We start from the raw sequence: 72089 nt of genomic DNA, 5'->3' as shown, positions 1-72089 counted from the left end.
GAACAAAACCGATGCTCCCCGGGGTGAGAAGCTTGGTCTAATAAATCCCTTGCTGAGAAATTCGTTAAGTTGACCGGATAGTTCCTGCATCTTAGCTAGTGCTAGACGATAGGGCGATTTGGCTACAGGGGTAGCCCCTGGAACTAAGTTGATTCTAAACTCGACTTGACGATGTGGAGGTAATCCTGATAGTTCTTCTGGAAAGATGTCGGGAAATTCGTGTACCTCCGGGATGTTCTTTATGTCTTTCGTCTTTTGGCTCATATCAACCACATCAGCAAGGAATGCACGACATTCTTTTCGTAAGTACTTTTAGGCTTGTATACTCGAGATGATACAGAGGTTCGTGCCAGGTTTGTCACCATAGTTAACTACAGTTTCGTTAGACGGTAGATTTAGACAAACGGCCTTTTCATAACACATGATGTCAGCACGATGAAGACTCAACCAATCCATGCCGATAATGACATCGAAACTTTTAATTGAGACCGACATGTGGTCGATTGGAAATGAATGGCTATCTAGAGTTAGGGTACATCCTATGTATATACTGCCAGTGCTCTCAGTCATTCCGTTAGCCATTTCTATAGTGAATAGTTCTTTAAGTGCACATGGTTTTTGTTTAAGTAAGTGAGCCAATTTCTAGTTCACGAAACTCCTCTCCGCTCCACTATCAAACAGTGCGCGTGCATATGAGTTATCGAGGAGAAGCGTACCAGTGACCATTGTAGGGTCGGCTACCGCTTCCTCGTGGCCTATAGCCAGAACTCTTCCCACTCCGCCAGCTTTCCCTACCTTCGGGCAGTTCCTCTTGTTGTGACCCACCTCGCCATATCTGTAGCAAGCCTGGCCCACACCAACGCCGGGGACTTGGGCGATTGGCCTAGCCGGAGACTTGTAGAAACGGGTAGTGTGCCCCTTCTTGTTGCAGTTAGCACACTGCATTTCCTAGCAGGGTCCGTTGTGGTGGAAGTTGCACTTAGGGAAGCTTCCAGCATACTGCTTCATTGGCGCAGTAGCAGTCGGTGTTATCGCAACATGAACAGCCACGACCTGCTGCTTTTTGGCAGACTTCTGCGTTGCGTTCTTTTTCTTCTTATCCCAGAACTTTCTCTTGTTGTCAGAGGCCTTGGAGGGTTCTGGGATGGACAGGGTTGTTCTTGTTGTCGGGGTGCAGACTCCATGATCGATGAGCCGTTGTACCAGTCACTTGGCACTGTCGAAGGTAGTGGGGTTTGAAACTAATACATTCCCATGAAATGGAGGCACCAGCCCCCATATATACCTCTCAACTTTCTTTCCCTTAGTAGGGACCATTCCTAAACATAGAGCCACCAAATCGCTGAACCTGGCAGTGTAGGCAACTATGTCGGAGCCCTTCATGGTTAGGCTCCAGAGTTCCTGTTCAAGTTTCTGAACCTCGCCACTCTGGCAGTACTCCTCTATCATGAGCTCCTTCAGAGCTTCCCAGCCCATAGAATTAGCCACTATCAGGGTTAGTGATTTGACATGGCTATTCCACTATGTTAGGGCTCGGTCCGCAAAGGTGCAGGCAACATATTTAACTTTGCTTCCTTCCAAACAGGAACAGATCTCGAAGATTGATTCTGTTTTCTCGAACCATTGTGAGAGTTAAATGATTCCGCCAGTCCCGTTAAAGGTCCTGGGCTTGCAGTTGGTGAAGTCCTTATACGAGCACTCTCTATAGTGCACTGGAGCATCACCTTGAGTGGAATGAACTATTGTTCCACTTTTGTTGGCACCTCTAGCACTAAATTGAACTAAGGCTGCCGAAACAGCCGCAGCCACTACAGCTTGGATAGCTGCTGGATTGTATTGTGGAGGAGGTGGTGGTTGCGTTGGAGTTATCGGAGGATTGTGCCTCGTTATTCGACGTGGAGGCATCTTTCAACTAAGAGTTTACAAAGATGAAGATGATAGTAAGAATCAATTGTGAGTATAATGAGAGTGGTCCGTGGACTAAATCGCCATAGCCCAACAAAACAGGTGAGAGTATGATTGAAATGGAGATCTAACAGTAGGAGCATGAAAGTACTTGGATAGAGATTTCAAAATAGATTAGATGTTTGTCAATAATATTGGTATTAATGATGTAACAAGTTCGGGAAAAACGACCTAGAAGTAGTTCTTACATCAAACCATAATAAGAAAATTTTGACAGCATAGAGGTCTAGCAACAATACTTGAAAGACAAGAATATTTACAGGGAAAAGTGCTACATAGAGCATAGATAAGAAGGCTATTCCTTAAACCAAAAGAAAGCACGAGGAGAACATCTTCTACCGGTGACGGGTACCCCTCGAGTGAACCCTCAAACCTGCCAGTTGACGCTGCACGTCAAGAAGGTGTTGCTCATACACGAATTGGCGTGCTCAGAGCTCTATGACATCAGCTCGGGTTGCAGCTAGCTCTTGCTGCAAAGCCTCATTTTCTCTCATAGGTCTCCCATGAGCAACTTCAAGACGACGAATGTGGTCCGCACAAGTGCTTGAATCCGTCTCAAGTTCCACAGTTCGCTGGATGGCTGCCACACTTAGCTAAACATTGCAAGCCACTCGGCGAACCAGGATTGGAAGGGCCCTGTCTGCGGGGCCTCCTTCATTCAGATTGTAGAAGTTGCGGTCTCCATTGTATGGGAGGGGTTGGCCTTGCTCGTGGCTCCACCTATTCAAACTCCCAACTTACATAGGCGTTGGACCTTGGAATTCAAGCCGGTGGTTAGGATTTGGCATTGGGGCCACTTGAGGTAGATTCTCGACTTCAGGCTCTGAGTCAGAATCCTCCGGGAAATTTTCTGCGAAGTCATCGTCCAAAGGAATTTCATGATTTTCTTTTGGCTCTGTATTGATCCATCCATCATTTCCTGGGTTGGGAAAGTACGGGTCGCCAAGGAGATTGAATCTAGCCATGTTATCTACGCGAGAATATGGATAAAAGAGATAGTTAATAGACGTACTACTTAAGATAATTATAGGATGATCCTTACCAGTTACTTCAATACTTGCGTAGTACATACCAGTCACATGTAACCAAAACAGGATAGCCCTCGAATAAGTGATCCTAACTCTAAGTCCACAACCAAACAAGGAGCAGGAAATAAAGCAAAGATAACAGATTCTAAGTCTATGACACCCTAGTCACATATAACCTTAGCATATCCACTCAGCAACTATTGACCTACTGATAAAGACCTTTTAGTTCTCAAATAAGTAATTATAGTAAAACAAAATACTCCTATAGTATTTTAAGTTTTATGTTATGTTCTAAAGTTTTCATTGTAGTAGTGTTGGTAAGTTTTTAGACTTGTTGCAACACCACAACCATTCCTAGGCACATGCTAATCACTTCTCGGAAAGATATAGTTGCCCAGGCTATATCACTCCCAGATCTGATTATATGTCCCCAAGCCTGCATGTGCCATCCAATAACTGCAATACTTTTATTTTTTCTTACTATGACAATGATTTTAGTATGAATGCAGGTATGTATACTTTGGTTAAATATTTTATTATTTAAAAGTATAAACTCTTGGTCAGAGTATTTTAATCCCGATGTGTTTATAGTTGTATATATTTTATGGGTTGATATACTTAATTCACTATAAACAAAGCTCTGATACCAATCTGTCACACCCCTAAGCCGGAACGGTGGAAACGCTCGGGGGCGGAGGACGTCATGTACAGTATCATATCAATGCATAATAGTAAACCAGCAACAACATCATCCATTCCATTAATAGTATAATTCAATACAAGTGTGTTCTGTGTATAGTTTGAAAGACACCAAAATATGAATCAAAATAAAAGACGAGTCTCGAATGTGCTCCGTCTTCTCAAAACCTGGTCATCGGTACCAGTCTACTGGTGACCTAAGAATAAAAGTTATTTTGAAAGAGTAGATCAACATTTAAGCTGGTGAGTTCATAAGTATTTTAGCGTCATTGTTTGAATGAAAGAGTTTGTAAATGTTTGTTGTAAATGTTTGTAAGTGTTTGATGTAAATGTTGTATCTCCTAGAAAATCCTATATTTCCTACTTTATTATGAAATGTAGTCTCCTACCAAGACCCGGTTGTTCTATATGTTTGTTCTTTTGTAAAAGTGAGTGTTTTTCCCAGTTATGACTATCATTACCAAAATATAGTTTACATTACCGTTTATGTGAGAAGATCACAATGTGAATGCAATGGGAAAATAAAGATGTATTGTAGTATTGTATATAAGTAACTACCGATGTACTAACTACCTTAAACCAGTTTGTTTAATTAAGGTAAAATGTGATGAGATTATAACCATACTTGATTGACTAGTAAAACACGACGACCAAAGACGTCGAAAACGTATGACATTCGTCACCCGTAGACCTACAAGTCCCACTGTAGCTAGCAGCAAGGTGTAGGATGGTCAATCCCGTATAGATCTATACACAAACTCACGCTCTACCTCCAGGAGACTCTGGTTACAAAACGTGACACAACAGTATATTGTCCTGCCATGAAGTAGTGGCTCACATTAATGTTATAGTATTCTTGTATTTGTATAGTATGTTCTCTTTGTTCTAGTGTGTAGTATGTTCCTCCCTTTTTCTCATTATAGTATGTTACTTTCTGTTTCTCATTATAGTAAGTTTGAACTGTACCTATTAAGTTTACTAGTAATGTTGTTTGAATGACTGAGTATGTTTGTACACCTTTGCTACCCAAAGGTGTTGAACTGATGTAAGAACTTTTATATCTATACACATATACATAATATATAACTAAGATTCAAACGAAACTCAGACAAATAACCAAATACCCTAAGTCCACAACCAAACAAGGAACAATAAATAAAGTGAGTTATCAATCCTAAGTCCTTTCAACCTTATTTATATAACTATATCTATATAGACATGATTTTGACAATATATAAGTTTAAAAGACTTTGATAAAGAGTTTAGCATATAAAAGAGTTTTAATCATAAAAATGAATTTTAACTATTTGAATGGTTATAGATGACTTGACGTCGGTTTATAAAATGTTTTGCTATAGTTCGTTTGATAAAACAGTTTGAAGTATAAGAAATCCACTTGTTTGATAGTTATTAATCACATGTGAATGATACAATAACTAAAATGTTTCAACTTGTATCCCCCCCCCCCCATAAAAGCATTTAAAATCATTTAAAAGATAAGTTAACGGGGTATGAACTCACCTGATTGTGAGTGATCTTGAAAGTAAGATACATATAGGATGCTAAGTGTGCCAAGTGAAGTCTCGAGCACAAACGGATCCTATTAAGCATATAATGACACATATGTGTGTATAATTAGTGTATATAACAACTAATCATGATAGGGAACAACCTTAGGGACTAGGAAACACTTGGATAAAAGTGTTGAAATCACATATGATTGTCCTAAAGGAATGCACGACCAAACAAAGGGATGTTCACGGCCTTAGGATGGTTCACTGTCACACCCCCAAACCAGAACGGCGGAAACGTTCGAGGGCAGATAACTTCATGTAGTATCGAAACAATTGAATACATAGTAAAGAAAGTAAACACAACCATCATATATATAATTTGAAAGTTTCATTGTTGTAAGATACTTGTTTCAAAAACAAATTACAATATGATGATAAATTAGTTTAAGACTAACGCCTAGCATCACTTCTCCAAAAGCTGAAGTTTTATCTATATTACTGAATCCCTGAGAAGTACAAGTAGATTTGAAAGAGTAGATCAGCATTTAAGCTGGTGAGTTCATAATTATTTAATGTCAATGTTTGTATAAATTTGAATAGATTGTTTGTATATGTTTGAAAAACTCCTAGAAAATCCCATATTTCCTACTAATATAAAAGTAATCTTCTACAAGTCCCGACTGTTTTGAATATTGTTTCTAAAATTTCAATATTTTTCCATAAGTGTATGGTAATTTAAAAGTTCCAAAAACTATAATGCAATAGTGTTTTTCATGCATAGAATAGTAGATTTATGTATATATAAAATCGCTAAGGCATTTAATAATCCCGTAAATCAACGTGTTTTTAATCCTCCATGTGAGTTTTACAACCATGCTATTGACCCAGACTGCCTGTAACAATGTTCTTCAAGCGTTGGACTGTTATGACGTTTGTCACCCCAGACCTGTCGGTCTAACTGTAGCTAACAGTTTAGGTGCGGGATTGTCAATCCCGTATAGATCTATACACAAGTATCACGCTCTCCCTATAAGAGATTATGGTATATAATACAGGACTTTAACTGCATTCTCGAAAGTATGTGAAGCTGAACGTCTCACAAAACTTAGTATCAAATAGATTTACGTATGAAAAGCTCGTTTGTTCTTGTATATGAAACTATTTCTTTGATATAGAACTTATAGTATGTAAAACCTCTTGAATATCTAGTAACTATACCTATTATAGTTTTTCTCAAATGTATGATTCTTTGTATGATAGCCCTAGGGCAGTATCAGCTTGGTATGTAAGTATAACAATTATAATAACCCTATTGAACATTTATTCACCAAAATATAAATGAAGTGTTTGACATTCGTATAACAACATGTTTATATTCTTAAAGGACAAGATGTTATTGAATAGGTGTTGCATGCGAACGTTTTCATATGATAGTTAAGAATCACATATGATTTGTTATATAAAGATATGTGTAGTAAAAGCTTATTGTTTTCCACACGAGAGTAACCGAGTGTTTACTTGTATTCCCCCCCCCCCCCTTGAAAGCGTATAAAAGCATTTATAAAGTATTTAAAAACGTGGTTATAGGGGTATGAACTCACTTGATAGATAGAAGAAGGTGAAACGAAAACTGAGCAGAACTTCGACTAAGGAAAGTTGAATTTCTTGGGATTATCGGGAATCTCGGGAGTGAAAAACCTTCCTTCAGAACTTGGATATGAAGACCGGGGCTTCGGGATGGCTTCGGGGGGTTTAAACGCAGAGCTTCAGCATGAGAGAGAGAGAAGAAATGAGCAATGAAACCCAACACCTTCGGCTGTTATTTATAGCCCCAAATTGGGCGCCACGTCGTGGTACACCTCACCACGTCGTGGTGAGGGATTCTATCCTCTTCTGTTGATGAGTCGTTTGCTGACGCACCTGGAACCCATCAGTCACAATACCACGTCATGGGCTTCTTCACCACGTCGTGGTAGGCCTGACAGCCTTAGATTTCGGGTCTCAAACTTGTAAAATGCATAACTTTCGCATACAAGCTCCGTTTTCGACGTTCTTTATATGCACGCGAAGGTGAGAATATACTCTACAACTCTCGTTTAGACTCCGTCGGCTAATTTTGACATTAATTTTTATTATTTATTTTCAACAGGCCGGGACACAAAAAGTCCGTTAAAATCCATAACTTCTTCATGTGATGTTCGTTCTCGTCAGAATTTATATTGTTGTGCTATTATTATTGAGATCTTCAATTCTCATTTAGGTTGTATCGGCTAAAAATCTCTCGATCTCTATTTCGAGTATTTTACCTGTCTACTGCTATATCCAAAACTTGGAAAAATCATAACTTCCTCATACAAAGGCAGATTTGGACGTCCTTTTTATGTATGTTCACGGTTTAATGATATCTACGACTTTCATTTAGACACTTAAGGTTAAAAAGTATTTTATTAAAACTTCGCGTTTTACGCTTAATCGTATTGATGGTTTTGTTGTGAATCTTAGGTTGCTCATAACTTCTTTGTTACAACTCGGATTTTAGTGTTCTTTATATTTCTGAAAGCGCTGACATGATAACTATCAATTTAGGCAACCCAATAGAGACTTTTGAACATTTTATTTTTGGACGCTAATTTCATTATATCAAAAGTGATTACAATTCTTGACTTTTTAGGTCATTACATTGATTCGAAATATCGGGTTGTCACATCATCCCCCCGTTAGAGGGAATTTCATCCCGAAATTAAATATAAATCTAATATTTGTGGATTAGGGAAAAAGATGCGGGTACTTTTGTTTCATGTGATCTTCGCGTTCCTAAGTATATTCAGGCCCCCGCTTTGCATTCCATCGGACCTTCACAATGGGTATGCGAATTTTTTTTGTTCTTTTAATTTCCCTATCTATGATCTCAATTGGTTCCTCTACAAAGTGAAGACTCTCATTGATTTCGATTTCGTTAGAGGGACGATGAGGGTCTCATCGGACAAACATTTCTTCAAGTTTGACACATGAAAGGTAGGATGTGTTGGATTAGTGTCTAAGTCCACAATTATTTTGGTATGTACTTGACCCGATGGTGCATGGTCCTCTTGGGTTGCCTTCACCAAAGCAACTTGATAGGATGAATTATGGAGAGAAAGGATTAAATATGATTTATTAATATATTATGGGAATAATATATTAAAGGAGAAATCATATTGTTTAATTAATATTAGTCAAGAATTATTTAGTAATTAGTTTTGTGACTAAAAGAGATTAATTAAACTTAAGGGACTGAAATTATAATTATAAGATAATTGCAATTTGGGTCGTGGATTGCCTTATATTATAAGGTGGACGAATTCTATGGGGGAAACCCATATGAAATCGTCCAAGGCCTTAAGGAAAAGGCTCCATGGGTTGCTTAGGGCTTAAGTAACCAAATTAGGGTTTCCTTGTTAGATAACCCTAATAGCCTAACTATATATAGATCCCTTAAGGACCAAAAACGTGGCTAAGCTTCTTGCTAGGGTTTCACATGAGTTTTGGCAGCCTCCATCCTCTCTCCTCTTCATCCTCTTGCTTATGGTGTTTGTGAACCATTAGAGGAGTGACACTTGTGACTCTAAGCCTTCCAAAGTCAATCAAGGAGGAATTGGGATTGTTATTGCTACATAACAATCAAGGTAACATTATAAACTTATTCTCATGTTAATATGATTATTTGAATGCTGGAATTAGGGTTTATAGTCTTGGATTCAAAGCATGTACAATAGAGAAACCTAGATCCAAGCATTAGGGTTTGTATGAGCACATAGGATGTCTTATGACCAAAACCCATCAGTGGTATCAGAGCCTAGACTGGATTCAATTGTATTGAGGCATTGTATATCTAAAAAATTTGTTTTTTTGGTGTTTTGGAGGCTGGACTCGCCGAGTCCATAGCTGAACTCGCTGAGTCCAAGGTGACTCGACGAGTCCAGGCTTGACTCGACGAGTCAACTCGTCAGATAGAGCTTATCTCGGGATTTCTTGCTGTTTTTGCATTGGGATAGTTACCTTATCATGTTAGATCAATATTAATCCGATTATATGATATATTTGACTATATTTTTTATCTAATTGAAGATATTTATCAATTAATAAGATAATTGTTTCCTTATAAGATAATTGATTAATTATTTTGAGTAAATTGATAAATTGTTTTGCAAGAAATCATTAAACAAATCAAATATAGATAATTATGTAATTAAATGTTAGTTTAGATTATTTGTTATTTGATCCTTGTTGTTATGAAAAGTTTCATATTTTGCCCTTTAGGTTTTATAGTTTACATTTGAACCCAATAGTTTTGTAGTTTTGAAATTTAAATAGTTGAAACCCTAATGTTTTGAAAAAAGGTTTCAAAACTTGCCCTCAAGTTTTGGAATTTAAAAGTCGATTAAAAGTTTAATTAGGAATGTTAAATTTTTAAAATTCTAGTATAGTTTTGAAAAAGTTCAAATCACACCCTTATGGTTTTGTTAATTAATTAAGGTGTATAATTAAAACAAGTTTAATAAATTCATAAAAGTTTAGGTTTACAATTTAATTGAATTAAAAATATAATTGTTAAATTAGACCACCTAGTATTTTGAAAGTATAAAATACACCATATACTATATATAACATTAAAGGTCTAACATTATATAAATGTATGAGTAAAATTCAGTCTTACCGTTAGTAGGCCTCATTCACGAAGCTAGTCTATAAGGGGTGTTTAAGGAAATTGCCTATAAAATGGCGATTGAATGGGCATCCACTCTTACCCACCGCACTCTTGACTAGTGGAGGGTCGTTAGCCGAACGGGTAGGATAGGACGAAACCTTCCATTATAAGTATAATGAAGTACAAGTAACTAAATGTTTTCATAAAATTCCCAATCTTGGTTACTTAGGCAAAAGTGAATTGATGCAATTCCATGAAATTACACTTTGTGCCCTTGCGAAGACGTTAGTGGAGCGTGTGTGGTTTACCGGCACACTAAATGGTTCTAAGCAAAGGTAGCAAAGGGTGACTCAATGTTTGTCATAGTTCGGTGGAGCGTGTGTGGTTTACCGGCACATCGAATAGGTGACTGTAACATGTAAGGGCACCATGTAAGTTTGCATAGTTATTCACACCCGCTTTGTGATCCTCGGCATCCCAGTCACAAACAAGAGGGGCATATCGAGATTTAAACATGCCATTGAAAGTTCAATGAATCTCAAAGGATCTAGGAGTTTTCATAGATTTAAAACTTAAATTTCTTTTTCGTTATTCGTGATGGAAATTAGTGAATCGTCATTCACTTACCTTCAAATGTTCTGTAATTAGGGTTACGGCATCCCTCTCCCGAGTTGTAGAATATTGTGTTGGGCCCTAGCCTTAGTATCTCATTTGGGTGATTTACTAAGTACTCAATCAATCAACTAACTTGAATTCGTTTTCTCCCGTTTTGTAGATGTCAAAGTTCGACAACTACAGTCTTCCCAAATCCCGTGGAACAAGCTTTCCACATGAAGATGATATTCCACGATTCGATCGAGGAGCAAGAAATCATGCTTCACTTCCTCCTCCTCCTCCAATTATTCTCCCTAACCCACAAGTTCAAAGGCTTGAAAAGTTCAAGATCACTCAAGCCCTTTTGGCAAGTGAACATAAAGAAGGAAAGTCCGTGTGTGCACACGTCCTAGGGATGAAGTCACACATTGATAGGTTAAGAATGCTGGGATCCGTTGTCTGTGAGGAAATGGCTGTTGATTGGGTTCTTCAGTCACTTCCCAACTCATATAGTGAGTTCGTAAGAGAGTACTATATGATGAACTACGACGTGACCCTTATAGATCCCACCTATATGCTTATTGCTGCTGAATCTGCAATGATTTGGCGCAATAGAAAAGCAAAGTTGATTGGTGAATCTGCCTTCGAGACCTCTATGGATATAGACAATGGCAACGAAAGACATGCTATGATCAAAAAGTTTGATCACAAGAGAAAGACAATGTCTGAAGTAGTTCCATGTCATGTTCCAAAAGAGTCAATTTGCTTTTATTGCCAACAGAAAGGGAATTGGAGACAAAGCTGCCCCATTTACCTAAGAGATCTAAGAGATGGGAGAGTCGAAACGTATGGCTCTAATTTAGGTAAAATCCATTGACTAACTCTTTTAAGCTTCATTCTAGATTCTGAATACATAATGTGAGAAGATTACAATTGATTTTTTGTAGGATCAAAGAAAAGAAAGGAAGCTTAAGAGAAGAAGTGAGCAGAATCTAACCGTGAAGGAATGGATTTCGATCGCGTTTCTCGAAGATTAGATTCTTGAGCTACTACTTAGAGTTAGAATTAGATTGCTAAGAAAGATGTATTAGCATAAGTTTTTCAATGAGTTGCATTGTAAGGACAAATTTTTCCGCAATAAAATAAATTTTGATTTTAAATTTTATTTATTTATCCTTACAATGGCGTGTATGAAAAAAAATTGATGTTAAAATGTTTCTATTATTAGCAATAATGGATTTGGTTCTTATTATGTTATTTATGGAAAGTCGAGAATTTACCAAATAGGGAGAGTTTCTCATCGCCCAAGTTTCAATTGGACGGAAACTTGGAATCATGCAACTTGGTTGCACGATGAATGAGAAATTTCATATTTGGAAATTAGACTAATTCATTGACAAAGTGTAAAGTAAAGGACTTTGAGATCGAATACACAAAGTTGCGTGTTGATCAAGTCCACCATAAGAGTAACAAAGATATTCGTCATGATTTACTAAAGGTTTAGTAAATATGATTATACTTACAAGATTAGGTGTAATTCTGAATTGATTAAAGGGTTTAGATCAATAGCAGAACGAATAAGAAGAATCAAGTAGGCAGAAAGATAAAAGTTTCTCCATTCTAAGAAGAAGGGAGAGTAGCTTTTATGCTTTATGATAGGTCTTAATGATTAAGAACCATATCTCAATTGATCCTCTAAGTGAGTCTTAGTACAATTATATGTCTAAGAAGAGGAATCAAGGATTGAAGAAATGGTTAAATCAAGAAGTCAATCATACTTCGTCCTAATAACAAGTATTAAAGTTAAGATTGTGACAATAAGTGAAAAGTATTAAAGGTTTATAACATTCATCAAATGTGGAAAGTTGTGATGTCTTGAATAAGACAAAGACCGACTAGGACCAATTTATGAAGTGTTTTTGATAAAAGCTACTCTAACTCTTGACTATTTGTTTGTCAAGAAATGTTTATTGACAAAAGAATCTTATATGTCAAGGAGTCAGTGGGAGCCTTAATGGTCTTGAAAGGTTTCAAGAACAAATCAAATAAACCTTATCGATCATCACTAGCACACGAGTTGAGGTTTACAACCTATCGTGATGACATTATTTTGGTTCTGTGCAAATCCAATCGAGTTAATTATGCATGAGAGTTCTATGAGTTCTCATTTTGAAAGCATAAAAGGAAAAGAACCTTAATCAATGAAAGGTAGATTGATAGGAAATGGTGAGCTGCTTAACTACTTGGAAGACATGGTGGGCAACTATGCTACCATAAGGCAAGAAATAAAGATTAAGAAAGTTCGGTCCATATGAGTTTGAATTTGTCGTAAACTTTGGTTTTAACAAATTCACATGGATAGGAACACATACACCGTTTAAATCTAAGTTTCATAAGATTTCCTCCTTCATGAAAATGACTGTGAGGAAATGCTTTCACTAAGAAAGATTTTAAAAAGATAGTAAAATTGCATTCTCAAATTTGATTATGGTTACGGTATCCCTCTCCATGATTCGAATTGTGAGATTTGGCAATTGGTCTTAATTGTTTAAGACACATATGAACTATCGAAGGCAAAGGTGTATAAGTTCAAGAAGCCTTGATAAAAGATTATCAAAGCACTAAGTATTTGAAACATGAACTTAAGAGATTCAATAAGTATTGTCTTTCTGGAAGTTAAGATGTTAGTAGGAGCATAAGTGTTATGTTTATATAGTAATCATCATGATAGTGGGAGCATAAAAGTTATGATTGTATGATTATTAAGGAAAGTATTGCAAGGTTAGCAATATTAATTATAGAAAACAAGAGTCATACTTTGCAAAGTTGTAATAGTTGAAAGGTTGTTTTGCTATAATTAAGGGAGAGAATATTATGCTTCATTTCAAATCTAAAGGATTAGGTTGAGAAATGTTAATAAACTTAGTCAAGGGTACATAGTGTGTTCTTAAAATTTCGATTATGATTACGGCATTCCTCTTCATAATTCGAATTTTGAGAACATAGCAAATAAAACATTATGCGCCGTGTCCCATACGCTTCGGGTATAGGATCGATTGCAAATGCTTTAATGTTTGACCATTCTAAAATTTTCCAAATGTCTAGCGCATTTAGAGGAAAAAAGGACTAGAATCGGTTTTGACTAAAATAATTAAACAACTATCAAAGGACAATTCAAAGTTCGACGAGAATTGGTCGCTTGTGAGTAGTTGGAAGTATAGTATTGGAAATTATGGAAATGTTTCCATATTGGATGGATCATATCGACATCATTACAAATAGAAAAGATTCTATTAAGAATGAGTTGTCATGAGGAAAATATGGAAGTGTGTTCATATTAGGAAGTAAATATTGAAAATCTATGTCTAGATTAGAAACTTTTATGCAAAAGGATGTTCAAAGGAATGTACTTTGAAAGAGAGACATCATATCTAAGGAATTGTCTTGTAACAATCTCCGATAGAGGACTTTGTAATATCATTGGCAATAGTCTTTGTGACTTTGGTGCAGTGAAATTACGAAAGGTTTGTTGCATAAAGTGTTAGAATCTAGCATATTCTATAAGTAGCAAGAATTTGATATTCTTACACTTATGAAAAAGGATTTGGAGTTGTAAAATGAGAATGATTGGAAATGTGTTCAATTTGTCTATTTCACAAAAGTAAGAACCATAGGTAAACATTGTGTGCATGCTAGGAGCATGGGACAAGTGTAATAATTCAAGTAAGAAGTTGATTACCCGAAACGACAAATAATGAGTAATCAATATGGTGATAAATAAAAGGCATTTTATTTATACTCAAAGGTTTGAGGCCATATGGGATTAGTATTATTCTTGTGTTTCACATAATTTGCATGTTTTGACTTCCAGAATAATTGAGTTTATTAAGAATAATCGAATTATTCGAACGGGCCACAGTCATTCATATGTTGGAAGTAGATATGAATGAAGACTGTCGTGAATTGGTGTGTGGATTGTCTAAAGAGCATTAGATATAAGCAAATGTTTGATGCAACGTTCATGAGTGCTTACGAATATGATTTGAGCATTGGATTAAACCCACGCTCACTTGGATCACTCCATGAATTGTATCACGAGTGATTAGTGAGACGATAACATCTTATATTCTTGAAACCGAGATGTGTGAGTTGTATCTTGCGAATCGGTTGCACATTGATAATATGTAAACGCACTAGTAACTTGGTGTTATAAAACATATTGTTGTGTGTGATTTGGTTAGTGAGTGCAAGCGAGCATTGTATCAAAGTTTATCCATTCCTTTTATTCAAAGTAGAATAAAAGAGATATCTTTGGGGCCCTCGATGGTTTGGTGATGACAAACATAAATGCTCGGTCGGGCTACGGCTAATTTGATTTGTTCAATTAGTCAGTCGTCATAAATCGGAAATCGAGATATAGTACAAAGAGAATGATTTGAAATCATATCTCATATGATATCTAGAATGGAGGAATATATGATCCCTTATCTAAGGACACGCGTATTTGATATGATCAGAGTTGACAGCGGCTTTGGAAAGCTACGATTGCAGATCGGGATCCGAAGTCATACGCAGAATAGTTGTTAGACTTATCCAAGTGGGAGACTATTGGATTAGTGTCTAAGTCCATAACTATTTTGGTATGTACTTGACCCGATGGTGCATGGTCCTTTTGGGTTGCCTTCACCAAAGCAACTTGATAGGATGAATTATGGAGAGAAAGGATTAAATATGATTTATTAATATATTATGGGAATAATATATTAAAGGAGAAATCATATTGTTTAATTAATATTAGTCAAGAATTATTTAGTAATTAGTTTTGTGACTAAAAGAGATTAATTAAACTTAAGGGACTGAAATTATAATTATAAGATAATTGCAATTTGGGTCGTGGATTGCCTTATATTATAAGGTGGACGAATTCTATGGGGGAAGCCCATATGAAATCGTCCAAGGCCTTAAGGAAAAGGCTCCATGGGTTGCTTAGGGCTTAAGTAACCAAATTAGGGTTTCCTTGTTAGATAACCCTAATAGCCTAACTATATATAGATCCCTTAAGGACCAAAAACGTGGCTAAGCTTCTTGCTAGGGTTTCACACGAGTTTTGGCAGCCTCCATCCTCTTGCTTATGGTGTTTGTGAACCATTAGAGGAGTGACACTTGTGACTCTAAGCCTTCCAAAGTCAATCAAGGAGGAATTGGGATTGTTATTGCTACATAACAATCAAGGTAACATTATAAATTTATTCTCATGTTAATATGATTATTTGAATGCTAGAATTAGGGTTTATAGTCTTGGATTCAAAGCATGTACAATAGAGAAACCTAGATCCAAGCATTAGGGTTTGTATGAGCACATAGGATGTCTTATGACCAAAACTCATCAGGATGTACGTTATTGAGTTCTCGCGGCAGTCGAAGTTTGTATGCTACCGGGCCGATCCTTGCAAGGATCTCGAATGGTCCGATATATCTTGGGTTTAGTTTCCCACATTTTCCGAAACGTATTAACCCCTTCCAGGGCGAGACCTTCAATAGCACTCGGTCCCCAACCTGAATTCTAAGGGCTTTCGTCTTTTGTCTGCATAACTCTTTTTTCTATATCTTGAAGCCTTTAGTCGTTCCCGAATTTGTACAATCTTCTCAGTCGTTTCTCTTATAATTTCCGGGCCCGTGAGAGCGTTGTCGGGTACTTTTCCCTTAGCTAGTTGCGTGTCACCCACTTCAGCCCAGCACAGTGGTGATATGCACTTCCGTCCATAGAGGGCTTCGAATGGAGCAACTTTAATGCTGGAGTGATAGCTATTGTTGTATGAAAATTCGACTAGTGGTAAATTGGTATCCCATGCTTTACCAAAATCGATTACACAAGCTCTTAGCATATCTTCCAAGGCCTATATGTTCCTCTCACTTTGACCGTCGGTTTGTGGATGGTAAGCGGTACTCATGTCTAGTTTCGCTCCAAGAGATTTTTTTAGCGACTGTCAGAATCGCGAGGTGAACCTACTATCTCTGTCCGAGATTATGGATATTGGTACACCATGTAGTCGTACAATCTCTCGGATGTTTGTTCGAGCTATCGTCTCTATCTTGTCGGTTTCCTTTATGGGTAAGAAGTGTGCGGATTTTGTTAATCTATCGATGATTACCCAGATGGTGTCTAGCCCACCTGTTGTCTTGGGTGATTTGGTTATGAAGTCCATGGTTATCCGCTCCCACTTCCACTCGGGTATTTTCGGTTGTTGTAGTAATCTTGATGGCTTTTGGTACTCTACCTTGATTTTGGCACAAGTCAGACCCTTGCCCACATAGGTAGCGATCTCTGCTTTCATGTTCGGCCACCAATACAGTTTCTTGAGCTCCAGATACATCTTGTCCGAACCTGGATGCACGGAGTATCGAGTCTTATGAGCCTCGTTCATGACCACGTCTCTGAATCCACCAAACTTCAGTGTCCAGATCCAATCCATGAAGTAACGAACTCCGTCGCCCTTGACTTCAAGATTCTTATCCATTCCTCTTAAGGCTTCACCCGTCACATTCTCTAATTTCAAGGCTTCCCTCTGAGCTTCCTTGATTTGCATGGACAAGTGTGAATGGATCGTCATGGTTAAGGATTTCCCTCGGCGGCCTGAGTATTCCTTTCGACTAAGAGCATCAGCCACCACATTCGCTTTTCCTGGATGATAACGAATTTCACATTCGTAGTCATTCAACAGTTCAACCCATCATCTTTGTCTCATGTTGAGTTCCTTTTGATTGAGGATGTGTTGAAGGCTCTTGTGATCGGTAAAGATTGAGCATTTTGTGCCATAGAGATAGTGTCTCCAAATCATTAAGGCAAAAATGACTGCTCCCAGTTCGAGGTCGTGTGTAGTGTAATTGACCTCGTGTGTCTTGAGTTGTCTCGAGGCGTAGACGATGACCTTTCCTCATTGCATTAGAACATATCCAAGACCTTGATTAGATGCATCACAGTAGACCACGAAGTCTTCTGTTCCTTCTGGCAAGGACAATATAGGCGCGCTGCATAGTGCCTGCTTCAGTGTTTGGAATGCAGCGTCTTGTCTTTCTTCCCAATTGAAAATTACACCCTTCTGTGTCAAGGTGGTAAGTGGTTTAGCAATCTTCAAGAAGTTTTGTATAAATCTTCGGTAATAGCCAGCAAGGCCCAAGAATTGTCGAATTTCCATTGGGATGAACATTTACCTTTGGTAGAACTTTCCTATAATAATAGTTTCCACTCGAGCATTAAGATGGCACCTTACCAAGCTTTGTATGGACAGAAGTGTCGTACGCCGTCTTGTTGGCTTGAGGCTGGGGAAAAGCAGTTTATGGGACTGGAGATGGTTTATCAAATTGCTGAAAAGTTGAAAATAATTAGGGAAAGAATGTTAGCAGCTCAGGATCGTCAAAAGAGCTATGCTGACAAAAAGCGAAGACCGATAACTTTTGAAATTGGAGATTCGATTTTGCTTAAAGTCTCGCCGTGGAAGGGACTTATAAGATTTGGTAAAAGGGGAAAATTGAGTCCAAGGTTTATTGGACCGTTTAAAGTTCTTCAGAGGATTGGGAACCAAGCTTACAAGCTCGAACTACCAGAAGAACTGAATGGAATTCATAACACTTTTCATGTGTGTTATTTGAGAAAGTTCACAAGGGAAGTTCCCGACATGATTCCAATTTCGGAGTTGAGAATCAATGAGAACAAAAGGTTGATTGAAGAACCAGAGGCAATTGTTGACCGAAAGACTAAGAAATTGCGACGCAAGATGGTTGGGTTAGTGTTTGTCCGATGGAAACACACGAATGGGCCGAATCTCACCTGGGAGACAGAGAGTGACATGATGGGTCGCTATCCGCATTTGTTTGTTGATGTGTGATTCCGGGGACGGAATCATTCTAAGGTGGAGAGAATTATAACGCCTGTGTTTCCGGGCTTGCCATTTTTAGCAATGTAATAGCCTAGGTTAACCTTTGTAACCCGTTTTGAAATAATAGAAGTGTATTATTTGAGTATTATGTGTTTTGTGCTTAATTGCTTAATTATGTGGTTTGATTACTTAAGAATAAAAATAAGTGTCAAAATTCAAGTGTAAGATAAACTTGATATCTTTGAATATTAATGTAGTAGTTGAAACGAGGTTTCCGAATATATATAGAACGCCCAAATCTGACTTCGTATGAAGAAGTTATGATTTATCAAAGTTTCGACTTAGCAGTATGCAGCCTGAAATACTCGATTTGAGATCGAGCGATTTTTAGCCGGAACAATCTAAACGAGGATCGAAGGTCTCGTTGTTGGTATCGAAGCGATAAATAGTTAGGCGAGAACGGATGTCAAACGAAGAAGTTATGAATTTATAACGAAAGTTTCTATCCTGGCCTATTAAAAATAAATAATAAAAATAAAATCAAAATTTGCCGACGAAGTCTAAACGAAAGCTGTAGAGCATAGTCTCACCTACGCGTGGATATAAAGAACGTCGAAAACGGAGTTCGTATGCAGAAGATATGATTTTCCGAAGTTTATTAAATATTTTGTATTTAAATTTAATTATTAAATCCGGCATTATCCGAAGGGGAGTCAGCGATCCGATCCGAAGTACGCCCCGCGTACACCGAAGGTGTCGACACTCGCAGCAAGTGGCTTCGGATGATGCATGCAGTGACGAATTCGGACGCGTACGCCCCGCGTACTCCGAGGCTCCAGCCTCCTATAAATAGGATGCGAGGGTAGCCGGCTCTTTTGCTAATTTTCTCTCTTCTCTCTCCCGTTTTGCATCGTTTTGCGTGCCAGAAATACCCCGAAGCCCCGATATTATTCTCGAGCCCCGAAGCAAGTCCCGAGATCCTGAAGATCCCGAGAAGTGCGGTTCCCGAGTCGAAGCTCTGCTCGCGAGAAGTTCGATTTTTGTAGAGATCTTCCAGATCTGCTGAGGATTACTACTTCTGCAAGTCGTAGTGCTGTCCGATCATCTTCTGATCAAGTGAGTGTATACTACCTTTCATAAACACGATAATAATACAAGTATGGTTTGAGTGTATTAAGTAAATTGTGGTTTATATGTGTGAGTGTGTAGTTACTTTCTTCTAACGCATAACTATGAAGTATTTTACAAGATTTACTTGTTATGTGTATATTTTGTTGTTATATGTGTGAATGTATATTCACTTTATTCTATCTCATAAATCTGATTTGTTTTCTATGAAATATGTGTTATGTGGGTATGCCTCATCTGTTACGTGGAATATATATTGAATGAAAATGCTATACAGGTTTTAAACTATGTATGAAAATATATATTTTTATCTACTAATATGTTGGGTAGAACATGGGTAGATAGTTGGTGTGTAATAAACAGATGAGAGGCCTCGATGTTGTTGTTGTTGTTGATCTAGTTATTTAGCGGAGTATGGATAACGACCACGGACTCTTTCTAGACAGTCCTGTGGAACGCTAGCAGGCTCATAACCTGTAGGTGTTGTGAACGATGTGTTCACCAGTGTACTCTATCCCCCTCATGGTTGCCTTTAGGATATCTATTGTTGAGGAAACCCCTTGGTAGTGATGTCCGTCCCGATGAAAATCCTAGATTAGGTCCCTTGAGATAGATGTTGTTTTACGGACATAAAGTGAGGATAACGGGAATGGGTAATCGGGATAGTGATTGGTTGGAGAATTTAAATATAATTTATTTATTGTGGGTTGAAAACCCTATATGCTCACCAGGCTCCCAAGCCTGACCCACTCAGTTTTATTTGAATTACAGGAAGTGGCGCAATGGCGTAAGATGGATGGATCATCTTGTTGTTTTGTTTACATGTCTGTTTATGTATATATTTGTTGAATGACTTGTAATGTTTATCGTTTATGCTTTATGGTCTGTATCGGAACATTACATCCCGAGTTTTGATTATAATGAAAATGCATCTCTTGATGAAATGCTTTGATAAATATTGTTTTATCATGTTTTGTTTTGGGAACAAATTCCGCAACTCTTTCAAATCAAAAAGATTTACTCTGAAAATATTTTAAAAGCATAAATGAAAATCGGTCTTTTCTGGCCGAGAATTTGGGGATGTCACAGTTGGTATCAGAGCATTAGTTTAAGCGAACTAGGAATTTGTAGGATTTCTAGACTTAAACTTAGAATGCTAAGTGGAATTTTGAGATGTGTGTCTGTTGGATTTTAGACACGAGCACTAGTTTATTTTAGAAAAGTTGCTTAAAATGCTTTTATGTGCTAAATGTTATATGTTGCCATATATGATATAATTTGTTCGGATCTACGGTCTGTTGCCGACCGGATCTGGAAACCTTATGTGTGTAGGATTCTAAGCGTATGCCTACATTATTAGAACTAGCATGTAAACGTTTCGGAGTAATATGGATGATTTGAATATCTATCGTGAAAGAGGATCTAATTTCACCTTATTCGGTGTGTAGATCAAAAATGGTGAGAACAAGGAGTGGTGTTGGAAACGCGGATGAAAACAGGAATCAACCGCCAGTGATTGAGCAAATACTTGTTGTAGCAGCAGCACCAGAACCAATAACAATGGCTGGGGTGCAAGCCATGATTCGGGCTATGTTAGCCGAACAAAGGGATGAGATGCGACAGATGTGGATAATAGGGATGAACCTATCATACCTATTGAGGAACCTGAATTGATTCCCAAGCAATCGGAGGAAGGGAACAATAGTCGCATGATGAGTCAAGTTGGGACTCAAGGAGAACGAAGGAACGATCCGGAAAGGAGAAACAACAAGGATGGGCGAATGTACAAGAACTTCTTGGGCGCCAAGCCGCCAAGTCTTTCTGGAAGCCCAAAGCCTGTTGAGATAATGGATTGGATCTCCGAAATGGAGATGGTATTTGAAAGTTGCGACTGTAGCAACAAACAGAAGACCGTCTTTGCGGTTAGACAACTGAAGACTGGAGTCTTGAGTTGGTGGAAGTTGTTGGCAGATACTTTGTCACGAGGAGAAGCCCTGAAAATGTCATGGGAGGAGTTCTTGCAACAGCTAAGGGTGCAGTATTGTTCAGAGATAGATCCGATTGATCTGAACAATGAGTTCCAAAACTTGAAGAAGGGGAGGATGAGCATAGATGATTATGCTACTGCATTCACTGAGAAAATGAAGTTATTTCCGTACCTAGTGCCAACGGAACTCTCCAAGATTGAGAGGTTTGCTAATGGACTGCCTGCCGACTTTGGTCTGACAGTCAAGATGGCAACTACTCTGAAAACGGTTGTTCGTGCAGCTAAGAATGTGGAGGCCCAGCAGAAGGAAAAGGGTCTGGAAAGGATAGATGTTGGTGAAAAGAGGAAGTTCGATGGAAATTCAGGGTCCAACAAGAAAAACAAGTTCTCGAAGTCTGGTTCGAGGGGAAGTGGAGGCGAAGCGAAATGGTGCGACAAATGTAAGAAGAAGCATCATGGAAAATGTGAGGTAGCGGCCATGTGCTACAAATGTGGAAAGCTAGGGCACTATGCCAATGATTGTACCCGATCTAAGAAGGTTTGCTATGGTTGTGGTGAGGAGGGACACATGTCGAGGGACTGCCCGAAGAAGAAGGAGGCAGCTAGACCCAACATTCCGCCAAAGCCAAAGGCGAGAGCATTCCATATGACACTGGAAGCTGCTAAAGATGAAGCTGATGTCGCTTCAGGTACCTTTCTTGTTAACAATTTGCCTGCCCAAATTTTATTTGATTCTAGAGCCAACTACTCCTTTATATCGCATGAATTTGGTAGAAAGCTAGCTTTGTCTGTTGATAGACTAGATAATGCCTTATTAGTCGAAGTTGCTAGTGGCAAGTTTGTACCTGTTATCCATCGTATGAAAAACATCTTAATTGATCTGAATGGGAATAAGTTCCACGGGGAATTATTGCCTATCGAACTTAATGGTTTCGACATCGTATTGGGAATGGATTGGCTTAGCGCCAACGATGCTGAGATTTTGTGCAAGAAGAAGATAGTGAAAGTGAACCCGCCTGGGAAAGATTCGTTTATGGTGTGTGTGGAGATAAACGCAGAGTAAATTCTGGAATCATTTCTCTAATGAAAGCTAGAAAATGTTTGACCAAAGGGTGTACATCATACTTAGCATTCGTGATCGATGCTAAGAAGGAAAAGAAGGTGATGCAGAATATTCCAGTGGTGTGTGATTATCCGGAAGTATTTCCCAAAGATCTTCCTGGATAACCGCCTGATCGACAAGTGGAATTCTGTATTGACTTGTTGCCAGGAACGACGCCGATTGCAAAAGCACTTATCGATTAGCACCAACGGACATGAAGGAGCTAATGATGCAACTTCAGGAGTTATTGGACAAGGGTTTCATTAGACATAGTTCATCACCCTGGGGAGCTCCGGTGTTATTCGTGAAGAAGAAAGATGGAAGTATGAGAATGTGCATTGATTACTGAGAGCTGAACAAGGCAACAATAAAGAATAGATATCCGTTGCCGAGGATTGATTAATTGCAAGGTTCAAGTTATTTTTCAAAGATCGACCTAAGGACAGGATATCATCATTTGAAAGTAAGAGAGCAGGATATAGAGAAGACTGCATTCAGAACACGATATGGACACTACGAGTTTTTGGTCGCCATCCGCATTTGCTTGTTGATGTGTGATTCCGGGGACGGAATCATTCTAAGGTGGAGAGAATTGTAACGCCTGTGTTTCCGGGCTTGCCATTTTTAGCAATGTAATAGTCCAGGTTAACCTTTGTAACCAGTTTTGAAATAATAGAAGTGTATTATTTGAGTATTATGTGTTTTGTGCTTAATTGCTTAATTATGTGGTTTGATTAATTAAGAATAAAAATAAGCGTCAAAATTCAAGTGTAAGATAAACTTGATATCTTTGAATATTAAAGTCTAAACGAAAGTTGTAGAGCATAGTCTCACCTACGCGTGGATATAAAGAACGTCGAAAACGGAGTTCGTATGAAGAAGATATGATTTTCCGAAGTTAATTAAATATTTTGTATTTAAATTTAATTATTAAATACGGCATTATCCGAAGGGGAGTCAGCGATCCGATCCGAAGTACGCCCCGCATACTCGTGTATGCCCCGCGTACACCGAAGGTGTCGACACTCGCAGCAAGTGGCTTCGGATGATGCATGCAGTGACGAATTCGGACGCGTACACCCGGCGTACTCCGAGGCTCTAGCCTCCTATAAATAGGATGCGAGGGTAGCCGGCTCTTTTGCTAATTTTCTCTCTTCTCTCTCCCGTTTTGCATCATTTTGCGTGCCAGAAATACCCCGAAGCCCCGGTATTATTCTCGAGCCCGGAAGCAAGTCCCGAGATCCCGAAGATCCCGAGAAGTGCGGTTCCCGAGTCGAAGCTCTGCCCGCGAGAAGTTCGATTTTTGTAGAGATCTTCCAGATCTGCTGAGGATTACTACTTCTGCAAGTCGTAGTGCTGTCCGATCATCTTCTGATCAAGTGAGTGTATACTACCTTTCATAAACACGATAATAATACAAGTATGGTTTGAGTGTATTAAGTAAATTGTGGTTTATATGTGTGAGTGTGTAGTTACTTTCTTCTAACGCATAACTATGAAGTATTTTATAAGATTTACTTGTTATGTGTATATTTTGTTGTTATATGTGTGAATGTATATTCACTTTATTCTATCTCATAGATCTGATTTGTTTTCTATGAAATACGTGTTATGTGGGTATGCCTCGTCTGTTGCGTGGAATATATATTGAATGAAAATGCTATACATGTTTTAAACTATGTATGAAAATATATATTTTTATCTACTAATATGTTGGGTAGAACATGGGTAGATAGTTGGTGTGTAATAAACAGATAAGAGGCCTCGATGTTGTTGTTGTTGATCTAGTTATTCAGCGGAGTATGGATAACGACCACAGACTCTTTCTAGACAGTCCTGTGGAACGCTAGCAGGCTCATAACCTGTAGGTGTTGTGAACGATGTGTTCACCAGTGTACTCTATCCCCCTCATGGTTGCCTTTAGGATATCTATTGTTGAGGAAACCCCTTAGCAGTGATGTCCGTCCCGATGAAAATCCTAGATTAGGTCCCTTGAGATAGATGTTGTTTTAGGGACATAAAGTGAGGATAACGGGAATGGGTAATAGGGATAGTGATTGGTTGGAGAAATTAAATTTAATTTATTTATTGTGGGTTGAAAACCCTATATGCTCACCAGGCTCCCAAGCCTGACCCACTCAGTTTTATTTGAATTACAGGAAGTGGCGCAAGGGCATAAGATGGATGGATCATCTTGTTGTTTTGTTTACAAGTCTGTTTATGTATATATTTGTTGAATGACTTGTAATGTTTATCGTTTATGCTTTATGGTCTGTATCGGAACATGACATCCCGAGTTTTGATTATAATGAAAATGCATCTCTTGATGAAATGCTTTGATAAATATTGTTTTATCATGTTTTGTTTTGGGAACAAATTCCGCAACTCTTTCAAATCAAAAGGATTTACTCTGAAAATATTTTAAAAGCATAAATGAAAATCGGTCTTTTCTGACCGAGAATTTGGGGATGTCACGGCTGGATAATACTTGCATCTCAGCTGGCGCTAGGCTATATGGCGACTTAGCTACTGGGGTAGCTCCGGGAATTAAATCGATCCTGAACTCGACTTGTCGTTTTCGTGGGACTCCTGGAAGATCTTCAGGGAAGACATCAGGAAAATCGCAGACTTCTGGAATGTCTTTGAGTTCTTTCACTTCTTTTTCCTTATCTACTACGTGGGCTAAGAAGGCATGGTACTCCTTACGCAGGTATTTCTGGGCTTTGAAGCAAGAGATGATCTATAAATTGGTATCGGGCTTGTCACCATAAATGACAAGAGTTTCGCCGTTTGGCAGATTTAGGCGAACGACCCTTTCGTGACAAAGTATATCGGCATGGTGTAGGCTTAACCAATCCATACCGATGATGACATCAAAGCTCTTTATAGTGATCGGCATTAGATCGATTTGAAATGAATGTTCGTTTAGAGTTAGTGTGCAGCTTATGTACATATCGTTTGTGCTTTCTGTTCTACCGTTTTCCATTTCTACTGTAAATATCTTATTGAGTGATTGAGGGTTCTGTTTTACTATGTGCTTGAATTTATGACTCACAAAACTCCTCTTCGCACCACAATCAAAGATTATGCATGCATAAGCGTTATTGAGGAGAAACGTACCCATAACCACCGTGGGGTCAGCTATTGCTTCGTTCTGCCCTATTGCCATCACTCTTCCAATGTCGCCAACATTCCTTGTCTTAGGGTAGTCCCTCTTGTAGTGTCCAGCCTCCCTACACCCATAACACGCCTGGCCCACACCGGCCCCAGGGACTTGAGTGATTATTCGTGCCGGTGCCTTACAGAAACGGGCAGTGTGCCCCTTCTTTTTGCAGTTGTTATAGTGCATCTCCCGACAATTTCTGTTGTGATGGAAATTGCATTTTCTGCACTTCGGTAGGTTCCCAGCGTATTGCTTCGCTGGTGCAGAGGTAACAGGAGTAGCAGTGGGGCTAGTAGCGGCATGGACTGCCACTATTTGTTGCTTCTTGGAAGGTTCCTGTGAAAACTGACTCTTCCTCTTGTTCCAAAACTTCTTGTTGTTGTTGTTGTTGGTACTGATGTTCTTGTTGTTTTTTTCTATGGTTTGCGCCGGGACAGCAATTATGAAGCCCTGAAAGATTCCATGGTCAACGAGAGCTTGTGCCAACTGTTTGGCACTATCGAAAGTGACTGGTTTGGAAGCTAGTACACTTCCTCGAATCTGGGGTGATAGTCCCCAGATGTATCTTTCGATCTTCTTGCTCTCTAGAGCAACCATCCCTGGGCAAAGGATTGCCAAATCACTAAACCTATTGGTATAGGTTGTGATGTCCGAGCCTACCATAGTAAGGCCCCAAAGTTCCTGCTCTAGCTTTTGTACTTCGCCCCTTGGACAGTACTCTTGCATTAACATTTGCTTTAGATTCTCCCAGCCCATAGAATTTGCCACTACCAGAGTTAGTGACTTGACGTGTCCATTCCACCACGTCAGAGCTCTCTCAGAGAATGTACAAGCGGCAAATTTTACCTTGCTCACTTCCAAACATGCACAGATCTCGAAAACAGCTTCTATTTTCTCTATCCATTGTGATAAAGCCATTATCCCTCCGGATCCGTTAAAAGTCATGGGCTTGCTATTAGTGAAGTCCTTGAAGGTGCAGTCCCATAAACGACCCTGACGTTGGCCATTCGTAGAGCTATTTACTCCTCCTCCAGACCCATTATTACTCATCTGTGCCATTGATGCTGTCACTGCATCTGTTACGGCAGCTATCAATGCGGCATTTTCCGTCGATGGAGGGGGTGGTGGTGGAGGTGTTGCGTTGTTGACACGGCATGTAGATCTACGTGGCGGCATTGTGCTGCTAAAGAAATAGAATGAAGAACATAAGCTTTTAATGATTGGAAGTTGTGTGTTAATAAATTTGTTACTTTTTTTTAATCAATTTATAAATTCGACTGACCTATCCAAGGTTTAGAGTTTGACTCATAATAAAAGTTTGCATTGTGATAGATAAACTTATGAATCTGAATGGTAGTCAAAGAATTTACACACAAAGGAATTTCTTCATATATATTAAACACATGCTGAGTTACATTTGAAGTTAGGAAAATTTCGACCCTTCTAAGGATCTCTAATACAAAAGTTAAAGAAAAGTAAGACTTTTAGCCGATTTCCTATTCTATAACAAAATTTTGGGATTCCGCAAGTACTACTTGCGACATAGGTTGCGCTTGGAGCTTGACTCCGTGTCTGATTACTTTGCTTCCATAAGACGCCTATCGAAGGTGGCTTGTTGTTCCCTTATCTCAGAGAGGGCTGCAATCAGTTGTGCTTGGAATGTGTCGGTTCGGAGTTGGGCATTATCTTATGCCCTGTCCAGTCGACGGATGTCGGAAGTGTGAACTTGTACCTCCACATTGACTTCACAAATCCGGTTAGCTTGAACCCTGGATTGATAGGACTAGTTGGCTAGTTTGCCTACCATGACTGGGAGTGCTCGGTCGGCTGAACGTCCATCCCTGACGTCATAGAAGTCCTGACACATACCGTAGGGAGGACGTAACCCTTGTTGTTGGCTCCAATGGTGAAGGTGACATCCCCAAACGAGACTTGGTCCCTGAAAGTTTCTCCTAACAACGGGAGGTTGAGCGGCTGGAGGGTCAATTACTTCTGGTTCTGAGTCTGTCCCAGAGTCATCCCCTTCTTCCAACTCGATAGGTTCTTCATCCTCTTCGGGGTCCTCCTCTACCCATCCTCCATTGCCCTGATTTGGGTAGTAGGGATCCCCTAGTGGGTGGAATCCAGCCATTGTGTCTGTGCGAGAATAGAGGTATGAGAATTGTCTAGAAGTTAATACATGTAAATCTAAACACGTAAGTTAAACTATTGTATTTACTAAATACTCCTATAGTATTTAAATTTGTATGTTTGATACTAATGTCATTTTTGGTAAGTTTTGACTTGTTGCTGTCTACGACCATTCCTCGACATACATTAGTCCGATCTCGGATAAATATAGTTGATCAGGCTATATTCGTCCCAAATCCGACTACATATTCCGAGGCTTAGTCGTAGTGTACAACTTGTCTTAATACTTCTTGTATAGTTCTAACTATGAAAATAAATCATTGTATGCATGTATTTGTACTTTTACAACCCAAATAATTTAAGTTAAATGAAACGCGGTTTAGGTGTAAAAACGTTTTGTCAGAGAGTTTTAGTCCCTTATGCAATTATAGTTTGTATATCTTATGTAGTTCGATATACTTAGTTCACTATAAACAATGCTCTGATACCAATCTGTCACACCCCCAAACCAGAACGGCGAAAACGTTCGAGGGCGGATGACTTCATACAGTATCGAAACAATTGAATACATAGTAAAGAAAGTAAGCACAACCATCATATATATAATTTGAAAGTTTCATTGTTGTAAGATACTTGTTTCAAAAAACAAATTACAATATGATGACAAAATGAGTTTAAGACTGACGCCTTAGCATCACTTCTCCAAAAGCTGAAGTTTTACCTGTATTACTGAATCCCTTAGAAATACAAGTAGATTTGAAAGAGTAGATCAGCACTTAAGTTGGTGAGTTCATAAATATTTAATGTCAATGTTTGTAAAAATTTGAATAGATTGTTTGTATATGTTTGAAAAACTCCTAGAAAATCCCATATTTCCTACTAATATAAATGTAGTCTTCTACAAGTCCCGACTGTTTTGAATATTGTTTCTAAAATTTCAATATTTTTCCATAAGTGTATGGTAATTTAAAAGTTCCAAAAACTATAATGCAATAGTGTTTTTCATGCATAGAATAGTAGATTTATATATGTATAAAATCGCTAAGGCATTTGATAATCCCGTAAATCAACGTGTTTTTAATCCTCCATGTGAGTTTTACAACCATGCTATTGAACCAGACTGCCTGTAACAACGTTCTTCAGGCGTTGGACTGTTATGACGTTTGTCACCCCAGACCTGCCGGTCTAACTGTAGCTAACAGTTTAGGTGCGGGATTGTCAATCCCGTATAGATCTATACACAAGTATCACGATGTCCCTACAAGAGATTATGGTATATAATACAGGACTTTAACTGCATTCTCGAAAGTACGTGAAGTTGAACGTCTCACAAAACTTAGTATCAAATAGATTTACGTATGAAAAGCTCGTTTGTTCTTGTATATGAAACTATTTCTTTGATATAGAACTTATAGTATGTAAAACCTCTTGAATATCTAGTAATTATACATATTATAGTTTTTCTCAAATGTATGATTCTTTGTATGATAGCCCTAGGGCAGTATCAGCTTGGTATGTAAGTATAACAATTATAATAAACCTATTGAACATTTATTCACCAAAATATAAATGAAGTGTTTGACATTCGTATAACAACATGTTTATATTCTTAAAGGACAAGATGTTATTGAATAGGTCTTGCATGCGAACGTTTTCATATGATAGTTAAGAATCACATATGATTTGTTATATAAAGATAAGTGTAGTAAAAGCTTATTGTTTTCGACACGAGAGTAACTGAGTGTTTACTTGTATCCCCCCCCCCTCTTGAAAGCGTATAAAAGCATTTATAAAGTATTTAAAAACGTAGTTATAGGGTATGAACTCACTTGATAGATAGAAGAAGGTGAAACGAAAACTGAGCAGAACTTCGACTAAGGAAAGTTGAATTTCTCGGGATTCTCGGGAATCTTGGGAGTCTCGGGAGTGAAAAACCTTCCTTCGGAACTTGGGTATGAAGACCAGGGCTTCGGGATGGCTTCGGGGGGTTTAAACGCAGAGCTTCGACACGAGAGAGAGAGAGAGAGAGAGAGAGAGAGAAGAAATGAGCAATGAAACCAAACACCTTCGGCTGCTATTTATAGCCCCAAATTGGGCGCCACGTCGTGGTACACCTTGCCAAGTCGTGGTGAGGGATTCTATCCTCTTCCGTTGACGAGACGTTTGCTGACGCACCTGGCACCCATCAGTCACAATACCACATCGTTGGCTTCTTCACCACGTCGTGGTAGGCCTGACAGCCTCGGATTTCGGGACTCGAACTTGTAAAATGCATAACTTTCGCGTACGAGCTCCATTTTCGACGTTATTTATATGCACGCGAAGGTGAGAATATACTCTACAACTCTCGTTTAGACTCCATAGGCTAATTTTGAATTTAATTTTTATTATTTATTTTTACCAGGCCAGGACACGAAAAGTCCATTAAAATCCATAACTTCTTCATGTGATGTTCGTTCTCGTCAGACTTTATACTGTTGTGCTACTATTGTTGAGATCTTCGATTCTCATTTAGGTTGTATTGGCTAAAAATCTCTTGATCTCTATTTCGAGTATTTTAGCTATCTGCTGCTATATCCAAAACTTGGAAAAATCATAACTTCCTCATACGAAGTCAGATTTGGACTTTCCTTTTATGTATGTTCACGGTTTAATGATATCTACAACTTTCATTTAGATACTTAAGGTTAAAAAGTATTTTATTAAAACTTCGCGTTTTACGTTTAATCGTATTGACGGTTTTTTTGTGAATCTTAGGTTGGTCATAACTTCTTTGTTATAACTCGGATTTTAGTGTTCTTTATATTTCTGAAAACCCTGACATGATAACTATCATTTTAGGCAACCCAATAGAGACTTTTGAACATTTTATTTTTGGACGCTAATTTCATTATATCAAAAGAGATTACAATTCTTGACTTTTTAGGTCATTACATTGATTCGAAATATCAGGTTGTCACATTCATGAACACATGATGTATTCACGGCCCAACCTTGCATCTAAGAAGGGTTCATGGTCTCATGGGGTGTTCACGGTCCGTATGATTCTATGAAGGGTTCACGACCCTTATGAAGGGTTCACGGCCGTGATCCCTTCAAGTTCATGAAGATGATGATGAAACATGACAAATCAAGGCTAGGATCTAGTAGCCTTTCAAGTATGACAAGATTAAGGATGAAACACTTACGTTTTTTAGGCTTTAGAGTGTTTACAGTTGAAACTTTTTGAGAGTGAATGGATGCTTTCACGGTTGGGAGGAGGAGAAATGAGAAGAAAATTAGGTCACTCTAATATATATATATATATATATATATATATATATATATATATATATATATAGGAGGTAGTTCACGGCTGTGAACCTAGTTTGCGGCCGTGAACACCTTGTGAGTGGTTTTTTGGTTCGATTTAATCCTCCCGTTCAGAAGCTAACTCATCCTAGCATCCATTCATACATTACACTAGGCTCAGAAACTCTCAAACAGACCCAAAACAGGGCTAAAAGATAGCAGAAATAAGTCTGTCTTTTGATTGAATTGATTGGCTTTCAAGATAGAAATTTCGGGTTGTCACATGATGAGTGTAGTATCACCATCGAACCGAATTTTACAAAGTTGCATGGAGATGTTAGTGGGTATTACTCATGGTTCAAAACCAAAGAAGTTGAAGAGAAAGTCGAATGGATTGATGACTCAGGAACCAGTTGTTGAAGAACAACCACAAGATAAGAGGAAGGTAGCCAGTGTGTTAAAAACTTTTTCTAGTAAAAAGTTAACAACGAAACCATTGAAAATGAGACTCAAAAAGATGATTATTGATCTAGAGGATGCGGGTGGAACTAATGATGATGATGAAGAAACAGATATAGAGATTGTTGATCAATTTCAGTCTTCACAGTATTCTATGTAGGCAAATGTTTATGATGTTGATCGTCTTGTTATTGAGGTAACTCTGTCGACACATATTCCTGATCAGAATGTTTCACCACAAAGGGTTACCACTTTAGAATATAATATAGAGGATACATGTAATCTGGGTATCCCTGAGAACACATCTAATATGGACTCACATATCACAAATGTCTAAACATATACATCGATCCCACCATAAATACCTACATTAAAGCCTTACTCCAACATGCATTCCTACTATCAGATCAATACAGAGGATATTAGGAATCAAGACATCCTTGAGTACACATTTCATATGGACTCAAACGGAAATACTTGTGTGATTCCTCCTAGTGGTACATCTACTCAACTTCCACCTCTTACTTCACCTATTCCAATATATACTTGTAACACCTTGTTTCAAGTTGTTTCATAACTCGGGGTCGTGTCTCGATGATCAGGTATCATAAGGCTTAGTTCTTTGGTAACGAGAGGTTTAGACCCATTTGGATGTGGGTAATGTAGATTGTGTGATCCCAGAGTTTGGTTTTTGCTTGGAAGTTAAAGGGTAAAATGGGAAAGTAGTTTTTCATACTTCTTTTATGAATTATGGATTTTAGTTCAATGTGTTTTAAGTCAAAAGTAATTATATAGGGATGTAGATCTCCTCAATACCTTGTCATGGATATAATGATCATCGAAATCGGAGTTGAAACGAAGAAGTTATAATCCTTTGAAGTTTGGACGGTTCTAGGTTAAGCTGAGTACACTGGGCATACAAGGGGGAGTACGATGGGCGTACTAAGGCATCCTGAGTACGCAGGGCATATACGAACAGTTTCTAATCCTTATTTTCGTGGTTTGAGCCCTATTTAAGCTCCTTAACTCCCCCAAAACCATTCTATTCTCAGCCTCCACCTCCCCAACACCCCTTCCACGAAAACCTAACCCTATTTTGTGCCTTGTGAGCTAAAAGAAGGTGTTTTTGACTGGTTTCGAGTATGTATGGTCGACCTTTGAGGAGAAGGAACTTCTTGGAGAAGTTTTGGTTGCATTGGAGCTTGTATATCTGGACTTTGTTCACCTTGATATATCTTCTAGAGGTATAAAGTTTGAATATTGATGATGCATTTGTTAGATGTAGCTAGTTTTGGATGTTATGAGCTTTTGGTCATTTTAGTGCATAAATTTTAGATGTTAAAATTTTGTGACATTCTTTTGGATAAAGTTGGAAACTTTATCCATTTAAACAGCCTTGTAATTCAAATATGATGGTTGGAGACTTGGATGTAATGGATTAAGTTGAAAATGTGATGCTTAAAGGCTAGATCTTGGTGGTTTGGACCATTCTAATGGATAAAGTTGGAAACTTTATCCATTATAGAGCTTTTAGGATCCATAAAAATGTGAACTTGATCCTTCTATACCTTTCATGAAAGTGTCATGATGTCTTAATGGATTTATAAGTTAAGGTTTTGGCTTTTGGACCTTTCTCTAGACATGGAAAGTCATAAAGGTGGAAACTTTGTGACTTAGAATGATGTTGTGGGACTAGATCTAAGTGTTGGATGAAAGGACTTAAGAGATTAAGCACTTAAAGGAAAAGTGCATTTTGGCCAAGTACGTCGGACGTACCTTCGAGTACGATGCGTGCACTTGTATGGGGTCCCGATTCTAAATGGTGAGTATCTCATGCAAAAGAGTTGAGTACGTTGGGCATACTCAGCCTGAACTTGACTTGTTAACTTTGACTTCCGTTGACCGTTGGCTTTTTGACCAAGTTTGACCTTAGGTCAAACTTGAGGGTTTGGGGTTATTAATTAAGATTTTATCTGGTTTCGGTATTAGTAGATTCGCGGGTGCGAGTGAAACGACCCAAAAATTTCATTTTTCAATATAACTAAAAACCATAATCTGAGTGTCATATCATAAAACCATACGTGATATATCTCAAACATAACAAAACACTGTGCGGAAAACTGTATCATAACTATGTCATATCAAATCAAAAACTAAATCAACTCCCAGGATAAAAGCTGAAGCTGTGGTGTGTGCGATTCCATCATCCCGAGCTCTTCCCTCTGCTTGCGGAAGTACCTGAAACCAAAACTAAAACTGTAAGCACGAAGCTTAGTGAGCTCCCCCAAACTACCACATACCATACAATAACATATCAAGCACATACTGGGGCCTTGCCCCCTCCATCGAACCGAAGTTCGAAGCTGACTGACTGGGACCTTGTCCCCTACATCGAACCAAAGTCTGAAGCTAACTGACTGGGGCCTTGCCCCCTCCATCGGACCAAAGTCCAAAGCTGACATCGGACCGAAGTCCGAAGCTGAATGAACATAGCATAAACATATCACTAGCATGAACACACATAAATCCTGTCTGAGCCACTAAGGCATCAAACATGCTAACTACTGCATCGGATCAATATCCGGATACTACTGCTAGCTAAACGGGCCGGCATTGTGGCCTTAGACCCGTTCCTACTGGAAGGAAACTCACCTCGTGAACTGGCTGCTGAGTGAATGGCTCTGAGGGCTAACTGTTGCTGCTCCGGTATCTCCCCTGCTACAAGTCCATAAACACACTCAATCAAATACTAAACACTGCACTGGGTACAATGACTCTTTTACCCTTGGTCAAAGTCAACTCTCGGTCAAAGTCAACTCTCGGTGAAAGTCAACCCACAGTTGACCTGACTCGCCGAGTTGGGCCGCCAACTCGCCGAGTCATATGAACAACTCGACGAGTTGTTCTTGAGCTTAAGAAGATTGCCTTGGACTCGCCGAGTTGTATGAACAACTCGCCGAGTCCCTCCATTACTGAGTCTACCCTCAAACTCGCTGAGTCCACTCCACTACTCACTAGTCCCACTCGACACCGCTCAAAAGGAAGAAATCGGGGACTCGCGACTCGACTCGCCGAGTCGTTCTTCCGACTCGCTGAGTCACCGCCATGCAACTATTCTACACTCGATTCTGCTCGAATCCAATACATACACAAGATAGATCTGAGTCCAATAAGCTGATTTACCACGTAAAGTTTCCAACTTTACGTGTACAAACACATGAACAAGGGAATAAAGGCTAAAAGATGCTTAAAAGGGGTAGATCTAGGGTTAATATGGAAAATAGCTCCATAAAGGCAATAGATCTGGGCTCTACAACTCCTAAATGAACAGATCTAAGGATATCTCGGCATAAAAGGGCTTCCATATCAACATAAGGCTTGAGAAAAGCATCAACTAGATCTAGAAGGGGTTTTAAAGCATAAAAGGGAAGGAAATCTGAAGAATACCTCAAAGAGCTCTTGCTTTCCCTTGAATCTCTGCTCTACAATGCTTCTCCTTGCTCCTTTCTTCTTCTCCTTCTTCAAGCCTTCACAAATGCACACAAGATCACTTAGAATCACTCAAGAACGAATTAGGGTTTTCTCACAGCTTCTGAGGGTGAAGGAGGCGATAATGGAGGCCATAAGGTGGCTTAAATAGTGGGCAACCCGGGGATTTAGGGTTTCTCCCAGACGGACAGACTCGCCGAGTCCAGAATATGGACTTGCCGAGTCGCCAGCTAACACGTGCTCGAAATCCCGACCCTACTCGGCGAGTCAGGCTATGAACTCGCCGAGTCCCTCTTGCAAAACTTCAAAATAAATACCAAGGAATCATCATACCGAAGACGGGTCGTTACAGCGAGCAGTGTAGAAAAAAGGATTGTGTCATAGTGTTTCAGGCTTCTTTGATTCAGGTGAGTCTTCTCCCGATGCTCGTGAGTCGAAGGCACCAATGTTGGCTCAATAAATTATGTATGTAAGATGCTAGTTGTCTTTATGACTCTCGCATGTTGTATGAGCCTGTATGGTAGAATAGATGTATTTGTGATGACCAGTTATGTCTAGCTGTTATTATTGTATTATGTTGTTTATATGTGACTGAGACTGGTGATAGTCTCCAAGGTTGCCGATAACCCATAAATGTTTAATTATGTTGTGTTGTGTGTGGTATTTTGGGGAAATCACTAAGGTTTGTGCTTACGATTTGTTCTTTATATGTTTTAGGTTTTCTTATATTAAAGGAGGGGGCATGGCTCGATTGCATTGCATCAATAGGGGACTTGTGTATTTGATAACTTTTAATGACACTCTAATAAATGTTTTAAGATCTTGCAGTTCTGAATTAAATAAATACTTAAAGTTTTAAATCGAAAAATTTGCGGCGTTACAATACCATTTCAACTGCAACTTCTCCATTTCACTCATGTATATTTGACAGATTTCTTCAATAGCCTATCACTTCCTTGTTTTCATCTTAATCAACGGATCCTCAAACTATTCTTGGAAATGGTGGCTCACAAATTCAAAACATATAAGCTCAAGATGAAGGTTTTGACTTTGGTCCTCTTAATTTTGAGGATGATGATGATGATGATGATGTTGAGGATGATGCCATTATGTCAGTCAAACAATTCAGAACTCTTAACTTCAAGATAAACATGATCTTGCAATTACTATGTGATTCATCTTCGTCAAATCACAATTCTTCAGTGAGTAAAACTAATGTTTATTCAATGTTCTTGAGTCATGAATCAAAGGTTAAGGATTTGTTGAAAGAAGTTGTTTCTGATATTTAAGGAAGACTTGCTAATAATTTGTCATCGTTCAAGTTTGGAGTTTTTGAGGAAAAGAATGTGGCAAGAGAACGATTTGCACTTTTTGATACGAAACTAAAAAATCTTAAGGAGTCAATTTCCTTGAAGATTTTAGGTGTACACAACTCGATATCAAAGGAAGTTCAAATGATTGGGGAGTTGTTTTCTAGAGTACAGAAGAATTTTGAGGAATTAATTTCAAGTGCTAAGGCATTGTTGGAGGATATTCGTGCATTCATGTTGAATATAAGGGTGAGTTACGCAAGAAAGAAGCTTATGATTCTTCTATGTTCAAATATTTTGATTCTCAGATTAAAAATCTTCAAGAACAACTTGTTTTGTATACAAAGGATTCTTCCTCTTCATTATTTGTGCGCAAATCTCTAACGCTTTATCTTCTGTTGAAGAAACTTTCAAGTCTCAACTTGCTCCAATTTTAAGCTTGGTGATGAGACTTCCCACTAATGCTCCATGTGTTGCTTCGCATCATGTGTCACAAAGGGGTAAGAGGAATTTCTTCTTCTAAACAGGGAACTAGAGAAGGGAAGTTTGTTGGTAAAATAATTTCTCAATCAAATTCTTATAAACATTTATATATGTGTGTCAACTATTTATCGATGTGACCCTATAGGATCATACGTTATTGACAATATCATTCTAAAATGATGCTTGACCATATAGATTCAACATTGGTTTCACCATGTAGAATGATATATGCACGTGTTGACATGGCTAAGAAGTGCCTAGTAGACAAAAGCGCTCACCTGGACTGCCACATGATTTATTTATTGTTTTTCATTTATTTAAATATGAAAAAAAACAGTGACGCATTGGAATTGTCATGTACTTATTGAAGCCCCATCTTCACTTCACGATGGCTTGAACACTAACTAGCTTCATAATGTTTTTTGTTACCCCTTCCGATTTTGTCTCCATCATTGCTACCGGTGCAGTCTAATCCATTCCCTAATTTTCTTTTGGTTGAAAGGGCGTCTTTGGGTCGCTATTCTTCATATTTTCTTATTTTATAAAAAATCATGCAGTTTAATTATTAAGAGTTTTTGGCATTTAGCACAACAAAGTTTTATGAATTTACACATTTAGTCACTCAAGTATTTTTTGCTCATTAGAGTTGAATTTTACATATCAATGACACCATTATATGGTCTAATATAGGAATAACCGGATACAGGAACAACCGGTTACTTGAGTGACTAAATGTGTAAATTCGTCAAACTATGTTGTGCTACAGTACTAAAAACCTCATATGGGTATGCCAATCCACATCAGCATGTTACCTATAAACCGAATACAATTTCCCCTAGACCCTTAATTAGCCGGTATTTTCTAACATTAAGGACCAACTGGGCACAAAAATACTTGAGTGGCTAAAGATATAATTTCGTCAGACTTTATTGTGCTAAAATGCCAAAAACCATTTTATTAACCCCTTAAATTTCCCCTAAACACTTAATGTTGTAGCAAAACGTCTCGACTTAAATTTTTTTGAAGTTCCAATAGGTTGGAAATTCTTTAGTAACTTAAGAGATGTTAGATTTTGTTTTGAATTTATAGATTTAAAATGTGCATTAGATTTTGTGTCTTTACTTTGTAGGTTTAAATCTGTGTTATTGATTTCTAGGTTAGACTTTATGTTGTTCGACTCTAACTAGGTTAACTCGTTTATGATTCTTTTTAGAATTGTTTTCTTTTGTTTATGTAATCATTTTTTATGAGTGTTCTTGTTTCTTTTTTGGGGTTTTTTTGTATGAAATCATTTTTTTTTTGTTGCTTTGTTCATTTTATCTTCGTAGACAATAATTAACGGATTTTTTTTTTGGTTTTTTATGTTTTGTAAAAAAATTTGGTTTCTTTGTTGATTTGTTCTTTGAAGACGATAAACAAGTTTTTTTGGGTTTTCTTGGTTGCAGATCTTTTTGGGGTTTAACCTAAATTTTCTTATTATTTCATTTTTTTGTAAAAGGTTCTTTGGGTTTATATTTTGTACAAGTTGATTTTGGGATCCCGCACTACTAGAAAAAAGGTTTTCCTTGACATAACAGAAAATGTCTGTCTTAAATGCCTATCATGACAGAGGGTCATTGCAAGTCATATCATAAACGAAAATGACAGGCATTTGGCCTATCATAAAATGGTCATAAAATTTACGACAAATCTTTATGACCTACAATTAGGACATACATATACAACTGTTTTTCGACATACATTTACGACAAACTTTGTATTTCATAATTTGTAATTATGATAGACATTTACAACTTCAAATTACAACATATGTTTTGTACAACATGATTTTCGACATAGTTTTACATTTGTATGTCATGGTTTTACATTTTTAATAAATAAATTATATATATATATATATATATATATATATATATATATATATATATATATATATATATATATATATATATATACCACAAAAAAGTCACCGATTTTCTTTACCATATTAATGGCTATAGTGACCAAAAAGTGGTCACTAAATATTTACTGTTAGAGACCAAACAAGGTGGCCACTAACCAGGAAAATACAAGAAAGGAACATACTATGTTGATGTAATTGCTATAAATTAAAAAATACTTAAATATTTCAGTGATAATGTTTGAATAAAATTACAATAACTGAATCCAATACAATCCAATCAAACCGCATATTAGCTTCCAATAAATGTGGTTCCATGATCTTGAAACTTGCTCATATTTTCTTCACAAAACATTACTAGAACTAGTGTATTTCATGACTACTTTGCTAACATAAGGGACTGTTGGGTACATGGCAGCTACCACCTGCATATGGTGGAAGATACATATCCTTTATTTCAATAATGTAATAGGAATTAGAAGTTGATCAATCCTCCTTACATCCGTGTATTTAACCTAGAATTTCATGAGCTAAATGCATTAAAAAAACATGTTTCACAACATCAAAATTAATAACAAAAAAACAAACCTCAGGTGCAGAAACTGCATCATTTTTAAATGGTATCATCAACATAAGCTAGCGACCCCATCAGCATCACTGTGTACAAGATTAAGATTGATTCATATTTTGTAAAAATGGTATGATTATGAAGCTAGGTTTTACAAGTGATGAATTATAAAGAACATATCACACCTAGAATCATTTTGGAAGATATTTCCAAGACATGTAAGTTTTATAAGGACCAGGTTCTTTAAAAAAGACTAAAATTGTAAAAAAAAAATGCATTTCTGAAAAATCACTTGCTTTTATACTGTTTAAATACCTGTAATTCCAGTACTGTAATAACTGCAGCATAGAGCACAAACACCTCTATATTTTCCCCAGAGCTTTATTACTAATGCAATGAATAGAAATTGTTAGTATTAATAGTTACATATGGTAGTGACTCAGATTTAAAATCACGAGAAGAAATTAAATAAAGAAACACAAGAAAGGCTTTCTAATGAAGGACCATTATAAACAAACAGCACGTTTGCCAAGTTTAAGAATGCCAAATGCTCAAACCTCTCCTTTTCAGAGTCAAATCTCTTAGTAGACCTGAAAATTCAACAATTATACTCACTTGTTGCCCTTTCCATGCATATGATATTTGAACATTATCTATAGATGCTTGCAGTACTCTCTTTCATAGAGAAAAACACCGATGACAGATGATATTATTAGTGGTTACAGTTACAATCAGCAAGAATTCAAAAACAATCAACAAGATTTCAGAATTTAGAAACAAACTGAAATTGATTTACAATTCAGGAACAAATGAATAATCAACTGATCAAATATGAAGTATCAACAAAAATCAAAACTGGTGAGTGATGCACTGAAGCTATATGCAGAGTTGCGGATTCGACAATCAGGTATCAGCAAAAATTAGAAAGAGTGATGAACATATGATATACAGACTTTGCAAAAATCAGAACAAATTACTCAGCAAAACAGAAATCAACATTTAAAACTTTATAGAAAGCAAAAGAAACAAAACTAATTGTAGTTAATAGAACGAACTTAGTTAAGAAAAAAAATTATTGAGTGAATCACTATCCTCGATGATGAAATCGATTGAGGACCAACAAGTGATTCAGTTGTGGGAAAACGGAGAGAAATCGATTTGAAAAATTCAAAAAAATATGAGAGAGACAGAGTGCTCACAAATTATGAACTAACGGAGATGGATATACTCAGGTACAACCAATTCTTCAGGAAACTTTAGGAAGCAACTTGCAACGGCGAACAATATTTGCAATAAGTCGAACGAGATGCAGACCTCCGGTACAAATGCACTCCCAATTCATGTGAGCATTTCATCGAACAACTGTTGTGCACATGATATTGAATGGGGGAGAAGATGAACTCTAGTCCTTATATGCTGAAAATATAGGTCGAAGGCAATAGATGAATACCAAACCCGGACGAGGAGAAGGAGCGCATCAAGTGATTTATAGTATTCGATGTAAGCTAAGTAATGGACCCGATTAATTAGCAATTGAACAATTGATTAGCAGGAAAGTGATGTACGCGACATGCAAGCAATAGATGTAGCTACATCGATGGTCGGAGCGGAGAAGAGAGTTTATGTCTGACCGAGGACGCTGGTTCCGAACTGTCGATGGTTGGTGTGTCAATTTACGGCTAACTGTAAGGAGAGATTCGTCGGGATAATCAATTCAATGGTAGCAGAGGCGATCCGGAAGGGATGTGAGGAGATGGAGTGGGGAAAACACGGGTTAATGGATCATAAAAAGGTCCGGTTCGTATTCATTTTTATTACATGGAAAAAAGCTTTTATATAAAAAAAATGGGAGGTGATAACTCCACTTATAATTTTTATCAAGGTTATAAATAATGTAAAGCGTGATTTGGTGACAATGTCAAGCCTCAAACTTTTCCGAGCCTTGGCGAGTTACGACATTTGTAAGGCGTGACTTAAGGCGGTAATTTTCTATATAATTAATATTTTTATATGTATTTTCAACTATTATCCATTTTTATACACATATATGAGTTAAGACGACGTTTTGGCAAAGCTTGGCGGCAGGTACAAGCTTTGGAGTCGTAACGCGCCATGACGGAGCCATGACGAGCTTTTTAAAACCTTGATTTTTATTCATCCACATAATGAAAATACCATTTTCCTTTTATGCCCTTTGTACAAAATAACCCTCATCGCCCTTTATTTTGATTTTTGCCACCGTCTCTGATTTTTATACATTTTATTTGACAACCTATGATTTCCTAAGGTGATATCTAATTGTTTTTATTGTTATTTTTTTAGTCAATCCTAGTTTTATTATATGTTATTAAAATAAAGTATATAATAATAATAATAATAATAATAATAAATGTATGAAGCAAAAAATAGATATATAATCAATATACAATGTGATACCAACATCATATGGACGTATTATTATTGGAATCGGTTAAATATCTTTATTTGATTTATTAAGTGTCATACCATAAGCTAAAAAGAAATTAATTTTGTTTCTTATTAATGGTGTAATCTAACCAGCTATCACGATCATCCTTAGCATGGTCGAAAGGGACGAGTTTTGGTTGGAAAGGGACAACCATAAATTAAATAGCAGTCAGGGGACTCAACTTGAAACAACAGTTTTCGCGATGTAATAATGGCAGTAATGATGCATTCATCCCACTGAGGTAAGATGTCCGCCAAAAATATTCCAAAACAATACATGTCACAAAAATGTTTAAACTAATACAAAACGAGATATTATTTCAAATCGCAATCTATGACTACTATTTTACTTATGACCGTGATATTTGTTTAGATTACAGTACTAATAAAAAAATTTATTCTTTTTGGTTTATATATGATACTTGATAAACAAATAAAGATATTAATACCTTTGTATGATGTTGGTGACACATTATATATTTTTTTATCTAATTTTTCTTCAAATATTAAATATTATTATTATTATTTATATATACTTTGTTTAATAACATATAATAAAATCAAAATGAAACTAAAACAAATAATAAAAATAAAGCAAAAATAAAACAAATTAAGGTCACGATGGGAAATTCATGAGTTTCCAAATAAAATGTATAAAATTCAAAAATAGAATAAGTGGTAAAATCAAAATAAGAGGAGAGGAGGGTTTTTGTTTCCAAAGGGACATAAAAGGAAAAATGTATTTATATTAAGTGGAAGAATAGAAATTGAAAATGGAATTATCAGCCCCTAAAAAAAATATTTATCAAATAAATTGATAGTTGTCTGATTATTTAATTTATATAAAAAAACAAATATATAATCACTCTTAGAAAAGTATACCATCTTACCCAAAAAAACAAAACTAATTTAAGGCATATATTTCTGTCAATTTTCATTATGGATAATGTAATATTAGTTGTTAAGTTATAAGCCATTTTCTTATCAATGAAATTAATGAGAAATAAAAATGAAGTTTATGACTTTGAAATTGCAAAACAATGATTTCTTTTTCCTTTTAATTTCCCTTTCAGTCCCTTGAGATATGAAAAATCTGAATTTCATCCTTCATATTTATAATACTTTTTTATATCTAATTTAAATAGATAGTTAATAACATCTATCTATCTGTATGATATTATTGACCTTATCTAATTAATATAAATTATCCTTTAGAAATGAAATTTAAATGTCATTTTAATATATTCAACCAATTTTTTTTATCTTGCCATTTTAATATTTTGTTTGCCATTATTTTTTTAACTAATATAGAATATTCTTTGGAAATGAAATATGTTTTTAAATAGATAAAATAGTGATTTGGTATTTTCTTAATGCAAAAATATGTTTATAGACTATAAATAATAAGTTGAAATATCACTATACAAATTGTTAAGAAATTCATTTTATGTTTTTTTTTTATCTAAGACATGCTACTTTAATTTATCTCTAGAATATAAATCGTCAATCATATATTTAAATTATCAATTTCAAATTTACATTGTTAAGAAACATACAACTATTTCATTTCTTTTTTATATCTTTTAAGAAATAACGGTTATATATAGTTTCTACCAAACTTTATCACATATACCCTATATTTAATATTATCCATCTAAGATAGTATCTTTATAATTAAAATTATCATATATTATCTTAAAAACTTTAATTATTGCTAGACTGAATTTTAATTTTCAAAAAAAATTCTTTATCTTACAATTATGTTACATTATATATCCTTTTAATTTCAACTTTTTCTTATAGTATTAACAAAAAAAATAATTTAATTTACTCTTGAAATATGACACAAATTTACGACAGACATTTTTATCTGTCGTAAATCATTGATATCTTACGATATATGACATAAATTCTATGACAGACCTGTATGTCTGTCATAAAACTGTTGTATCATGTATGTTGTCTCCCAAGAAAAGCTTTTTTTCTAGTAGTGCCAATTGAGTGTTGTTTTTGTAGATATAAGTGATATTTTTTTTTTTGGAAAGACAAGTTAACATATTCCTAAATTATCACTTATGTCTCAAACTAGACTTCAATCTATGATCTATCAACCAAAAGAGTTATTCTTTACCATTATGCCAAATGTTCTTTGGTTGAAGACAGGAATGATGTTGAATAATACTTATCGGTGGTTGTGGTAATGATGTTCTTCATATTGTCAACACCTTCAAACATTTAAACTTATTAATAATTATTATATATTGAATTAAATCTAATAATAATAATAATAATAATAATAATAATAAATAATAATAATAATAATAATAATAATAAATTTAATCAATAACTAATTCTTAAATAACAATTAATTTTTAATAATAAATTCATGAGGACTTCAGCGCCACATGTACACCAGACCACTTTTAGTTGACAACATGTCATGGAACATGTCATGTAACCGGATTAATTACTTCGTATCTATGAAAATATGAAAATGGTTTATTCGGCCATATTTAGAAGTTTGATGACCTACAATATATAAAAACTACTTAGACACCAAACTATGACAAACCCAATACTTAGTTGGGTTACAATGATATCGACCTATATTTCTTCATCTACAGATTAAAAGTTTCACCGTCTTTAACAAATATACAATCAATTTTCGCAATAGCTAATGCAGCTTTAATTGCTTTTTTTGTGCGAAAATTTCTTTTAAAGATCCCCACAAAAAATTAAAAGATGAAATTTTGATTAAAAAAAGAAAAAATATACTATATATATACTTTAGCAATAATATTAACAATTCGCATATGAAGAACAATTTGGAGTGCAGGAAGAATGTTTTGGCATTAAAAAAGAGTAAACTATTTTTCTTTTTGGGACCATCTTAAAAACAAGTTTTGGTGGTTATCTGTTGCAAAATAGTTTAGTCTTTTATAACAATTTAGACGAAAATTCGCAATGAATAAAACGTATATTTGACTATGAACTCGTATAAATTACAAATAGGAAAATTTGCAATGAATAAAACGTATATTTCACTATGAACTCGTATAAATAACAAATAGGAAACAAAATTCAATAAAAATCCTTCTTCGAACCAAAATGTAAAACCATCGACACTACTATGATCACCCGAGCAAAAGAAAGATGACATGAAAAGACACGAACACAATAACAAAACCCGTAAAATCAAGAGAAAAAGTAACACCCTTCGAGGCGTAGAAGTAGTAATACGGGTATGGATTGTTCTTCGGTTCGACAGCCGGAACCTGAGTCGAAGGCACCACCACCACTTTGGGTGGAGGCGGAGGTGGAGGTGCATTGGTACCCATTGTGATGTACGACGGTGGTGGACATGACTTAGTGCGTGGCGGAGATGAAGGCATAGGCTGTGATCGTGGCGGTGGTGTTGCATGATATATGGGAGTCAGATAAGGTGGTGGCTCTGAGTCATCTGTTGATGGTGATGGTGGCGGCTTTGACTCAACGGGCAGTGATGGTGACTTTGACTGGGCCGGTGGTGAAGGTGGTGGAGAACATATGACAGGACACGTGCCACACTCACTAATGCATAGTAAATTTGCGTCTGGTGTGGTTGATGGTTCGACTTTCGAAAATATAGAGATCAAGAGGAAACAGAAGTACCATTTACGTGTTACTGCGTTGGAAGTATGGAGTTGTTCCATATAAGCATAAAATGTAATACTTTGAAGAACTAAGAGTTTAAGAGTGGTGGTGTGGAGAGAAACTTGTGGTACTCACCTGCTTTGTGACTTTATAGACTTCTATCAAGGGTGTATGTGCTTTTCAATTTTAGATGCTTATTTTGGAAGTATAATCATTTAAAGAAAACTATAGGAAATAGTATACTTTATATAGTAGTATGGATATTACCATTATTAATAAAATATAAGTTGTTATTATATATAAGGATATATGAGTACGACATTTATACAAGAAATAAGAGTAAAATATATTGCTATTCCAAACAATTTGTCAATCATTAAGACAAAAATTAGAAAGTAATTATAAAATATTCCGAATCATTATAAAAATTATATATTTTCAGATTTTTAACTTTAAAAATTACGTATGCTAAATCTTTTAATTTTTGTCTTAAGTTTGTAACGGGAGATTAGTCGGTATGTAAAAGCTGGTTTGGAACTCTAGTTATGTAAATTTCGTTTCAAAAAAAACTCTTTTAATTCTTATTCCAGAACCCATAAATTAAATGTTAGTTACAGTTAAACAATTTTAGTAGAGTAAGCCAATTAGTTATAGATTTAGTAATATTTTGGCATGCCTTTCTCTATGCACAATCCACCTTTTATTAAGCATATGTTCTGCCGCCCTTTATGCTTTCTTCTTTGCATGCACAACATATATCCTTTACTTAAAGACGTGGATTATGCATCAAATCCTTCCATATACTTCTATTCAATCCAAAGTATCTTTCAACTTTAGGGTCTTCTTCTAGGAGTTTTTATTCAATTTTCACTCATTTTTAGCTAATTTACTTTGTAGGTCTAATTGCCAAAAGTAGCCATGTATATTTATTTATTTGTCTATTATAGCATCCTCTTTTTTATCTTTCAATTACTAAATTATATTTTGAAAGTCTGAATTAATTATGGCATTGTACATCTAATTCTTTTTTTTATTATAACATTATAATTATAGCATTGAAAATTATTCTGTATTTGGCTGACATTGATGTAATAGGGGTAGTTTTTCAAAGTAAGATGTTGTGATACAAGAGAGATGAAAGTAAAATGATATAATAGAAAAATCAAGAAAAGTATATGGCCATTTCTTGCATTTAACCTTATAAAAGTACCATTTGCCAAACCACACTCCAACAAACACGGCTAGAATATGGGTATTTAATGTCATACGAATTATGCCACATACTCATTTTATTCATTTTATGACACACAAACGGATTAAATAAAAAATAATGTCATCTTTTGCAAAATCTAAAGGATTTACATCAAACGTACGTCGTCTTTTGAATAATATAAGAATACAAAACATGTATGACATAGTTTAATGTCATAATTGAAAATTGAAACAAAAAATATACGTCATTTTCTCTATCTTAAAATCATCGCCATTATAAAAGTAGTAGTCTTTTATTCATTTGATATCTGGTTTCTACATGCTAAGATCAATGTCGACTCCTACCTCATTTTCTCTTAGTGCTCCTAGGGTTTTGGTGGTGAAATAAATTGGTGACTCGGAACCCTCGCCTTGTCGTTGCCTTGCCATCGCCATTTAAAGGGAAATTATATACGATTCACTTAGCAAAATCTTGTTAATTTATAACATATAATAGTCATGTATATATATATATATATATATATATATATATATATATATATATATATGATGCGAATTGATACACTCTATACACACTAGTTTGCACAGCGGTAATATTTAAATCCTATGTGTACATGCATCATAAAGATCTAGGTTTTACTATTGTAGCAATTTACTTTAAAACATGAAAGAAAAACTAAACTTTTGATTCTTAGCTTCAGATCCAATTACAACCACTTTGCAATTAACAACAAGGACACAAACCATGAATCCCTCTAGTGGAATCACACTCAAGACACCTACTAGCAAGAAGGAACTTTTGGAGAGAGCATGTTTCATTTGAAAATCCTATAACCCTAGAAAAGGGTTATGATTTCCGTGTGTGTGTGTATATATACATACATATATATATATATATATATATATATATATATATACATACATACATATACATATATATATATACATACATTGTATGTATATATATATATATGTATGTATGTATGTATATATATATATATATATATATATATATATATATATATAAAAGGGAGAGGTTGACAAATCAATCCATATTTATAGCCTCCTGTTGAATTAAAATTTCCAAGTATAATCCTTATCCTTATATGAATCAATCCATATCTTTTTATCTCTAGGATAAAATCGATCCCATATATATTCTGGAAGATTCTGTAATATTTAATTAATTAAGAATAAATTAATTAATATTCAACTTATTTAATTAATTAAAACTATTTAATTAATTCCAAAATAATTTCTAATTAATTTATTAATTTATAAAAAATTAACGACTTATTTTCTTCTTATTCCTTATTACTTAATTGGCTCATGAGGGCAACCAAATAGACCCTACTATTATTAAAAATATTATCATTTATGTAATGCCCCGATTCTCAGGTATTGTTTAAATAAGATTTATTAGGATAAGCTCTACTTGAAGAGTTGGTTGACCTACTCGTCGAGTAGCAGCGGGGTGGGATCGCGAGTTAAGTGACCTACTCTACGAGTCCATATTGGGACTCGGCGAGTAGGAGCTGGCAGATGAAACCCTAAATCCCAGGGTTTGCTCCTCCATTTAAAGGAGCCTCAGGCTCCTTTGGCCTCTTTGCAGTCTTTGAGAGCCCCTTAAAACCCTAATATGCGTGTGTGTGTGTGTGCCCATTGTGTGTTTGAAGATTGAAAAGAGGATCTTTGGAGGGAGAAGGCTTGGAGGAGAAGGAGATTGGAGCAAGTAGAGTGTGGAAATCAACTCTTATCTCATTTATCATCTTCTTGAGGTAACCACATCGCCTTTTCCTTATGAATATCTTCTATTGGTTGAGTTTTAGGGTTTTTGGTGAGATAACAATTTGGGAAGATGAGCTATGGGCTAGATCTGAGGTTGTAACTTCAGATCTGGACCCTACTTGGATTCTAGAAGCATAAAGTTTCAGTTTTGGTCATGATTAAGGTCCCTCTTGAGCATGAAGTTCCATTAAGAACTTAAAATAGGCATTTAGAGCCTTTATAGCCATGCATGGACGTAAATTTTGCAACTTTACGTGATAAGCATTCCCTAGAAACTTGGATCTATGATTTGGAGCCGCTGCATGGCTCAAAATAAGTTTTTATGGAAAAAGGACTGAATGGATTCGGCAAGTCGCAAGGTTGACTCGGCGAGTCACATGAAGATGGCCGTGAACTCGACGAGTTTGATGAACAACTCGGCGAGTCCGATGAAGATTACCATAAGACTCGACGAGTTGAAGAACAACTCGGCGAGTCGGATGAGTTTTCCCTAGAATATGTATGTATGTGTATCCGTTGAGTTGTAAGGATGGAACTCGACGAGTGGCCTTAATGTTTGAACGAGAATCGAAGGAACTCGACGAGTCACCCCAATGAATCGGCGAGTTGGTTTGTACTTCGAGGAACTCGACAAGTAGTCGAGGGTACTCGGCGAGTTGGGGTCAACATGGACTATTGACCTTGACTGAGGACTTTGACTTTGACCAGGGGTTGACTGGTGGGTTATGGAGTACCTTATAAAGTTAAGGACTTATGAGTATATGGTATTATGATCATAGGTGGTGGAGCCTATGTCAAGTGATCCGAGAGTTGGAGTTTATCTTCCGAGTCGACATTTACAAGGTGAGTTATCCTCACTATATCGATAGGGTCTACGGCACCAAGGCCGGCCCTTTGGTTGTTATTGTTATAGTATGCTATATGTGGATATGATCTGTTAGATTGGAATTAGGGTAGACAGTATGTTATGCTCTTATGATCCGTAGGGATTGGTATGATAGTGACCTGCTAGGTCGGTACTCTAGTTACGAGAGAACTCTATAATTGATGATCAGTGTGATAGATATGTTTGATGTTTGTATATGCCAGTATATGATAGTTATGCGCACATGGTTATGTGTTTGTTGGTTGATTTGAGGCGGTCCTGCTTTATGCTGAAGGCCAACATATCCTATGAGCGGTCCGGGGAGACTGCAGGCCCACGAGGCGGACTAGTCATGCCGAAGGCTCGAGATAGATTCAGATAGACTATAGGCCTAGTAGGGCGGTCCAGTCAGGCCGATGGCCAGTATGCATGTTGATTTATTGATTGATTGATTGTTACTGATATGGCATTGTCATTATGGTATTGGTATTTTGGGGGTAGCTCACTAAGCCCTCGGGCTTATAGCTTTCAGTTTATTGTTTCAGGTACTTCAGGAGATCATGGCAAGGCGAAGGCGTGACCGTACCGCTCCTCATCCTTATGTTATGATTTTGGGACACTCTAATGGATATTGATTTGAGAACATTTTTTTAAACAATGATATTTGATTTTTATTTATGATTCAAAAGTTTAAATTTGGCGTAAAAATTTATGGATGTTACAAGTTGGTATCAGAGCCTTGGTTTGAGTGAATTGGAGGAACACTCGTGTGAATCCAATCTCAAATCAAGGATATTTTCGGAAAGTAAGTTTTAAAAATGGTTTTCAAAATAAAGGATGGAGGATGCAGAGGGTACGATCAGCCGGAGCCAGTAAGTAAACCCAAAAATACCATACAGTTATTTGATATTCTGATATGTTAGAACAACATGCTAGTGCTAGGCTAGGGATCTTCAGGAATCGCATGATAGATTTGCCTGATTATATGATGCCTATTAGCCTAGGGATTTCTTGTATATGGAATTGACATCATAACTGCAGATGTTTAGTGTATGCATCACGATTTTGCATAATAAAGACCTTATAGCCTGAGAATGTTGATTCGGCCTTCGGTAGGAATGGATATTTGAAAGTCTATTGGGTCCAGCGTTATGTGCAGCTAGCATGCATTAGCGATGCAAGGGATGATGGAAGTTTCATGGGTGTGTGTGTGTCATGAGAAGTGGTGAGACTAGATGCGAGATAGTTGGTATTCCTCTAGAAGTGAGGGTTGAACGTATTTCTATGTTGATTTTATTGTTAGGGTGTTGTGGTGATACTTGAGACAAATATGGGTAGGTGTGGAAGGTATTATGGGCCCATACTACTGAAAGCACAGGACCCATACGCGTAGCAAGGAAGTCACAACCCCTAGGGTTTATGGGTTTGCGTCTCCCGACATTATGTTGTTTATCTGATGTCTTGAGTGTACCTTTCAGTATGGTGGTGACGAGACGTTTTGCTGCTGGGTCCGGATCAGGATCAGGATCCGGGTCGGGGTCAGGGTCGGGAGACAGGGGGTCAGAGGTGCCGGTAGCAACTGAGCCCGTGGTTCAGATAGGGACTGAGGAGCTGGATGCCAAGATCCGGGAGATTATGCACGATGAGGTCGTTGCGGCTTTCCGAGCGCAGCTACCAAAGATGTTTGGGTCGATCAAGACCACAATGGTCGAGTATTTTGATGAGCGATATGCTGCTCTGGCAGAGACAGCAGCCGTTGCAACCGCTTCGGCTGTAACTATGGCAGGGGTTGGAGGAGGAGTCGGCAGGGATTTCCAGTACCGGGACATCGATAATACGAAGCCCCCGACATTTGATGGTACTCAGGATGCGATCAGAGCTATACGGTGATTGTCTGACGTGGAGGGCTGTTTCTTCACGTGCTCATGTCCTGCTGACCAGAAGCTCAGGTGTGCTCTGAACCTGCTTAGGCTCGGAGCAAAGGACTGGTGGAGATTGACGACAGGTTCATATTCTGATGATCAACGAGCTGCTATTACTTGGGAGCAGTTCCGGGATATGTTTCGCTCCCGCTACGTTCCACGCGTGGAACGGGAGCGGCTTACTCAAGAGTTTTTGACATTGAGACAAGATGGGGAGTTTGTGATGGAGATTACCCGGATGTTCACTGATAGGGCTATATTTTGCCCGGAGTTTCATTAGAGTAGTCTCAGATGACTCATTATCTGAGTATGCTCAAGACAGATATACGGCAGTTTGTGGCTACACAACGTTGTGATACCCTCCTGGATCTATAGGAAGCCGCGAGGCGGCGTGAGTTGGAGATAAAGTTGCAGCTGAAGGAGCAGCGTCAGGCACCGACACAGTCTCAGTCGGCGCCTAAGCGGTCTAAGACCGCTGATACTCGATCTGGGAGTCAGCAGAGCCGCACTTGTGGAAAGTGTGGCAGGGGTCATTCGGGAGTTTGTCGAGCGGGAGGTGGGTGCCACAAATGTGGCAAGGAGGGGCACTATGCCAGGGACTGCCGTCAGTCCGCCCCTCCTGCAGATATGAGGATTTGTTATCATTGTCATCAGGTTGGTCATGTGAAGACCAACTGTCCGCAGCTCGCCGCCAATTCGGCGCAGGGTTCCGCGCCAGCTACTGTGAGGATTGGAGATGGGAGGCCAGTCAAGGTGGAGCCTCCGAAGGCTCAGGGTCGCACCTTCCAGCTCATGGCCGAGGAGGCCAAGGCAGCACCGGATGTGGTTGCTGGTATGTTTCTATTCTTTGTCTCAATTATTGTATATATGTTATGCTTATGGATTGTGCCTGTGGTTACGTTCGTTTTTAGTGAATTCTTTGCTACTCGACGAGTCCGGTCGAGGAATCAGAAGGATAATGACTCGGGATCCCAGATAGTTATCGCAATACGGGGAATGTGAGAGGGACTCGACGAGTCACCACTTGACTCGACGAGTCGGATCGCTTATTTAAAGATAATTCCACAGATCGATAAGGGGAGTTCGGGGACGATTCAGAAGTATCTTGCTACGATTGAGAAGCCTGAAAAACCCTAGAAGACGACAAAGGAAGCTAGAATTCAATTCCGGAGAGTAATTAAGGCAAAATTTCATCATTCCATTTATTCTTTTGTTTATTCATCATGACTAAGCAATTTGACTTTGATTGTTTGCTGTTATTTACTTTAATGATGAGCTAAAACCTTTAGACTTCTGTTTGGGGATACAAAGTTGACAATATGGTTTGATTGATTGGTAAGATTAATTCTAAGTTGGTGAATTTTTGTTATTTTAGCTTGCTAAAGACCCTTGTGTATGAATAATAATTAATATTCCGTTAATAGGAAGATAATTGATTAGAATTAACATCTATTGATTATTGTCCTCATATGATATATTGTGACCACATAGTTATATGTCTAGGATTAATGAATATGAAACTAGAATTAATAAGAAAATTGAGTAAATTCATGTGCAAGCTTGTAAGATGACTATCAAACAAGAGGTTAATTAAAAAGACTAAATTAGTTAACTATTGCAAGTCTAACTTAACCCGAATAATTAATCTAGTAAATATAATTAAATTAGACAATTGGCCACTGTTTGAGTTAGTTTATTTGCTAAGGATTAGGGTAGTGAACATGAACCAAATCACTTGAATCGGTAACCAACGAAAGAATTAATCCATTGCACTATTACCTTAAAAATCAACCATAGAGTTAACCAAGTTGAACTAAACAGAAGTTCCTTTCCAATTATTGAATCTAGTTAAATCGTTATTTTCTGGCTTAAATTAGTAATAATTAGTAAGTTTCTAGTCTTGTAAAACTAGAGAACAACCCCTGCTTTTTAATTAACTTAGATTAAATTAGTTTTTAGTTTAATTTGTCGTTCCCTGTGTTCGATACCCTGCTTATTTAGCTATACCACAATTGATAGGTTCACTGCCTTTTGTGTGTTATTTGATAATTAAAAGTAGGTTTAAAACTAGTGGGTTTTACACACATCAAGTTTTTGGCGCCGTTGCCGGGGAACGGTTCTAAAATTAATAATAAAGTCTAGTTTAATCGATCCTTTGTGTGGAATTTATCTTACACAAAGTTATTTACAAAGCAAATCCAGTAAGTAGACTTAGTTTTATTACAATTCCGTTTTTTTTTTACTAGAAATTTTTCTTTTCTGTTTTTGCCTTGCACTCGCCAAGTGCACTCGTGCCGACTCGGCGAGTCCATCGCTGTTTTAGTATTTATTTTTTATTTCGTTTTTGTTCCTTTTACGCGTTTCGTTTCTTTTGTTTCGTTTTTTTTCAGCTGTTTCATGACCCGAGGATCGGACACACCTCTAGTACCACCTTTGGAAGACCTGGAATCCGCACTAAAGAGAAGCAAAGGAAAAGCCGTAGGAGAAACCGCAACTTCAAAGAACTCACCACTCAAGAACTTGAAATCCGTTTTCAGCAAGAAGAAAGGCAGCAAATCAGGAGCATCCAGTGCCTCGTTAAAAATTGAAGAACCAATTCACGAAGATATCGAGTACGAGACCGAGGAAGAAGAAGAGCATATTTCCGAGCACGAAACCGATTCCGAAGAAGAGTTAGCTATCATTATGGCTAACATCGATGAAGTCCCCATGGGGGAGTGGAAGAAAAGGATGCGTGATGACACCGGACCGGGACTTGTGCAACCCGCAATTCCCGCAACCGCTACGTTTGAGCTAAAGGGCCATATTCTTGCTCAACTCAAGGAGATCCCTTTTTACGGGAGAGATCATGAAGACGCTTACAAGCATTTGGACGAAGTAAATGTGTGGCCGATTACTTCAACGTGCCTAATGTTCCACGCGAGACCCAGCTTCTTCGAATGCTTCCTGTCACGTTTAAAGGCGCTGCAAAAGATTGGTTAAAATCACTTCCTCCCGGATCGGTCACCACATGGGCCAAGATGAAATAAGAGTTCATTGACCATTTCTTCCCACCTTCCAAGATAGCCAAGCTAAAGAAAGCCATTGCCAACTTCGAGCAACAACCCGGTGAATCTCTTTATGAAGCTTGGGAAAGGTACAAGAGCCTACTTAGAAATTGCCCACACCATGATCTTAATAGCCAACAAGAGGTCTCCATCTTTTATGATGGAGTTAATGTCACCACAAGGCAACTACTCGATTCACAAGGCCCGCTCACCCGAAAGCCACCTCCAGAAATAAAGGAATTAATTGAAGAATTCTCTAAGCATTCTAGAGAATACCACAATCCGAGGAATGAAGTGAGTCGTGGAGCAGTAAACTCGGTGAATGATGGCATGGCGGCGGTAATAGCTAAACTCGATAGCCTAGACCGAAGAATGACGAAAATGGATCAAACGATCCATGCTATTAGGGTAGGATGCGAAAATTGTGGCGGCCCCCATCTTACCAAGGATTGTGATCGAGACGAGAATGGAATTAAAAAGACTCAAGTATTATATTCCAGTGGCGATAGATACGATGAAGACTGGAGGAAACCAAAGAAGGAATGGCTCCCATACGAAGAGTATAAAAAGGCTAAGGAGGAGAAATACAAACAGAGGGAGAGGGGATTCTATCAAAAGGAAGAGCCGGTGACGGAAAAGAAGGAAAATTTAGAAGATATACTCACAAGGTTCATAACCGCGTCCGAGAAAAGGCATAATGATCACGATGTAGCAATGCAAGAAACCAGAAACATGTTGAGGAATCAGCAAGCTTCCATTCTCAACATTGAGAAACAGCTGGGACAGCTTGCACATCAAGTGAATGAAAGAAGACCGGGTCAACTTCCGAGCAACACCGAGCCCAATCCAAAAATGGAGAACGTGAGCGTAATAACCTCCAGCAGTGAAGAAAAACTTACAGAAGCACTAAGGATCTCCAAGAAGAAGGAAGAAAAGGTAGAAGAATCGGAGCCAGCCAAACCCAACCCGACTCGCCGAGTCACTCCTATGGACTCGACGAGTCCATGCGAAATTGAGAAACCCATCAGTTCTTCGAAACCTTATAAGCCTCCACTGCCATACCCAACCAAAGCCATGCCTGCAGAAAAAGTTGAAGCATACAGAACCTTCATGAATCATGTTAACACTTTACAAGTTAATGTGCCATTTGTGGAAACAATACTTCAAACGCCTAAATACTTCAACTTGCTTAAGGGCCTTTTTGCTGCTAGGAAGGATTTGGCTGAAGTTGCAGAAGTCTTGATGAGTGAACTGCCTAAAAAGAAGGGTGATCCAGGAAATATTGTGCTTCCGTGCCAATTTGGTAATAAAGTCTTCACACGAGCATTAGCTGACTCAGGGGCAAGCATCAATATGATGCCTTTGTCATTCTATAAGAAGTTGAATCTACCAGAACCAAAACCGGTGAATATGAAGATCCATTTGGCGGACAAGACAACAATCCATCCAAAAGGTGTTTGTGAAGATCTCCTTATAAAAGTTAACAAGTTTATTTTCCCAGTAGACTTCGTGGTTGTTGATATGGAAGAAGACCCCGAAATTCCAATTATTTTGGGGAGATCTTTCTTGAACACCGCGTGTGCTTTAATTGATATAAGTGAGTCTACATTGACATTGAGAGTGGGTGATGAGGCTGTGACGTTTAAAGCTATTCCAGAAATCAAGCAAGAAGAGGAAAAGATTGATGAAGTCTCAATGATCCAATTGGATGATGAGATATTAGAACAAGAGCTTGCACGTTTGATGAAAGAAGACCCAAGCAAGTTTGTGATACACTCTGAAGAAGAAGGAGATGTTAACAAGGACTTGGATGAATTAGAAAAGCTACTAGAAGGAGCCCACTCAGAAAAAACCCAAGAATTTATGGAATTCGTACCGACTCGCCGAGTCACTTTAATGGACTCGACGAGTCCAGTCGATTTGGGCAGACACTTGGCCGACTTAGATCTGCTTGTTACTAGTCCTTCACATACCTTGGATTTCAATAATATACAGGATTCTTTAGAAGAACAAACAACAGAAAGAGGAAAGGAAAGGAGAGTCCAATACGCTGATATAGCATGTCTTCATACGGTTCATCTTGAAGATGGGTTAAGCACTGAAACGAGCCAAGAGAAAAAGGAAAGGAGGGAGGAAGCTGATCACCTATTCACCACTAAACCTAGAGCACGGACCATTATGAAATATGAAGTTATTAAATTTAAAGAGAAGGAGGTTCAAGAGTTGGTGAAAAAGAAGGGGGTAAAGAAGAAAAAGAGAAAAAGGGAAGCCCAAGCAGCTGAAGATGAGGCAATGAAAAGAAAAAGGGATGCATTAAAAAGGGCTTACAAGAAAAAGATCCACGCTTACAAGACCAAGTACAAATCACAAAAAGTTAGGCGTGCGTTCTCGATACTCGAAGATGACAAAACGTAGATGGGAAGGAGTCTAGCTAATGACTCCTCAAAAAGAAGCGCTTGGCGGGAGGCAACCCGTTATATAGAGTTTGCTTTCTTTTACGTCTTAGTTTTCTTTTTATTTATTTATTTTCCCTTCGTTTGTTTTTAAATTCTTAATCTTCCAAATCATCGGGCATGTCTGCTTGAGAGTGTGCATAAGCTAAGTGTGGGGTGAAATGATTTACAATACATAACAAAATTTTGAAAATTATGCATTTTTTTAAGCGACTCGCCGAGTCTGACCACGACTCGACGAGTCCACATGAATTTCAGAAAAGAATTGACTTCACGACCAGACTCGCCGAGTCTGCCCACGACTCGACGAGTCGGTATTATTTACAGAAAAAAAAATAATTTTTCGAAATTACTTTTACATTGGGTAAGTAGGGTTTTAACCCTAAGAATCAGATTTCACAAACCACACTCGTCGGGTGCCGCAATTTTCATTCTCTCTCAAGCATTCATCATTCTTCTTCAAGTTCTTTCAAATTTCTCAAGCCCAATCCAAAAAGGTAACAAATTTCTTCCTATTTTCTGTTAAGAGCATGATTATAAGGCCATCCATGGTAGTAATTGCATGAAAAACCCGTTTTTGAGAAGTATTAAATTTCTAGGGTTTTGATTTTTCATGAATTAAGTTGTTTTGAATGTCTATTTTGGCCTTAATACATCAATACTAAGTGTTGAGTCAAAACCCTTGAAAGAATTTACAGGTTTTATGGTCCAATTTGTAGTGACCCGTCGACCGACTCGTGCAGGTTGCGCGACTCGCCGAGTCGGGCCTGGACTCGACGAGTCCAGTCGAGTAACAGACAGGAGACATTTTTTTTAATTATATTCTGTGTTTTCTGGGTTTTGTGTGTTTATTTTGCAGACATCATGTTCAGAAGGGGACAAACTTCAAGTGGCAACCAAGGGGAGTTTCCATGGCTAAACTTCCCGCAAATTGAGTCCGCCTCAACAATGCGGAAATGGAAGAAGAAGCTATCTGATATTAAGAAGAAGGAGGTGTATGTGCCAAACAGGATTGATTGGGAGTGGCTGCAAAGTGTTCAATATGAGGAGGAATTAGCTCCTTACCTTTTAAAGGAGTTCCAACATGAAGGCCAAACAATGATCTGCGACGGGTGGAGTCGGGTCTTCCGTATACAAGAGCCGGTCTATTTAGAGCTTTGTTTGGAGTTTTTCTCCACAGTGTCTTTCACCGGGGGAGTGGATGTCTTTCACCCAACAAGCTTTCGTTTTTGCCTTGGGGGAGAATTTCGTCAATGCTCGGTAGTGGATCTTGCCTGCCGACTAGGGATCTACGATCAGCCCTTGGTTTCAACAAACATCTTTCGGGCCTTTTTAGCACAAGCACATATGGCATTTCCCGATGGAGTTACAAGCACGGGTTGGTGGAATACCATTGGAAATAAAGTTTACATCCCGAAGTCTGCACAGGAAGGGAGCATCCGATCCCCAACTCACCGCCTCATTCACCGCCTTATTTCCTCCACCATCAATCAAAGAAAAGATGATGACAAGGTTTCCAACCTTGACGTCTTCTATTTATGGAGTATAATTACACCCGGCGTCTTTTGCAACATCCCTTGGTGTATAGCTTCATACCTTTCGGAGGGTGCGGTCAAGGATCGCAAAACCTCCCGTATTAATGGTGGGATGTTTGTCACCCGATTGGCTAACTCATTCGGGTTGATGAACCGCGGTGCATGGAACTTCATGACATTAATCCCGACACCTCCGTTTAATCCCATTCTTTTCCGAAGAGCACGGATTATTGAAGACTATGGTGGTGGTCATTATGCCATCCTAAATGATGACCCCGTTGTTGGTCCCGAAGCACCGGGAAGGAGGGTAAGATCAAGAAGAGAGCGGGATGTGGAGGACGAGCCGCCAGTGATTCCGGTCGACAATGAAGACGTACCAATGGATTGGTACAATGTAGAGATGAGGCGGATGCAGGATCAAATGGCGAGGGGGCTGAACTTTTGCAACCAATCCCATATACGACTTTTTGACCACTTCAATATCCCACATATTGATGGTGGAAATTACCCCTTTATTCCATCTTGGGATGAGGTGATTGCTGCGAGACGAAGTGGAGCCGGAGGAAGTGGAGCCGCCAATGATGATGAGGAGGACGAAGATTGATTTTTGTGTTTTAATTAAACAATTTTTATTTTTGTTTTGTTTTTATTCTTATTTGGAGTGTATGACTTGTTTGAGATTTTATTGTGTTTAATGATTGTATGCTTTAGTTATTTTTCATGATTGGATTAGGATTGCTTGCTTAGGATGGTTTAGAGTTATAGCTTGGATGTTATCACGAGTGAAAGCGAGTCAAGGAAGTGGAACTTTAACGTCAAAGTGTCGAGTCCGGTTTTTAGGGGGTATGAGCAATTGAGTCTAAACATGGGGAAGAGTTAGAGACGTTTTTAGAGGCTAAAACAGTTGCAAAATACCAAGTTTTTTCGTTCAGTGGCCTACTCGACGAGTGCACTAAGCTGACTCGCCGAGTCGCCTTGTATTTCTACATATTCTGAGAAGGCGCGCTGGTACTCGACGAGTCCACCATAAGACTCGACGAGTCGTTCAATTTTTGTACCGACGGACTGCTGATTTGATGCTGCTACTTGTCCCACTTGCTCACTTATTCTTCCATATCCATTCTTGAAGATCTTACACTGATTTCCGCGTATTTGGAGCGACCCACATGAGACGAGACACCCAAGGCATGGATGAGATGTTACCATGTCTAAAGTTGATTGAAGTTGGAGCTTAAATGAGAGTGATCAACCTATCCACTGCTATCCCAGGGGAGTTTGTTCCAATTCCCTCTTTAGTCTTTATATGTTTTTATGCATCATGTGCAATGAGGGCATTGCATCACATAAGTGTGGGGTAGGGGTTGGTTACATAATAGTCAATTTTAAAAAAAAATTGCATACCAAAAGTATTATTTAGGACTTAATTAGAAAACTTTGGTAAAAAAATTAGGATTCCATGTTAGGATTGTGTTAATAATTGCATGAAAACCCAAATGTTTAGTTGAGCCTATATACGTTCTAGTGCATTTGTGGCTTCCTTATTCTAGTGAAATCATGAGACAAAAATACGACCTTGCTTAGTTTGAAGGATGCAATATGTTTAGCAGCCTAAACCTGAAATGTATCCAGGAAAATTTTTATCATTAGCCAATAAAGGTTGAGATTGAGCGCCCCTGCTTAAGCATGTAGGGTTTTGAGTGAAAAAAAGTGAGGTATACATGTAAAAAAAAAAGAGAGAATTACAAGAAAAGTTGTAAGAATTTTGCAGCAAATAAAGTGAAGATCAAAAGATCAAAATTCCAAGAAATCCAAAAAAGTTGAAGATACCCGAAAGTCAATACAAGTCAGTGAATTCAAAGATATCAAAGATCAAATTATCAAGAAAGTGAAGAATTCAAAAAAATTTATAGTGGTATCGAAAAATTGTAATTTTCTAGAATATGTATGCTTGGGTTGCTCAATTAAAAATACCTTGAGGGTAAAGAGGTTTTCTGAGGATGGATTCGGAGGGTTGCATAAAATGAGCATAGTTCGGGGTGAGTGGGTGAATGTTTATGAGGATTGTGAGTATTTAGAGTATGGGAGGTTTATAGGAAAAATTTTAGACACAAATGCATGCGTTGCGGTCTTGGCTTAATGGTTGGGTTAGATTGGAGTTGTTATACATAATTCTAATGTGTTAAAATTCAGTTTTGCTTGAGGGCAAGCAAAAGACAAGTGTGGGGTATTTTGATATGTGCATATTTAGTGTGTATTTAGTATAGTTTTTTATTCATATATTAGCTAAATTATCGCATATTATGGACAAAAGGTACTTAAAAGTGTTAAATTATGTTTTTCAGTCCAAAGATGAAGCTCGGAAGCAAAAGGAAGCAAGAGAAGCGGTTAGGAGCTCGAGAGTGGAATGAAGAAGGAAAAACACTTAAAAAAAGCTTCTACTCGTCAAGTCAGATAGCTACTCGACGAGTCCGTTCGAGGAATCAGAAGGATAATGACTCGGGATCCCAGATAGTTATCGCAATACGGGGAATGTGAGAGGGACTCGACGAGTCACCACTTGACTCGACGAGTCGGATCGCTTATTTAAAGATAATTCCACAGATCGATAAGGGGAGTTCGGGGACGATTCAGAAGTATCTTGCTACGATTGAGAAGCCTGAAAAACCCTAGAAGACGACAAAGGAAGCTAGAATTCAATTCTGGAGAGTAATTAAGGCAAAATTTCATCATTCCATTTATTCTTTTGTTTATTCATCATGACTAAGCAATTTGACTTTGATTGTTTGCTGTTATTTACTTTAATGATGAGCTAAAACCTTTAGACTTCTATTTGGGGATACAAAGTTGACAATATGGTTTGATTGATTGGTAGGATTAATTCTAAGTTGGTGAATTTTTGTTATTTTAGCTTGCTAAAGACCCTTGTGTATGAATAATAATTAATTTTCTGTTAATAGGAAGATAATTGATTAGAATGAACATCTATTGATTATTGTCCTCATATGATATATTATGACCACATAGTTATATGTCTAGGATTAATCAATATGAAACTAGAATTAATAAGAAAATTGAGTAAATTCATGTGCAAGCTTGTAAGATGACTATCAAACAAGAGGTTAATTAAAAAGACTAAATTAGTTAACTATTGCAAGTCTAACTTAACCCGAATAATTAATCTAGTAAATATATTTAAATTAGACAATTGGCCACTGTTTGAGTTAGTTTATTTGCTAAGGATTAGGGTAGTGAACCTGAACCTAATCACTTGAATCAGTAACCAACGAAAGAATTAATCCATTGCACTATTACCTTAAAAATCAACCATAGAGTTAACCAAGTTGAACTAAACAGAAGTTCCTTTCCAATTATTGAATCTAGTTAAATCGTTATTTTCTAGCTTAAATTAGTAATAATTAGTAAGTTTCTAGTCTTGTAAAACTAGAGAACAACCCCTGCTTTTTAATTAACTTAGATTAAATTAGTTTTTAGTTTAATTTGCCGTTCCCTGTGTTCGATACCCTGCTTATTTAGCTATACCACAATTGATAGGTTCACTGCCTTTTGTGTGTTATTTGATAATTAAAAGTAGGTTTAAAACTAGTGGGTTTTACACACATCACTTACCCTGGGGAGCACCGATCCTTTTCGTTAGGAAGAAGGACGGTTCGCATAGGATGTGCATTGACTATAGGGAGCTGAACAAGTTAACGGTGAAGAACCGTTATCCACTCCCGGGGATAGACGATCTTTTTGATCAGCTGCAGGGAGCATCTTGGTTTTCCAAGATTGATTTGAGATCAGGATACCACCAGGTCAGGGTGAGGGAGGAAGACGTGGAGAAGACCATGTTTCGGACTCGTTATGGTCATTACGAGTTCATGGTGATGCCGTTTGGGCTCACCAATGTGCCGGCAGTGTTCATGGATTTGATGAACCAAGTCTGCAGACCGATGCTCGATCGCTCGGTCAGTGTGTCCATAGATGATATCTTGGTGTATTCCATGACTCGAGAGCAGCATGAGGAGCATCTCAGGGAGCTGCTGGAGGTTCTGAGGCAAGAACGGTTGTATGCCAAGTTCTCGAAATGCGAGTTTTGGTTACGAGAGGTCCAGTTCCTCAGACATCTCGTTAACCAGGAGGGGATTTTGGTCGATCCGGCCAAGCTGGAGGCGGTTATGCAGTAGGAGACCCCGAAATCTCCCTCAGACATCAGGAGTTTCTTGGATTTAGCAGGGTATTATCAGAGATTCATTCGTGATTTCTCCAAGATTGTCGTACCCCTCACTCGTCTAACGAGGAAGGGGGTGGATTTCCGGTGGGCCCCTAAGCGGCAGAGGGCGTTTGAGACCCTCCGGCAGTGTTTATGCGAGGCGCCGGTGTTGACACTCCCCGAGGGAGTGGAGGATTTTGTGGTATTTTGTGATGCATCCATAACAGGCTTGGGGGCAGTCCTCATGCAGAGAGGACGGGTGGTAGCCTATGCATTGCGGCAGCTGAATCTGCATGAGACGAGATACCCTATGCACGACCTTGAGTTGGGAGCGGTGGTTTTCGCTCTCAAGATTTGGAGGCATTATCTGTATGGGGTCCGGTGTACTATATACACGGATCACAAGAGTTTGAGGCACATCATGGATCAGCCAAACCTGAATATGAGGCAGCGCAGGTGGCTGGATGTGGTCAAGGACTATGATTGCAAGATCCTTTACCATCCTGGTAAAGCGAACGTGATTGGGGATGCTCTGAACCGCAAGTCATCTGGGTCCTCGACCCCATCCAGGTGTATGAGGATAGCGGTGGAGTCCCTGCTGGTGGGTTTGGTCAGGGATGCTCAGATTGAGGGTATGAGACCAGAGAACTGGAAGTTGGAGAAGATTAAGGGCGAAAGCACCTGGTTTGTTCAAGATAGTCGTGGATTGTTGACCCGTTATGGTCGGGTTTGGGTTCCGATGTCCGGAGGGGTCCGAAAGACAGTGATGGAAGAGGCTCATAAGTCTCGTTTTTTTATTCACCCGGGAGCCACCAAGATGTATCGTGATTTGAGTTCGAGTTATTGGTGGCCTGGCATGAAGTGAGATATCGCTTGGTTTGTTGAGAGGTGCTTGACCTGTAGGATGGTCAAGGCCGAGCATCAGAGGCCGCATGGCAAGTTGCAACCTCTGGAGATTCCCATGTAGAAATGGGAACGGATCGCGATGGATTTCATCATGAAGTTGCCGAAAACGGAAAGGGGGTTCGATGCTATATGGGTCATCGTTGATCGATTGACCAAGAGTTCCCATTTCCTAGCCATATAGGAGAGTTCGTCGGCAGAGAAGTTGGCTGACCTGTACGTCAGAGAGATTGTCTCTCGCCATGGGGTTCCAGTTTCTATCGTTTCCAATCGAGATGTCAGGTTTACTTCCCGTTTTTGGCAGAAGTTCCATGAGGAACTGGGTACGCGGCTGCATTTTAGCACATGGTTTCATCTGCAAACTGATGGGCAGAGTGAGCAGACCATTCAGACCCTCGAGGATATGTTGAGGGCGTGCGTCATTGATTTCGGTGGGAGTTGGGATTCCCACCTACCGCTTGCAGAGTTCGCCTACAACAACAGGTATAATTCAAGTATTGGCGCCCCGCCTTTTATCTCAGTTATCATCTTCTGGAGGTAACCACATCGCCTTTTCCTTGTGAATATCTTCTATTGGTTGAGTTTTAGGGTTTTTGGTGAGATAACAAGTTGGGAAGATGAGCTATGGGCTAGATCTAAGGTTGTAATTTCAGATCTGGACACTCCTTGGATTCTAGAAGTATAAAGTTTCAGTTTTGGTCATGATTAAGGCCCCTCTTGAGCATGAAGTTCCATTAAGAACTTAAAATAGGCATTTAGAGCCTTTATAGCCATGCATGCATGTAAAGTTTGCAAATTTACGTGATAAGCATGCCATAGAAGCTTGGATTTGTGATTTGGAGCCATTGCATGGCTCAAAGCAAGTCTGTATGGAAAAAGGATTGAATGGACTCGGCGAGTTGCAAGGTTGACTCGGCGAGTCACACGAAGATGGCCGTGAACTCGACGAGTTTGATGAACAACTCGGCGAGTCCAATGAAGATTACCATAAGACTCGACGAGTTGAAGAACAACTCGGCGAGTCCGATGAGTTTTCCCTAGAATATGTATGCGTGTGTATCCGTCGAGTTGCAAGGAGGGAACTCGACGGGTGGCCTTAAAGTTTGAATGAGAATCGAAGGAACTCGACGAGTCACCACAATGACTCGGCGAGTTGGTTTGTACATCGAGGAACTCGGCGAGTAGCCGAGGGTACTCAACGAGTTGGGGTCAACATGGACTGTTGACCTTGATTAAGGACTTTGACTTTGACCAGGGGTTGACTGGTGGGTTATGGAGTACCTTATAAGGTTAAGGACTTATGAGTATATGGTATTATGATCATAGGTGGTGGAGCCTATGTCAAGTGATCCGAGAGTTGGAGTTTATCTTCCAAGTCGACATTTACAATGTGAGTTATCCTCACTATATCGATAGGTTCTACGGCACCAAGGACGGCCCTTTGGTTGTTATTGTTATAGTATGCTATATGTGGATATGATCTATTAGATCGGAATTAGGGTAGACAGTATGTTATGCTCTTATGATCCGTAGGGATTGGTATGATAGTGACCTGCTAGGTCGGTACTCTAGTTACGAGAGAACTCTATGATTGATGATCAGTGTGATAGATATTTTTGATGTTTGTATATGCCAGTATATGATAGTTATGTGCACATGGTTATGTGTTTGTTGGTTGGGTTGAGGCGGTCATGCTTTCTGCTGAAGGACAACATACCCTATGAGCGGTCCGGGGAGATTGGAGGCCCACGAGGCAGACCAGTCATGCCGAAGGCTCGGGATAGATTCAGATAGACTGTAGGCCCAGTAGGGCGGTCCAGTCAGGCCGATGGCCAGTATGCATGTTGATTTATTGATTGATTGATTGTTACTGATATGGCATTGTTAGTGTGGTATTGGTATTTTGGGGGTAGCTTACTAAGCCCTTAGGCTTACAGTTTTCAGTTTATTGTTTCAGGTACTTCAGGAGATCATGGCAAGGCGAAGGCGTGACCGTACCGCTCCTCATCCTTATATTATGATTTTGGGACACTATGATGGATATTGATTTGAAAACATTTTTGTAAACAATGATATTTGATTTTTATTTATGATTCAAAAGTTTAAATTTGGCGTAAAAATTTATGGATGTTACAATTTAGTTAATGATCTTGGACACTCAATCCAATAGCCTCACATTTGGAGAAGTCATCAACTATATATGGTCCATTACTTTCCTAATAATAAGCAGAGTGTGTGTCATCCAATGCAACTGCCGAACTCTAATCTAATTAAGATTCAATCCTTGGATAAGTGATCATTTATTACTTTATTCTAGATATATGTATAAACATGAGACATGGATTAGGGTCAATCTTAGTGTTCAATATTATGTTTCCCAATAAAGATTTGTAACAACTACATCAGACTACTAAAATAAATACATCAATTTCAGTTAAGGCTCAACCAAACACTTTAGATGTGAGCACTGAATCATCAAGGGGCCCATATATATCGCTTATCCTACTAAGGTAGGAGGAACAAATAAACTTTAACTACATAGGTTTTATCTACTCATCATATCATACATGGACATACCATTTATTATTACCAATTACAGATAGTGTTGGAGTAGACCAAAGCACAACAAATTTGAAAAGCAAAACTCCATATGTATCTTATTTGAAGATTAAGAGATGTTATCATCTTAGAATTGTTGGATTAAGGTGTCTAAACTCATAACTAAATTGGTATATACTTATAAATAAAAGCAGAGTCCTTTTTGGGTTGCCCTCGTAACTAGAAACTAATTAGAATGATATTTGTAGATAGAGAAAATGATTTATTAGTTTATTATATTATTAATAAATTAATTGGAAATAGTAATAATTAATTAAGATTTTGTAACGTCTCAAAATGTAAAGCCAAAAATTTTTGTTTTCATATTAAATAAATCATCAACCAACCATGTTTATAAAACCATAAAGGAAAAATCAGAGTATGTCAATCAATCATCCCAAAAACATCAGAGTCAAATAAGTGAAAAGTCATGGTGTGTGTGATGCGATCATCCCGAGCTCCTCCCCTTCGATCTGGAAGTACCTAAACCATAAACTAAAATCCGTAAGCACAAGGCTTAGTGAGTACCCCAAAATACCGCATACCATACATATATGTCAGGTCTAGTCCAACACCCAAAGTAAAACATAAACTGGGAATGTAGTTCATTTGTCTAACACCCAAGGTAAAAGTCCATTTTACCCTTTCCTCACTTGGCCCAATAACCAAGGCCCAACCCGATGGCACCAAAAGCCCAATATGGCCCAAATTCCTGAATGATACTTAAAGCTCATTATGGGACCAAATCCAAGAAGGCCCAAAGCCTAACAATAGCCCCATGTCATAAACACCAGTGGCTCAACAAGGTCCAAAACCCTAATAGTCCACAATGGCCCAAACCGCAAACCCCAAGACCAGGCCTGGTATGCTACGCGTACCAGACGTACGCCCGACATACTATGTCGCCTGCATGATCGAGGACTCGGATGCGTACGCTCAACATACACGACCACTAAGCACTTTTTCCTTAAGTACTTAATGCTTGCATTCCAAACGTCCAAAGTTGATCCATAAAGTCCTTAACTTGGAGCCTTTGCATGGCTCAAATGATCCCAACCCCTAGATTAAGCATTCTACTTCCACCGAATGGACACAAATACATGCATGGTTAATCAACAACCATCAAGATGCTAACATTATGGACTAGGGACCTCAGAAACATCAAGAGAAGCAACTCCTAACTTCTGGAGTGGAATAATTCCTATTAGATCTCATTAATGTGATCAAAATGACCAAAACTTCATAAAGAATGGATCTAAGCATACAATGAGCAACTTCCAAGCTTTATACCTCAATGAAGATGGAAATGATGACTAGAATCTAGATCTAAAAGCTCTTCCTTGATCAAAGCTCCTTCTTATATTCTCTCCTTCCTCAAAGATCACCAACACACACAAAGAGGGTCAAATCTTCTCAAGAGGGGCTAGGGTTTCGAAATGGGGCTCAATGGGTAATAGAGGCTGAGAAATGAGAGGATCATGGGTCATAATGTTAGCTTAAATAGGGCCCAAACCCTAAATATTAGGGTTTGTCCCCTGGGTGTGTACGCCGAGCGTATGAGGAGTATGCCCAACGTAACACCGATTTTTTCGAAATGGAAAAAATGCCCCGTAAGGACCAAACTTGCAAACTATTTACACACCAAGGGTCAAAAATGAAAAGTACCTTGATTTGGATGTTACAATTCTCCCCCGCTTGAATCAGACTTCATCCCTAAAGTCTATTGCCACAAATAACTCTAGGTAATGCTTCCTCATCTCGTCTACAGGCTCTCACGTCCACTTGGAACCCTTTCGGTGCAGCCACTGCACATTCACCTATTCCACAACCTTCTTCCTCAAGGTTTTCATTTTTTGGTCAAGGATCGCCACCGGTCTTTCAATATAACTCAGGCGGTCATCCACCTAAATATCCTCCAAAGGAACCGATGTGAATTCATCAATCGAATACTTTCGCAGCTGAGGGACATGAAAAGTACTATGGATCTGACTGAGCTCCGATAGGAGATCCAAATGATACGTTACCCTGCCTGCCCGAACTAATACCCTGAAAGGACCAATATACCTTGGGCCCAGTTTGCCACGCTTCCCGAATCAGATGACACCTTTCCAAGTTGACACCTTCAGGAGTACCATATCCCCAACCTAGAATTCCAAGTCCGACCGACGTCTATCCGCATAACTCTTCTTTCGGCTCTGAGCAGTCTGAAGTTTGTTGCAAACATGTTGAATCAACTCCTTCGTCTTGAGTACTACCTCGGGACTCCCCATAACCCGCTGACCGACCTTTCCCTAACAAACCAGGGTCGTACACTTCCTCCCATAAAGCTTCTCAAAAGGAGGTCGATCAATGCTTGCGTGATAACTTTTGTTATACGGAAATTCCGCCAAAGGAAGATATGTATCCCAACTACCGCCGAATTCTAGTACACATGCCTGTAACATGTCCTCCAATGTCTGGATAGTCCGTTCACTCTGTCCATCAGTCTATGGGTGGAAAGTCGTGCTGAAGTGCAGACGAGTACCCAACTCCTCATGGAATCTCTTCCAGAATCTAGAAGTAACCGAACATCCCTATCAAAGACCACAGAAACTGGCACTCTTCCAGAATCTACAAAATAACCGAACATCCTTATCAAAGTCCATAGAAACTGGCACTACATATCGTGCCACTACCTCCCGAATGTACATATCGACCAACTTCTCCACCAAAATACTCTCTTGAATGGGAATTAAATGCGCACTCTTGGTCAATCGATCCACTATGACCCATATTGAATCCACTCTACACCCCGTCCGAGGCAACTTCGTGATAAAATCCATCATAATCTCTTCCCATTTCCAAACAGGAATTTCCAACGACTCTATTTTGTCATGGGGTTGCTGATGCTCGGCCTTGACTTTCCTACAAGTCAAACACCTCTCCACACACCAGGCCACATCTCGCTTCATGCATGTCCACCAATAGTCGGGCCGGAGATCACTATACATCTTTGTCGCTCCGGGATGAAAATAGAATATCGACTTGTGCACCTCCTCCATCAATATCTAACGCATACAACCCTAATATGGAACTCACACCCTCCAATGAAGGTTCAATAATCACCAGCTATCATAATCAAAGGAAACCACCAAACCCACTATGCGCTCACTTTTCCAGTTCTCTTCTTTCATAGACTCAACATAAGCCACTCGAATCTTGATGCAAACCCACACCTGTCTATAAAGGATCTAATTAAAATACCAGATGGACTAGTTATGATTGCATGAACTAAAGCATTCAAGGAGGCCTTAAATGGGTTGACTAGAGAAGTTTGTACTCAAGAAAGTGCATAGATACCTATTGGACCTGATCAAAAGTGGATTACTATAATTCAAGTGCAAGACTGATTTATGAGATCCAATAAGAGCCTTTAACAAGACCATTTTGTTTTTTTTATATTTTAATATGTAATTTTCGTTTTTATTTCTCCTAAATAAGTGTTAGGAATATAAAAGGGTCTTAATATACTTGAACCTTGTGATAAACCATGTCTAGATTCATAGTCTTAACCTGGGGGTTAAATGCCTTAACACTTCTTTAATTGATTGCTCTTTAGGTGCTTTCCCCTCCCCCTCCCCCCCCCATAAAAACATGGTCTTGTATCCATTTTGGAATCAATCAAGTTTTCAATACAATTGGTGAGTTTTTAACTCTTTTCGTTCTTTGTGAACTTTAGAACTTATTAGGTTTTTATAGCGTGTGGCCTTCATCCTTATCAATCAATTTGGTGGGTTGATTGTGGCGTTTTATACCAAGGTTCTTGTCTCTTTATAGACAACGAGTCGCGGTTTCAACCTTTTAAAATTCAACAGCCGATATAACGGTCGGGCAAAACGTGTTCAAACCTTAATTTTTGGTGAGATCACATCATTTGGTATCAAAGCCAGTTCTTTCTATTGCATATCTATTTTGGTTTTTTTATCATTATTTTCTGGATTACATGAGTTCTAAGACGCATATTGGTAGTGGGTCTTGTCACAAGTTGTCAAGGTTCTTACTAGCGACTTTTGAATTTCTAAGTTGTCAAACTTCTATATTCTACATTTCTTTTTTTCCTTTATATTTTCATTTGGGCTATTAGCTTCCTCAAAAAAAAAATCAAAGGTCAAAAAATAGACCAAAAAAATGAAAAGAAGCAAAAAAAGATGAACTACAAAAAAAAGAGAGAAGTAAAAAAAAGATGAGGAACAAGTAAAGCCTTTTTCTATAAAGTCAATTTGAGTTCCAAGTGGAGTCTTTTTTTCTAAAATAAGCCATTATGTAACGCCCGATGATTCCAATGTATTAATTATTTAATTATTGTTTTAATCATGAAAGTTGTTGTTGGGCTTAGAAGACTTGGGCTTCCATGAATGGTCTTGCTAAGGTAGTAGATTAGGTGTAAGTGAATCATTAAGGACCACTGAGGCATGCACGTACGCTTAGCATATGAAGTGGTATGTACATCATACGTGGTCAGTTCCCAAAAACCATAATTTTAGTGTGTAAGACCTATATAATGTCATTATGTCCCATGTGTTAGCCTCCTTATCAACCTCTTATGTCCAGTTTAGCTAGAGGCCATGTTGTAAGTTGAGTCTTCGACCCAGTTTAGAGAAGATTGTGTGCCTCGGATGTAGTTCGAGTATATGATTCTGAAGTCCAGATTAGAAGTTTGATGGGGGAATGGTGAGGATGGTGTAGGACCAAGAATTGTTGGTAGCTAAGGGGTTCAAGCTTGTTGATGTTCATCATGAGGTCAAGAAAATTGCAGTCAATGTTGCAGGTTTGTGAAGACACTTGGAGGAATTGTCATGCTCATGTTTCAGGATGTTTCTAATATGGTTATGAAGATAATTACAATCGTGACTATAAGTAAAGGATAAGAGAGTGTATATCTCTTCTCAATCTACAGGAGGAATGTCAATGATATTGGTCTCTAAAGGGCTAGAGGAATAGTGTGAGATCCAACACCCCGTCGTGGTGGCATGTATGTTTCTTATATGTTTTGGTGGCTTGTTCTGATTTTGTTATTAGTCGGGTTGGTGATATGATTCGGCCGACCTTGATCATGTCTTGGTCTGTCTTTTGGGGAGCAAGTTTTTTGTTTAAGTCGATTTTTTGTTGCAAGGGTAGTAATGTTACTTCATAACAAAAAAGTTATTTGGTAAGCAACCAATAATTTTTTCAGTTGTCAAGGGACTATGCAGAATTGAATTACATAGGCTTAGAATTTTGACTTACCTCTATTGGTTGTTCTTGTCTGATAGGGTTTTAGGGCGGAGTCGACTATTCAAATGACTATGTGATTCTGTATTAAGTGTAGTAATTTTAAATCAAGGGTATGTTTTGACTAGGCAGGTTCTGGTCCATGAGATTTCAGGACGAAAAATGAAGGAAGCTTGAACCCTAAGTAGGGGAGAACTTAGTATTCAGATTAGGAATTCAAAGTACAATTTGACTTTTTGTTTGGGTCAGAAAAATCAACGGTTCAAGTAAGCAGGATCATTAAGTTCTAGTTTACGGATACGGGAAAGGAGGGAAAGCAGTTTGTGGGCTATGAGGATAAGGCTTCAGACTATAAAGGTTAGTATTGGAATGGAAGCAGTTTAGGCTTAATCGGAAATGGGCCTTGCTGGATCAAGACTTTCACTACGTGATTTTGGAGTGTTTGGGCTTCGGCCTTAGGCCATAGGATTTGGGACTATTTAAGTGCACTTTTCCCTAGGGTTCCTCATTTTAAGAGCCTCCACCTCCATAGGAATTCCTCCAACCAAACTGTATCCTCATTTGTTCCTTGTAACCTTATTTTCTTCTTTGGTGGGAAGTTTTGAAGAAAAGTGTGCTTTTGGTGATAGTTGGAAGCAAGCAGCAAAAGTTTCTACCTCCAAAAATCTCACCTAGCTATATAAGTTTCCAAGATTCAACCTTTTTGGCTATTGAATGTTAGATCTAGGCTTGTGTTTAGGTGTCATTTTGGTCCCGTAAACTTAGTGTTCTTGGTGTTTGAAGAACACCAGAACTCATTGGTGATATTTTGATGCTTTTGGACCTTATTT

The 72089-nt window shown here is 38.1% G+C and overlaps 1 long non-coding RNA gene across 4 annotated transcripts; it reads right to left on the bottom strand.

The window, feature by feature from the left end:
- Positions 1–38995: 38995 nt before the first annotated feature.
- LOC145063436 (uncharacterized) lies at positions 38996–41175 on the bottom strand. Of its 4 annotated transcripts, none has more exons than XR_013687952.1 (5): positions 40574–41175; positions 39932–39964; positions 39690–39761; positions 39395–39463; positions 38996–39321 (listed from the first exon to the last, which is right to left on the bottom strand). It is a non-coding gene; the product is annotated as an uncharacterized LOC145063436 (long non-coding RNA). The 4 variants fall into 4 exon arrangements; XR_013687949.1 differs by having other exon boundaries at positions 39879–39964; positions 40574–41174; XR_013687950.1 differs by having other exon boundaries at positions 38996–39231; positions 39879–39964; positions 40574–41174.
- Between the last annotated feature and the right edge of the window lie 30914 nt (positions 41176–72089).

This window comes from Lactuca serriola, chromosome 7 (assembly GCF_051521515.1).
Source record: "Lactuca serriola cultivar US96UC23 chromosome 7, Lser_US96UC23_V15, whole genome shotgun sequence".
Taxonomy (NCBI): Eukaryota; Viridiplantae; Streptophyta; class Magnoliopsida; order Asterales; family Asteraceae; genus Lactuca; species Lactuca serriola.
The sequence above is the reverse complement of the archived record's forward strand: the minus strand, read 5'-3'. Positions and strand labels throughout refer to the sequence as shown.